We start from the raw sequence: 72,089 nt of genomic DNA, 5'->3' as shown, positions 1-72,089 counted from the left end.
TTTACCTAATCATCATGCATTGTCTACAACAATCTCGACTATCCTCCACCGATAGCCCAAAGCAGTTATTTCTAAAACAGAGAATAAATGCACAAATGGATATTCAATCAACATTTCATTTCCTCATTTCTCACCAATTAATTATCCCAATTAATTAAACAATGTAATTAGGCCATTTTCCATAATTACCATTTCAACCCTTAGGTTCCATTTTCATCAATGATTCAACAATCATTCCATTTTTCTATGCCAAACATGCATCTAGGTTTATTATGAATAAAACCCCAACTTTTGTAAAAATTACACAAAAGCCCCAAACTTTCACAAAATTACTAAACCAAGCCCAACATCTCAAAATACCAAAATTTAAAGACAAAACCCATAGAGAAGAGTAGGTTATCCCTACCTCAAATTCGGAGTCCCAAAGGAGAAGACGACAAAACCCAACGTGCTCCAAAACCCGAGATTTTCAGATTAAAATGAAGCCCTCGACGATCAACAACTTTTTTGTAAAGGCCAAAGGTGAGTAAATCACTCCTACTAGATCAAAACCTAGAGAGAAGGTAGAGTCTAGAGTGAGAGGCTCAACAATGGTGATTTTGGAAAAGTAAGAGAGAGAAGAGAAGGTGAAAAAGTGATTTGAAAAGTCACAATTTCGGGATTTAAACCCAGTCTTACGCTCGAGCGTAAAACACCCCGCTCGAGCGGCCACTCACAGACTTCCGCTCGAGCGGCCAACCTCCCGCTCGAGCGCAGAATGCACTCGCCCAGCACTTTTGCAGAACCAGGCCTCCGCTCGAGCTCCCAACCCTACGCTCGAGCTCACAACACTGCACAACCAGATACTGGATGGATGTATTCCCCGCTCGAGCGCCAACACCTCCGCTCGAGCGTACAGGCCAAAAATCTGGGCAACTAGTTTTGGTTTCTAAACTCAACCAACCTGAAACAAACCTGCCCAACACATCCCATAACTCAAATACTAAGTAAAAAAGATACAAACAAGATGATAAACAACTACCAACATCCACGGACACATGTCCGGATCACTATACAACAAGGGTAAATCCGGGATCGCTATAACCTCCCCCCCTTAAAGAATTTCGTCCCCGAAATTAAACACAAGTTTTCAAAAACAAGTTTTCCTCCATTTTAAACAATGTTACATTTTAACATTCAACAATTCGACCCATTACCGGTCATCCCATCCCTTTAACAAGAGACATATCACAATATGTAAACAACATATGTATTATTAACATGCACCAACATTATGCACTAACTTTCCAATGTCAACAATATATTCAACATATATAGTGTTACATCCAACTACCATATGAGGCAAGTTCCAAAACATGCTTCCAATAATCAAAACATTCTCAATGTTTTACAACTTAAGACATATATAAAAGCTCTTAAGTTCAACATAATGTAAAATTTAAATACAAGATCACACATCAACAAACAAGTCCGGATATTTCTCACGGACTTCCAACTCACGTTCCCAAGTGGCTTCCTCCACTCCGTGATGTTTCCACAAGACTTTCACCAAAGGAATGGTCTTACCACGCAGGACCTGATCCCGCCTATCCAAGACCCGAACCGGTCTCTCCTCATACGAGGCATCCTCATCTACCTCTAAATCGCTCCAATCCAGCACATGTGATGGATCTGGCTCATACTTCCGAAGCATACTCACATGAAACACGTCATGCACTCCGGACAACTGCGGCGGTAAGGCTAACCGATAAGCAGCCTCGCATATCTTCTCAAGGATCTCAAAAGGACCAATAAACCGAGGGGATAACTTCCCACTCTTCCCAAACCTCATCAGGCCTCGCCTAGGTGATATTTTCAGAAAGACATGATCACCTACCTCAAACGCCAAAGGTCTCCTCCTACGGTCGGCATAACTCTTTTGTCGACTCTGGGCTGTAACAAGCCTCCTACGGATAAGCTCAACTTTTTCCGTCGTCTCCCTAACCAACTCTGGACCCAACAAAGGTGCATCACCCACCTCGGCCCAACAAACTGGAGACCTACACGGTCGGCCATACAAGGCCTCAAACGGTGCCATACCGATGCTAGACTGAAAACTGTTGTTGTAGGCAAACTCTACCAATGGCAAGTGCCTCTCCCACGTCCCACTAAAATCCAGGACACAACCCCGAAGCATATCCTCGAGGATCTGAATAGTACGCTCGGACTGCCCGTCAGTCTGAGGATGATAAGCCGTACTAAAGGTCAACTTAGTGCCCAAGGCACTCTGCAAACTCTGCCACAACCTAGCAGTAAAACGAGGATCTCTATCTGAGACGATCGTCACTGGGACCCCGTGCAATCTCACTACGTCCCGAATATACAAATCGGCAAGATGATCTACCGAATCTCTCACGCGCATAGGAATACAGTGCGCCGACTTAGTCAACCGGTCTACAACCACCCAAATAGCATCACTACCCCGCTGAGTCTTCGGAAGACCTACAACGAAGTCCATAGTGACATGCTCCCACTTCCACTCGGCAATAGGCAAGGGTTGCAACAAACCCGCTGGCCTCTGATGCTCGGCCTTCACTTGCTGGCAAGTAAGGCACTTCGATACGAAAACAGCCACATCTCTTTTCATACCCCGCCACCAAAACTGGCGACCCAAATCCTGATACATCTTAGTACCTCCCGGATGCACCGCAAGGCGCGAATGGTGAAACTCTCGGAGTACTTCCTCTCGGCAAGACTCCGGTACAAACAAACGGTCTCGGTATTTCACACTCAGGTCGGGATACACCGTCAAACCCTTCTCAACTTTCCCACTGGAGATCTTCTCTCGGAGGGATTCTACCTCAAGGTCACCTCTCTGTGCCTCTAACACTCTAATCACAAGTGTAGGCTGCACCACGACAGAAAACAAGGCCGCAACCTCAACAGATTCGCCCAGTAGCAAATCAAACTCGCCAAGTGCTCCCAACATCTCCCATTCCCGGATGGCTATACTAGCAACATCACTAATGGATTTCCTACTAAGGGCATCGGCCACAACATTGGCCTTTCCCGGATGATAATGTAACTCAAAATCATAATCCTCGATGAACTCCATCCATCTCCTCTGCCTCAGATTCAAGTCTCTCTGTGTAAACAGATACTTCAAACTCTTGTGATCCGAGAATACCTCGAACCTCTCACCATAAAGGTAGTGCCTCCAGATTTTCAAGGCAAAGATCACAGCTGCTAACTCTAGGTCGTGTGTGGGGTAATTCTTCTCGTGTATTTTCAACTGACGTGAGCCATAAGCTACCACTTTCCCCTCTTGCATCAACACACAACCCAAACCCTCTCGTGAAGCATCACAATAAACCGCATAACCCAACCCTCTCTCCGGAATAATCAACACCGGAGCGGTGGTCAATCTAATTTTCAACTCTTGGAACGACTTTTCACAAGTCTCACTCCACACAAACTTGACTCCCTTCCGAGTCAGTCTAGTCAACGGTGACGCTAACCTGGAGAAATCTTTCACAAACCGACGGTAATACCCAGCTAATCCCAGAAAACTGCGGATCTCAAACACACTCTTAGGCTGTGCCCAATCTTGCACTGCCTCAACCTTGGATGTATCAACAGACACCCCTTCCCCGGATACCACGTGGCCTAAGAATTTGACTTCCCCCAGCCAGAACTCACACTTCCCAAACTTGGCATACAGCCTATGGGCTCTAAGTAACTCAAGCACCACTCTCAAGTGTGCCTCGTGCTCCTCCTCAGAAGACGAATAGATAAGGATATCGTCCACGAAAACAACCACAAATCGGTCTAAGAACTCCCGGAAAATCCGGTTCATCAAGTCCATAAAGACTGCCGGTGCATTGGTAAGTCCGAATGGCATCACCAGAAACTCGTAATGGCCATACCGCGTACGGAATGCCGTCTTAGGAATATCTTCCTCCCTAACCCTCAACTGATGGTAACCCGATCTCAAGTCTATCTTAGAGAAACAACGGGAACCCTTCAACTGGTCAAACAAATCATCTATACGGGGCATAGGGTACTTATTTTTAACCGTAGCCCGATTCAACTTCCGGTAGTCTATACACAATCTCAAGGCACCATCTTTCTTTTTAACAAAGAGTGCCGGTGCTCCCCACGGTGAAACACTAGGGCGAACAAAGCCCTTATCTAGCAATTCCTGGAGCTGAACTTTCAACTCAACCAACTCTGCTGGAGCAAAACGGTAAGGTGCCATAGAAATCGGCGCCGTACCAGGCACTAAATCAATAGAAAACTCTATCTCTCGGTGAGGTGGCAAACTAACAAGATCTTCGGGAAAGACATCCGAATACTCACAAACCACCCTCGGTAACACAACCTGGGTCTCACCACTCTCACCACTCTCAAAACTGGCAAGTAGACTACTAAGCTCACTTCGCCCTCGCGAATCATACCCCGGTGGCAAAACACTACCAACCCGGTCTCCCAAGAAATGGACCCACTCCCCGCTCAAGGTACACAATGTAACCCTCTGGCGGTAGCAATCAATAACAGCCCGGTATGACGATAACCAGTCCATACCCAAAATAACATCAAAACCCTTCATGGGCATGACAACAAACGGAAAAGGAAGCCTATAGTCGGCGACCTCTATATCACATCCTCTAACACCCTGTTTCAGAATCAACTCACCACCCAAAGGCGATACCACACAAATAGGAGATGCTAACTGTGCTAACTCCAATTCCAAAACAGATGCAAATGCAGCAGATACAAAAGAATGAGATGCACCCGTGTCTATCAACACATTAGCAACTGAGTTGCAAAACAGAAAAGTACCTCTCACTACTGATGGAGCCGGTACTAAATCCTGCGCGGTAACAGCATACACGCGCCCCGTAGGCCCCTGGTCTACCTGCTCACCTCTCGGAGCAAAAGACTGCTGCACAGACTGGGATGACGAAGCTCCCGGATTGGCCCTCGAGGCCTGCACCGACTGAGCTGGCTGAAAACCCTGCGTCTGTCTAGAACCAGACGCTCCCGAAGTGGCACTCAACTGTGGGCAAAACCTCTTCATATGCCCAGGTTGTCCACACTGATAACAAGTCAAGAGCTGCCTCTTGCCCAAACTCTGACTCTGCGGTCTAGCTGAAGAAGAAGCAGCTTTCTGACCCCCACCCTTCTGCGGGCACACAGATACCTTGTGACCCAGCTGGCCACACTTGTAACAGGTGAAATCCCCCTGACCACCTCTCCCGGAGCCTGCACTCGGCACTGGGAAGGTCGATCTAGCAACACCACCCTGTGACTGCTGAGGGTTAGAACCCCTCTGCCTCCTGCCATCACCCTGACTATCCTGGCTCCTCTTGGAGCCTCTCTGGCCCTCATCCTCCTCCTGCATCATAAGCTCCATATGAGCTGCAGCGTCCACTAGGTGTCTATACTCTCGAATATAAGACCCACCAATTCTCAACTTGAGGCCCCGCCTCAACTTCCGCTCAAACTCATAGCAACGGCGTTCCTCAGACGCCACCAGTTCAGGTGCAAACCTAGACAGACTGGTAAAAGTAGCCTCAAACTCGGCCACTGACAAGCCCTGCTGATTAAGCCGGCTAAACTGATCCCTCAGCTTTTCCCTAGCTGCTGCTGATAAAAACCTCTCCTGAAAAGCATTCACAAACGCCTCCCAAGTACCACCAACACGAGCTTTCTCGTACTTCCACCATTGACCCGCATCTCCCTTCAGTTGGAAGGATGCCAAGGTCACTTTCAGTGCTCCGTCCTCGATGCCAAGCATCTCAAACGTCTTCGTTGTCTGTTCGAGCCATTCATCTGCCTTAAGCGGCTCTTTAGGATCCCCGATAAACTCGTCCGGATTACACCGGAAGAACTCTCTCTTCAAGAAGGAAGGCCCTGTCTCAGCTGCCTGATTCCCAGCTCTAAGAATACCCAAAGCTCCTGCTATCTCTCTGGCCAAGGCACCCATAGCCTGCTGACCTACTGGCTCGGCCACATTGGCCTGCCCAACTCCCTCCTGCACTGCCGGAATCTCACCCTGTAACGGTACTTCCTGCCTCGCAGGTCTACCACGCCTAGCACCTCTTCCTCGTCCTGACATCCTAATAAAGGCAACACAGAACGTTAGCACATTCATAAATGTGCCGAAACTAAACACTCACGTCCTAGTGCATGGACAACTGTAATTCACTCCACATAAGCACATAAACACATAAACATTTACGAACTTCATTTCCGGATAATGATAGTCCCGAGGCGTTACTAGAGTTCCGGTTAGAAACAGCGTTGATAAAGTGCTTTTCCAACAAGACTCCCAGAAACTCAAGGATCCAATCAACATCCAAGAAATTAAATCCCATACCCACATAGTCACATAAGCATGTTATCAAATAACCACATAGCATATGGTACTACATCTACGTCTCTATCAAGCGAGACAAACCCATTGTGATCCTAATCACTTCCCAAGTACCCAAAGTATTCGAACCCGGTACGCTCTGATACCAAGTTGTAACGCCCTCAAATAATAACATCAAACCCATCAGATAGGACAAGCATTTACTTATAAACTAACCACATTCCTTTATTTCATTGAGTTTCATTACATAAGTATTACATGTTAACATCAAAACAAAATGCCCTACGGGCTTACAGCTTTCCAAGTTAACACTTGGTTTCAACAAAAGAGTACTAACTCGTTTACACATTAAGCCCTTGGCTTGAAGTTACATGTAATACATCAAAAGTAAAACAACTAAACTATGTCCGCCTCTAGCCTTCCAAGCTATGTCCTTGGAGGTGGCATGCTTCCTGTACCTGAAAATGATATTCCCATATAGGGTGAGCCACAGCCCAGTAGAAATACACTAAACCAACCATGGACAATGACTAAAACATTAGCAATTGATAGTTGGTCAACACTGATACAATCACATAAATTACATATTTATGTCAACGACTTACAAGTCCCAATTACTTTTCATTTTCCCTTTTTCAACAGATAGGCATGCTAGCTCTATCATCATTTCCACAGATATGTATAAAAAAACTATATCTCACATTCAGATAAGCATAAAAGCTATATCCACATTCTCAACAGATATGTATATCAACAATATCCACAGATAAGCATACAAGTTGTATCCACACTCTACAACAGATATGTATATCAACAATATCCACAGATAAGCATATAAGCTGTATCCACACTTCACAAAGATAAGCATATGAGCTCTATCTTCACTTCTCTAGACAAGCATATGAGCTCTGTCTACGGAGTTCATCCCCTATCTCCTCCCAATACCTATCCGGTTTAAAGGTACATCCCATATCTTCCCCTAAACCGCGGAGTACATCCCCTATCTCCTCCTCTACACATAACGTATATAAACACATTGGTTCTATATACAATCACACAATACACAAAATTAATGTATTCTATCAACCGTCAAGTTCCATGACACATTCCATTGATTAGTTTCCGTTTACCTAATCATCATGCATTGTCTACAACAATCTCGACTATCCTCCACCGATAGCCCAAAGCAGTTATTTCTAAAACAGAGAATAAATGCACAAATGGATATTCAATCAACATTTCATTTCCTCATTTCTCACCAATTAATTATCCCAATTAATTAAACAATGTAATTAGGCCATTTTCCATAATTACCATTTCAACCCTTAGGTTCCATTTTCATCAATGATTCAACAATCATTCCATTTTTCTATGCCAAACATGCATCTAGGTTTATTATGAATAAAACCCCAACTTTTGTAAAAATTACACAAAAGCCCCAAACTTTCACAAAATTACTAAACCAAGCCCAACATCTCAAAATACCAAAATTTAAAGACAAAACCCATAGAGAGGAGTAGGTTATCCCTACCTCAAATTCGGAGTCCCAAAGGAGAAGACGACAAAACTCAACGTGCTCCAAAACCCGAGATTTTCAGATTAAAATGAAGCCCTCGACGATCAACAACTTTTTTGTAAAGGCCAAAGGTGAGTAAATCACTCCTACTAGATCAAAACCTAGAGAGAAGGTAGAGTCTAGAGTGAGAGGCTCAACAATGGTGATTTTGGAAAAGTAAGAGAGAGAAGAGAAGGTGAAAAAGTGATTTAAAAAGTCACAATTTCGGGATTTAAACCCAGTCTTACGCTCGAGCGTAAAACACCCCGCTCGAGCGGCCACTCACAGACTTCCGCTCGAGCGGCCAACCTCCCGCTCGAGCGCAGAATGCACTCGCCCAGCACTTTTGCAGAACCAGGCCTCCGCTCGAGCTCCCAACCCTACGCTCGAGCTCACAACACTGCACAACCAGATACTGGATGGATGTATTCCCCGCTCGAGCGCCAACACCTCCGCTCGAGCGTACAGGCCAAAAATCTGGGCAACTAGTTTTGGTTTCTAAACTCAACCAACCTGAAACAAACCTGCCCAACACATCCCATAACTCAAATACTAAGTAAAAAAGATACAAACAAGATGATAAACAACTACCAACATCCACGGACACATGTCCGGATCACTATACAACAAGGGTAAATCCGGGATCGCTATATGGTATGAATATGTGATCATCTACCATAAGTATAATGGTCGATGTATACCCATTCTGTAATTTACAAGGTTGATGCCCTCAAGTCAATAATGAGGAGTAACAAAGTAATATATGAAACAAAAGGGATTGAAACAAAATATGAAAGGGATTTATACCCTAGAAAATGCTAAATCAATATCATGGATCACCCTTACCAGTGTTTTCTTCAAAATTTCAATGTGGAAGGAACTATCAAAATTATCAAGTAATATCTCCTCCAACCTATCGACAAAGTAACAATGAAGTTAGCAACACTTGTTTCACATTACAATTATGCAACCAAAGAAAAAAGTTGTTGCATCATATTCTAGACTTGTATATGAAATAAAATAAAAAAAAAACATTTAATCAACAAGTAACGCATATGCAAGTTAAACAAAAGGTCATTTATTTTCTTAAGAGCAACAACAATGAACACGTGACAATTTAAAACACTAATCATATAAAAGACAATGTTAGTTCCCAAGTGGAAAATGAGTGAGTGTGCGTATGCACACAAGCCACACACTTGCTTCTTCCTATTATTCATTCTAATAAGTAGATATATATCCAAACTTTAGTCCATAAGATATATTATGTATATCTTGATGGAGGGTGATCGGGATTAGGGTCCTAGACTGTTTAGGTTTTTGAATGCTTGGGCTTTCCATCCTAATTTTGTACCTTTAGTGGAGCAAACATGGTCAGAATCTCAGGTAAAAGGGTGGGCTGGTTACAGATGTCTCATGAAGTTCAAAGCCTTGAAACAAAAATTGAAAGTGTGGAACACTGCTGTGTTTGGGAAGGTTGAATCTAAGCTTAAGGCTATAGAGGAGGAAGCCCATGCGATTGAATTAATTGTAGAAGAAAAACTATTCTGGGAAATGAACAAGCTAGAAGACATGAACTAATGGGTGAAATCTAGAGGTTAAACAAATTGCTAGAACGGATCTGGTTACAAAAGTCAAGAATTAATTGGGCCACACAAAGGGACATGAATACAAGGTATTTTCATATAATGGCTTGTAATAGAAACAACAGAAATTCTTTATGTTCTGTTCTGGTGAATGGCTCAATCGTGGAGGAGCCTATGGAAGTCAGACATGAGGTGAAGAAGCACTTCATGAACCATTTCTCTGAAACTTGGGCTGCTAGGCCTAAACTGACTAGCCAATTTAAAAATATTGGAGGTAGTCAAGCAGTGGACTTGTTGGAAGCAGAGTTTACAGAGAAGGAAGTTAGGCATGTTATTAAGAGCTGTGCAGGTAACAAAGCACCTGGGCCTGTTGGTTTTAATTTGACTTTCTTTAAGAAATGTTGGGGAATAGTCAGACATAAGGTAATGCACTTCTTTGGTGAGTTCCATCAGAATGCAAATCTGGTTAGCGGTTTAAATAGCTCGTTCATTGTGCTAATTTCCAAAGTGGATAGCTTATCAAGCTTGAATGACTATAGGCCCATTAGTCTTATTGGTTCCCTGTAAAATATCCTAGCTAAAGTCTTGGCAAATAGAATGAAGCAAGTAATGCCACAGATCATTAGTGAGACCTAATCAACATTTGTGGGGGGAAGGAATATTCTGGACGGGATCCTTATTGCTAATAAGTTAGTTGATGGGTGGAGAAAAACAAAAAAGAAAAGTTTGGTGTTGAAACTAGACTTTGAGAAGGCTTATGATTCAATCAACTGGGATTTCTTGTTCACTATGTGCTCAAATTTTGGATTTAGGGAAAGATGGGTGAGATGGATGAAAACTTGTGTAACCTCCACAAAGTGTAAGTTTTAGTGAATGGTTCACCAACCGAGGAGTTTTGCCCACAAAGAGGTTTATGGTAAGGTGACCCATTGTCCCATTTTCTTTTCAATATAGTGGCCGAGGGTTTGAATATATTGTGTGTCAAAGCCAAGGAGTTAGGTCTCATCGAAAGTGTTGTCATTGGTAATAATGGGGTAATAGTAACGCATCTGCAATTTGCTGATGATACAATATTGTTTTGTGAAGCTGAGTGGGTGGAAGTGGTGACTATTAAAAGAATACTGTGGTGTTCTGAATTGATATCAAGGCTGAAAATTAATTATAATAAGAGTGTGATTGCTGGTATTGGCATGGATGAAGAGTTTCTGCTAGGTTTTGTTTCTCGATTAAATTGTGCACATCAAAACTTGCCTTTAAAGTACCTTGGGCTACCTCTCGGAGCCAATCCTGGTAGAAAGAGTACTTGAAAAGCAGTCTTGGATAGATTTAAATAGAAATTACCCACATAGAAGAGAAGGTTGCTTTCGAGGCTGACTTTAATGAAGTCTGTTCTGAGTAATTTGCCTCTTTACTACTTGTCATTGTTCAAAATACTAGTGGGAGTAGCAAAAGAAATAGACAGAATCTAAGAAAATTTCTTATGGGGGGGATCAGATCTTAGAAGAAAAGTGCATGTGGTTAGTTGGGAAGTCATTACCAAGAGTAAGAATTTGGGTGGTTTGGGAATTAGAAGACCCACAGATATGGATAATTGCCTACTGCTGAAATGGTGGTGGAGGTTTGGGGCAGAACACCAGAATTTGTGAAAGGATGTTATCTATTCAAAGTATGGTATAGGGGTGGAAGCTAGCTGCCTTATATAGAAAGAAATATCAGAGTTTCAAAAATTTGGTCTGATATAATTAGTGTAGTTAGAACTTAGCCTGAGTTATACAACTTTTACCTTGAAAACACTATAATTCAGTTGGGGAATGGTAGGAGAGCTCAATTCTGGCTGGATAAATAGATGGGGGATGTGTGTCTTAAGACTGAATTTCCCAGACTATTTTCTCTGTCTACTGATAAGTATGGAACAATTTCTGATCTTTATACCAGAGGAGGAGAGATTCAGGACTGGAATCTGGAATTTCGAAGGCCTCTGCTGGCTTGGGAGGAGGAGGAGGAGGTAGGTAGGTTATATACCTTAATAAGGTCTGCACTAGTCATTAGAGTCACAAGATTAGATGTTTGGAAGTGGAAGGCTGATCCATCTGGGGTGTTCTCTGTCGCATCAGTGTACAAAAACTGTGAAGTATTCTTGGGTCCTGTTAGGAAAATGGCAATGGAAGTTTGGCACAATTGTGCTCCACCTGAAGTAAAATTCTTTGGGTGGTTGGCTTGGCAAGGCAGGGTGAAAATAACAAGCTTCTTGCAGAGAATAAAGATATGAGAAGTGAATGCAAATGTGGGTTGTGTCTTCTGTCAAGTTGATGTGGAAACAGTTAATCATATCTTGCTATTTTGTCCATTTGTTTGGTTGTTGTGGTCTCATATCATGAAATGGTGGGGTGTACAGTAGGCAATACCAAACTCAGTGAAAGGGCTGTTGCAGTGGTGGTCTTTTTGTAAGATGAAAAAGATTGGGAAGCTGTTATGGAAGGTGATACCTCTGGCTGTCTTTTGGTCCACATGGAAGCATAGAAATGACTGCGTTTTTAATGGTTCTCAGCCAAATTTAGAATATTTATGTGAGACTGTCAAAGCAAAAATAGCTTTGTGGGTCAAATCATCCCCAGCCAAAGTGGAGTTCTCTGTTAATGATATAGTCTTTCATTTGTAGCAACTCCAATTCTGTATTAGACATGGAAGTTGAATCTTGCAGCAGTTCTCTGTGCTGATTTGGTTAAAGATGCAATTCTTCATCCATAATCTTGTATTGGTGCTGCGAAATGAAGGTAAACCTGCTGGTGTTGTTAATTACAGTTAGTCCCCTGGTTGCTTTTGCTGGAGTGTTTATTTGTCTGTTAGTTTGGGCTCTGTTTTTGCTAGTCTTGTATAGGAAGAAGATGGCTGCAAGTCTTGGTGGTTGATGTGTTGGGCTGCTACAGTGGTATCCATATTGCTAGCAGGTCCAATATTGGCAGCAGTTTCAATTTTTGCAGCAGCTCTCTGTGCTGATTTGGTTAAAGCTGCAATTCTTTTGTTGAAGTGTTCTCTATGCTGATTTGATCCTGTGTGCTGGTTGCTTCTGCTGGAGTGTTTTTCTGTCTGGTAGGTTGGGCTTTGTTTTGCTAATCCTGTTTAGGCTGCAAGTCCTGGGTGGTTCTTTTCTATTGGACTGCCTTGCAGTGCTAGTTATAGAGGAAGTTTCTCTACTTTTTAGATTGGTGTGATAGAGGGGAGTTTGCATTTGTTTGCTGGGGCTGTGTTTGCATCTGCTTGTTGGGTTGCAGGATTCCTGGGTTGCTGTTGGGGCTGTGTTTTGTGTGTTTGTTGTTAGTTTTGGTTAGTTGATCTGCTGTTGCGTTTTGATGTTGTGTTGCCTGATTATGTGTTTTGATGTTTTGTTGTTAGTCTTGGTGGTTGATGTTTTGGACTGCTATGGTGGTATCCATATTGTTAACAGGTCTAATATTGGCAGCAGGTCCCTGTTTGCAACCGCTCTCTATACTGTTTTGTTGTTCTACTTTTCTCTTTCCTTCTTTGGTTGCTCCTGTTTGGTTTCTCACCAATCTTGGGTTAAGTGCTAGCATATGATTGAGCTTCATTTGCAGTGCCAACCTAATTGGAATTGTTGAGGTCAATTATGATACTTTGTGCGCTTCCCTGCTTTGTTGATGTAAGTCTTGCATGTATATTGCTTTTCTCATTAATAAAGTTTTTTTTTTTGCTGATAAAAAAAAAAAGAAAAAATGTATACATAATTACATGTCTTGATGTCCATCAAGTAAAAATAAAATTAATTACATGTGCACATAAGGGGAAAATAAAAGTTCAATATTTTCAATAAACAAAATGTAACTGCCAAAAAAATAACAAGAAAACTGTATGCTTGAGTTCCAACATTTTTGTTTTTCATATTTTTTTGTTTTTAGTGATTATTTTTAAAATTTTAAACAATTTTTTATTTTTTATTTTTTTAGATGTAAAAAGTAAAATATTTGTTAAAAAAAAATATTTAAAAAATCAATAAATACATAAGAATAAAAAAAAATTTACTAAATTCTCAATTTTTTTTTGTTAATATATTTTTGGTATTTAGTAAATTTTCTAAAGAATTTTTTTTTCACAAATATTATACTTTTTAAGTGTATAATTTTTGGTGTATCTAAAAATTTAAAAAATTGCTTAGAATATTAAAAAAAAAAAAATAGTGGAAACAAATATATATATATATATATATATGGAAAACAAAAAGTTTCAATTTTTTTAAAAGTGAATCTTGAGAATCCAAACCAAACAAGCTTATGTTTTGAATGTGACATTTTTCTTATTGATTAAATTAACCTATTTTATTTTTTTTGTATTTATTTAGTCATTTTAGAACTTCCCGAATAAGGTAATACTATAAATCCAGACTAAACTACCCAAAAATCATCCAAAATTATTATCTTGTGATTCAAATTTATTCTACATATAAAATTTATACTATACAAACTCAATCTCAATCACACATTATCATTCAAAATAAATAAGAGTGAGTTTATAAAATTATTCATTTTAATTATATACAAATACTATACAAACTCAATCTCAATCTCAATCTCAATCTCAACCACAAACTCAATCACACATTGTCATTTTAATTCATACTATACAAACCCAATCTTGTGGTTCAGATTACTCATTTTGAAATTACTTAACCCACCCGACCCCATAATCCTTGCGCAGAGAGAGAGAGAGAGAGAGAGAGAGGGAGCGAGAGTGTGTTCTATCTGATAAGTTCCAACCCCTACTCGCCCTTCTTGCTTTTCAGCCATGGAAGCTTACTGAAGCAGAAATGCACAAAGCAAAATTGAAGCTCTAGACATGCTTATCCCTCATCGCTATCCTCTCCACAAGCTCTTCACTTCCAACATTTTCATGGCTTCCAAACCTTTCCTCAAATTCTCACCTTTCACTGTACTCCCCACAACCCCTTATTCTCAAACCCACTTCTTCCACACCAAAAGATTCATCTTCTCTACTTTTCCTTCTAAACCCATATCAAGGATTCACCCTTTCTCTCTTAAAAATCCCGGGTTTTCCTCTGTTTCAGATGCCAATATCCACACACCAGGTTTTCCCCCTTTAAACCCACATATATGTGTTTCTTTGTGTTTTTATGTATATATTTCTGTTTGAAGGGTTATTGACAGTGTAATGATTTGAATTGCTTTAGTTTCTCAACTTTATGAGGAGAGCCTAGAAGAGAATGGTATTGACTTGGCTGAAATGAAGGTTTTGAGGAGGAAAATGGAGGAGCTTGGGATTGATAGTAATCTCTGTAAACTAGGGCAGTATAACCACTTAATTTGCCCAATGGTATGCTTTGTTTGTTCCAAAATTTGTTCCTGGAAGCTATATTGTGTTTGTTTTATCTGAAACCTATGGAATATGTGCTACACTTATGTAGTTCTGTTTGTTTGATTGTTTGAATGTACAATCTTGTTATGTGTTAGGAATTATTTAAGAAGTGTTTAACCGATTATTTAAAAGTAAATTAAACATGGTGCGTTATAAATTTGTTTATTAAAACTGAAGAGAAGTGGATTGGATCGTTCTTTTTTCTTCCAGTATAAATGTTTACTTATGTTTTGTTTTTCTTTTTACTGTAGTGCAAAGGTGGGGATTAAGGGGAGAAGAGCTTATCCCTTTTCATCACTGCAAATGGGTAAATTGTGCATATTTCTTTTTTTTTTTTTTTTTTCGTTTTCTTGCCTGACAGTTTGCTTTCTGTATCTGTCATGGGCATTTTATTGTGTTAGGAATTGAGCTTTGCGGACATGTTTTCGAGGAAAATGTGGCTAGAGAGGCAATACAAGGGTACGAAAGTGTTTTATATATGGCTTTGATTTTATGTAATTACTCAATCAGGCATTTGATCTAATTTCAGAGTCCCTCTTAATTGTACCCATTTTGTTGCAGGCCTATGTAAATGGCAATTCAACGTCTGGAAGGATTGCTCATATCCCAAAAGTTAAGAAGACTAGAGAAATCACCGAGAAAAGTTTGGATTTGGAACCACCTGAGGTAATACATTTTCAGCTTTGATCTACTTTTTTGCTTATTTGATTAAATCTGATGTTTTTTTAGGTGGCAATGGTTAGAAGTACCTAAGTGAAGTTATATGAATGTATAGAGGCAATATTTGTAGATGAACACCTGTATAGGTGTATCGAAGTCTATACAAGTGTATATATGGGTGTCTTCCAAAATCCGTACTTATATAGGTTCATAGGTATGACTTAAAAGTATGATTCGTGGGTATCACTTTCTAGTTTACTAATTAAAGTTAGTAGCATGTACAAATTATTGTCATGAGTTTTAGCAGAACAAACTAGTATAAAGTTGGCCAAGGGCAGAGTGGCTCAGCATAATGAACTCTCTCTGGTGGCACTCTTTTGTAGTTTGGTGCAATAAGTGGAGGCATCCCAGTAGCCTTAAAAAACCAAACAAGTGTCCTTGTGCAACGCTTAGCATTCAAAAGTTTTATAACAACCACGCCATGCCAATGCCATAAGGGGATGCGAGGATGTTGAATTGCTGATAAGTGGAGTGGTGTTGGCAATCAGGTACCATATATGCCAATGCCAATGCCATGTGGATGTGATGATGCTGAATTACTGATAAGTGGAGTGGCGTAGGCAATCAGAATATACATGGTTCTTAGAAAGGACAAACACTTCTAAGAAGGTGTTGTGTCCGTTTTGGACACATCTTGACATGTGTTGGACACGTCTATATGTGACTTTAATTTTTTTTATACACAGAAACGCTTGGGAGATACATGTGGGACTTAGACACATGACTTGGGATCCAATTATAAAAGAAAAACAATGTATATATACATATTAATCTCTTCTCTTTTGTATTTTAGGAATAATGTTTGGTTACATTTTTTAAAATTATTTTTGAATGAAATATTCGTATATATGATATGTAATAAATATATAAGTAATAAAATTTTATATTTTGTGTGGGCCCCACATATATTGTGTCCAACATTTTTTGAAAATTGTTATGTTATTGTGTTCTTGTTGTGTCACATATTTGCGCTTTTTAGCGAGGTTTCATTAGTTTCAATGACTAAATCAACCAAATTTACAGAACACTCTGGCACTCTAATGGTTTAAAGATATGGGTTATTTTTTAGCTTCATTTCTACTACACCTTGATAATATTTACTCTTTGTGTAGAAACCCCATTTTTTACAGTCCTTACGACTTGGACACTGTTGCATGCACACCCGATGATGAGTTTATATGCTTGCTGAATGCTCGAAGTTCTCAGCAGAACGCCACAACTTTGAACCTTTCAAACCCCACACCCTTGTTGCCTCATTCTTGGACCAAGCCTTAGTTCTTCAAGCCTACAGCTTCTGGTGGCCTATCGGCCACCTTTTGAGGTTGTCGACCATCACTTTTGGGCTGTCGTCTACTGATGTGGCTGGCTGGCCAGTAGTTTCTTTTACAGATATTTTATGCCAGTTGTGCCAGTTGTTTGCACAGATGCATGCATTTTCACCCACGTGTAGGGCTGTATATCGTTGTAGAGAATTCATGTTTTCTATATATAGGAGACCATTCTCTCATGTTTTGATGTTAGAAAATTGTGAGATAAAAAATTTTCCTCTCTAACAAATCTCTACACTTTTGCCTACAAATCCTTAGCCTTTGCGTATACCCCCTTAACCAAATCTTCTCATCTTTGAGCTGATGTACTTTTGAGCTTGGTTTGAGCTCTTGAGGGTGTTGTTTGCTTGGTTTTGTTGCTTGAATTGCTTCTTCTCTTCAAGAGGTATAAAGCTTTGCTCATTTACTTTCTTTCTCTACTATTTTTCTTGTTGTTTTCCAACTGATTATGGACTGAAAAACTTCTGCATTTTTGGGTTGAAACTTGGGTCCAAAGGCCATTAAAGGTTGAGGGGTGTTCCATCCTTCTTTGTACCTTATTTTGGAGGCCTTTGCCCTTGTGTTTCTTACCCTTGCATCATCTTTTTCTGAGCTTTTAAACACTGATTTTCAGAGTTATTTCAGTGGCCAAAATCATGTTTTGAAGTCCAAATTTGGAGGGGTTAACCTCCCGTCCTTGTGTCTTGCTTACTAGCTTAGTTTGTGCCATGTTTTACCATATTTATCTAGCATTTTTTAGCTCAATTTCAGCATATTTTAGGACATATTTTAGATTACTTTAGCACTATTTTGGATTGTTAGTTGCATTTGAGCTTTGTTTTGCATGCTTATAGTGTAATAGTCTTCATGAGTTTGGTGTTCTAGGCCTTAGGCACCATTTCCTTTGAGTTGATAGCATGTATTTATGCTTTTGTCACACATTTTCAGCATTAATAATCTTTGCAACCTCCCTCATTTCTTGGCTTTTATTTTGCTTTGAAAGTGGTTCGAACAACTTGTTTGTTTAAAGCATGAGATTGAGGTGTCATGCTTAATGGTTTAATCCCTTAGGGGGTTTGTTACCAACAGTATGATGTCTCTTTCATGCCTAAGACAACTCTTGGTTTGAGCATTCTTTCCATTAGAGGACTTAAACTCACTCTTTGGACTCAATTAATTAAAGGATGGGTGGTAATTTAAAATGGAGGAACTAAAACTTGGAATTACAAGTAAGTAAGATAATAGTTTGGTTGTGTTCAATCGGACGTTAATTGAACACATGTAAACTTGAACCATTTCATACTCATTAGTGATGAAATGATTCAAGGTTCCAAGGTCACCACTTCCCTTGATCATTCATGAAAGGGAGGAAGTTTATGTCTTGTTTTGCATTTATTGAACTTGCACACTTGGTTTATAAGCCATCATGCAATGAAAATGCATTAATTGATGGTTTGTGAACCAAACTTGCTATTCCTCTAATTTGCTCATGAACATGAGGGGTGAGTTGTGCAAACAAACTCTTGAAATACCTTGTGTATGCTCTGTTTGTCCTTTGTTGTAGCAAGGAGAATTGGGTAGCAGTGGTCGGCAAGCCACTTTCCATGGTATGCAGGTGGTCGGCAGACCACCTTTGATAGCCGGCTGGCCATCGCTGGTGAACGGTAACCCTCATCACTAGCTGACCAACCACTGATGCAAAATTCAACAGTGTGTTCCTTTGGCATAGCAGAGTTATTGTGGAAGTGGGCAATAGTGTGTGTGTTCTATTGCACAATAGAGGCTCTCAGGAAGCAAAACGATGGTCTTTTCGGGTGGAAACCGAGCATGCGCATGAACATCCCTCGTTTCCCGAGGAAGAGTAGTTAGTTGTTTAGTTTAATTACTTATTTTAATTGCACTTGCGTTGTAATTATTTAATTAGTTAGTTAATTAATTTGTTGCAATAATTAGTTAAGTAGCTTAGCTAATTTATTCATTTCGGTTTGTAATAATTAGCTTTAGCTTTAGCTTTAATTAGTTAGCTAGTTAGCTAGTTTATTCATTCAGTGAGAGCGCAATGTAATAATGTGCATGTCTTCCAACCCCACATCTTTTTCCCTTTTATTTATCTACTTATTGTAGACTGCCCGAACTCGCTCCGCGCACCCCCCTTTTCGGAGAGGGCGCGAATTGGGTTCTATCTACTACAGTTCGGACTTCTGTCACGGTTCTGAATCTAATCTTACAAAGTGCAATGTAAGATTGATAAATCACTAAAGAGTCCAAATCCGACAAATCGTTTTGGAAAACTGATTTTTATCAAAAAGTGCTAAACATGGATTGCTTTGCCAAATTTCAAAGTCGCCACATAAATATTTTGTTTTGGGGAAATTTAGGAAACCCTGACTCGTGCCTGAGGCCACGTGTCCGTCATCACCAAAGTTGCCTCGGCTCGGAAACTTGGGTATGAGAGGGGAAGGTCTTGAAATGAGCACCCCTGCTCGCACAAAACATGATATGTTGTTTTGAAAACACGTGTGTTCTTATTCCAGTTATTTAGCTAACTTCCTAGGTGATGCGCACAACATACAAGTATAGACTAAATCGCTCAGTTTGGAACAAAACATCTCATGTTTGTTTTTCAAAAAATGGTTTGAAGTTGCTACTCTCAAGTAGGCTAAAGTGCGGATTTGTCACCCTCAAGTGGGCTTAAAACATGATTTGTCACCCTCAAGTGGGCTTAAAACGCACATTTGTTGAATTCTCCCAATTCAAGCAATAAAGCCTTCATCCATAGGCATTCATGCAGTTATAGCAGTTAAGCAAGCCTCATGGCAAGCATGCTAACATGGCATCATACACATCTCATGCAAGAATGTTAAAACGTAAACACTTACATTGTACTTCGAGTCAAAACAGAAAACTAGTTAGAAATCAATGCATGATCCTAACTATGTTAACCATGTCTAATGCAACGCATGCAAAATGCAATTAAAATATGCTCGGCTATCTAAAATGACATATGAAATGCGACAATTTGATACATGTATTCAAATTGGTATTGAAATACGATGCAGTTTGAATGATGCGCCGAGTTCGGTGCATACAATACAAATAAATGGATGCAAACATGCAAGCATAAAGTATGCTAATCGAAACATGCCCTAATCTAACCACTGAAAGCGGATAAATAAAAGGGAGAAAGACATGGGGTTGGAAGACATTTACATACACACGCACTCTTATTACAACATTTGCCCTCTCGACGGAGGGTCCGAATGATTAAGCTAAGCTAATCTAAGCTAAGCTAGCTAACTAACTAACTAACTAACTAATCTAATTAAGCTAATTAGACTAATTATTACACAACATAAATCGAATAACTAGTTACAACTAATTATTACATCACAAATCGAATAACTAGCTGTAACTAATTATTACATCACTTAACGAATTAAACAAATTAATTAAGTTACAAAACCAAATGTACATCAAATAAATTAGCAAAATACTAACTCCACTGCCTCAGCATTGCTTGAAGGAGTTGAACATGCATGCATTCGGTTTTTCGCCCTGAAAAGCTCTCCGGTTTGCTCTTTAGACGCTTTGTTTGTAGGGTGTTCTCAAGATCTTTCTGTTGAAACTTACCAAAACAATGCTGGGGAGTGCACCAGTGGCTTGCCGGCCATGAGGAGTTGCTGCCTGCCACCTGCCGGCCAAAAGAGGGCACTGCCGGCCATGAATGGAAGGGTGCTAGCCATCAATGTGGCACTGCCGGCCACTGGTGTGCTGTGACACCAAACTGCAACAAAGCACAGGATAGAGGAAAGGGAGGGTCTCCCAAGGGTATGCACGTACTATACCACTCCTTATCATCCCAAAGCATCAAGGGAGAGGCACAATTGGATCCAAAACCATCAATCAAGCATTTGGAATGCATGATGGCCAAAGATCCAATCTTGTACACATTCAATAAATGCGATGCAAACAAGACTCTAAATCCACTACCTCATCACGGATAATCAAAGGCAATGGAGACAAAGGGGATTGGCTCACTTTCATCACTTGGAGTATGAAGTGGACCAATCCGCCTTGTGTTCAACATAACGTCTAGTTGAGCACGATGCAATGCAAACAACATGCTATGCAAACAAAATGCTAATCTTGGCATGTTCTATTCAAGACTCTAACATGTAAACAATGCACGTACAACATGTTAAGAGACTAAGACCATTAAACTAGTGAAGGACACAACACTAGCACCATGCAATACAATGCTCAATGGACTAAACCAGCCCTAAACAGACCTCATGCATGCCAAAACAATGGCCAAAATGCTCTGAAATGATAGTCCAAAAGCTTAGACAAGCATGCATACAAATTGGTCTATAAGCAAGGCATAATACACAACATTCAAAAGTTTTGAAGAAGTGAAGTATGTGAGAGTGTGACAACACTATATGCACTGAAATTACATGCTAAATGATGCTAGATCATGCAAACATCACAAGCAAAGCATGTTAAGGGCCTCAAAACTCAAAGTTAGTCAAAGCCGTTTACACTACAACCATACTAAGCAATGCTCAAATGACCTTGACCATTCAAAACAGACCTAAGGCATGTCAAAACAGTAGCAAAAACATGCAGACTTGCAGCATAGATGGCAAGAAAGATATGATCATGTATTGGCTCATAAACAAAGCATGAAGGCACAACTCTGAAGCACTATGAAAGAGTGATGAACATGAGAGTATGACATGAGTTTATGCTCTGAAATTACATGGAAAATGATTTCATATCACACAAATATCACAAATAAGGCATGCTAGGGGTCTCAAAACACAAGACTAGCAAAGTTAATTATATTATAGCCCTACAAGGCAAGCCATACACGACCAAGACCACTTGGAACAGAGTTTAAGCATACTAAATCAAGGTCAAAAGCATGCTGAAATAGAGCCAAAACAAGCTAGAACAATAGGCCAAAGTAGCAAGCATGCTAGGCTAGTGAACAAAATTTATACTACAAGTATAAGAAGCATGCAAGGAGTAGCGAAACCAACCAAAAACAAAGTTATGAAAGGTCCAAAAAGTCATAAAAAAGTGCTTGAACTAAGCTACAAAATGGTAGGAAAACATGCTCATTTGGTAGGCCATCTACATATGCAAACAAGACAAGAGGAGGGGGAACCACCCCCTCCCATTTTGGACCTCAAAACTACCTTTTCACCATTGAAATTTCTCTAGAATTCAGTGGTTTTAAGTCCAAAAAGAGATGGTTTCAAAAGCTTAGGAAGTTGGCTCAAAAGGCTTTACAAGCCAAAGAGCAAAGGGAGAGACAACCCTTAGCCAAACAAGGCTTAAACCACCATTTTAGAACCTCAAAATCAGAGTTTTTTACAGTTGAAAACCAGCCTTGAAATGGTGGAAAAAGATGGCAAAGCAAGTGTGAAAGACAAGCTTAAAGGCTGAAAGTTTTACCTCTTGAAGCCAAGCACACTTTAGGCCACAAAACCAAGTCAAAACCACCTTAAGAAGCTTCAAGAAGGCTTTGTAGAACCTCAGCTCAAAGATCAACAACCTTCATCAAGGGTTGATAGGCCAGGGGATAGTGTATCTACACTTGCAAGTTCTTATGCACAAAGGCTCTTGAGAGGAAGATGTAGAGAGAGAAGTGTAGAGAGAGAGGCTCCAAAAAACTCTTCCTAAAATGTTCTAACCTTGCAATATGAGACATTTGGCTTCAATATATAGCAAACCATGAGCTTCGGTTGAAAATGTCAAAGAGAGAATAGCTAGAGCAGTGTGCAATAGTTGGAGGAAAATATATGGATTTTACATTGGTGGCCGGCAAGTGTCGGCCATCAATGGTCCACTGCCGGCCATCAATGTGCCTCTGCAGCCTATCAAAAATCTGCTTCCAAGCCCGACTTCAAATGGGAATATCTCTTCTATCTGGACTCCTTTGCAGGTCATTCTTGTGTGCAAATTGAAGCCCTGGAAGTAAGCTTTCCAATGGTGGCAACCTCACATTAACATTCCATTTTTGGTAAGAGATATCCCTCTTTTAGTGAAGGTTGCTCATTTCCAGCTCAATCGAATTGATGCCTAACTTCAACCAGCCATATCTCCCCCATCCGGACTCGGCTTTAGGAGATTCTTGAGTGTAAAATGAAGCTCCCGGAAGTCCCATTTCCAATGGTGATGGACTCATAGCTTAAATCCAAGTGTACAAAAGGATAGGCCTGATTTAGCGAGGCTTGCTCGACTCTTTCTTAACGATTCATGCCCAACTTATTCTCCAACTTGGTTTCTTCTCTCCTCTCCCATTTTCTTCAACTTCAAACCCCTAACCAAGGTGTTTTGAAAGATTTTTCAAAGAGTTCATATCTCTTTCATTTATTTCCACTTTGTCCTTTGCTTGGTTTACCGAAAAGCGCAACATTTAACAAAATGCGAGCGTCGAAGCATTGTTGGAACCTTTTCAAAAATGTTTTGAAAGAGAGGGTTTTAAGGTTTAAAAACCATTCAAAATAGTTTTGATCCAAAATAGGGTGTAAGGTTGGGATTTCACTCTTCTCTTGCCGAAGAAATCGAACCCTTGCACTGCACAATTTTCAACACCAACTAAACCATCAGTAGTGTCTAAGTCTTAAGGGCGGTCAAAAATAGGCTGTCTATACTTATGATGGTTAGTTTAGGGACATTACGTTTTGTTTAGCATACTTCATGTTTGCATCCATTTGTATTACATGCACCAAGGCTCGGTTCATCATTCTAATTTGCATTGTTAGTTTAAATATTTCTTTGCATACGTGCTTAGACCGCATGCTATTTAATTTGTTCATATGCCATATTAGAAACCGACCCTATTTAGATTGTATATTGCACGCGTTGCATTAGTCATATTACATAGTTAGAAATCATGCATTTTTCTAACTAATTGCTCTTTTGGCTTGGAGTACTAGGTGAATCTTTACTCGCTTTAGCATATTGCATAAATGTTGATGTTGCCATGTTTAGCATGCTTGCCACGAGGCTAATTGCTTAAATAATAAACTGCTTGAATGCATGTGGATGAAGGCTTGTTGCTTGAATTGGAATAATTTGAGTGATGTTCATATGTGATCACTTTTTCAAGTGGTACATATTCAAAACAATTTTCAAAACTAACATGAAACCAAATGTCCCAATTCTTGCAAAGTTAGTCTATACTTATGTCTGTGGGCATCACATAGTAAATGCTAGCTTAATAAACCAGAACAAGAACATATAATTTTGATAAAAATCACATCATGATTAGTAGAGGCCGATCTCTGATTGGGTGAGCGGGGGTGCTCAAATTCATTCACGACTTTCCCCTCTTGTACCTAAGTTCCCGAGCTGGACAATTATGGTGATGACGGACGCGTGGCCTTTGGCACGAGTTATAGGTTTCCTAAATTTCTCAAAAATATTTAGGTGGCGACTCTGTATCTGGCAAAATAGTCCATTTTTGGCAATTTGATTCAAAATCGATTTTTCAAAAGATTTGCCAGATTTGGACTCTTTGGTGTTTATCTATTTCACATTGCACTTGTGGAATAAAATTCAGAACCGGGGTAGTCCGATATTGTAGGGCTTATTTCGATTTCCGAAAAGGGGCGCGAAAAAGTCGAGCTATAGTTTCTGGTGACTCTGTTGGGGATTTTAGAGAAGTTGATTTGAAATTCATGATGTGAAATTTTATCTATACTTATATGTTTATTTGCATTGCATTTGCATTAGGTGCGTTTACGTCACTGTGTTTGCCATCTGCTATTCCTGGACGGTTTGTTGGAGGCTTGCCTAAAAAGCTTGCCAAAAGGCAGACCGGTCACGGGCTCTGTCATGATGGGAACACAACCATTGGATCTGTACTACCGCTGTACCGTTTGATCCTCCTTGCACTTTTCGGTGTTAGGTGTGATAGGTATATTAGGTAGTCTTGCCGAGGTACCCTTTTTTGACCATTTGGCCTATTTGCATATCGAAAGCCATAGGGACTGTTCCAAATTAGGACTGGATGCTTACCCGAATACTGGATTGCATGAAACCATTTGTTTGAATAGTGAACCCTAGTTCTTGATGAAACTAGGATAGGGTAACCCTACCCCCTAATAGGGGTGTTTTGGTTCTCATTTAACTGGAATGTGCTTTACAGTGAAACTGTACAGGAATGTACGTATCAGTTGCAAGTTGGGTATCAGTTTTGGGGGTAGAATTCGGTGTTAAGTGCAGTTGTAGACCGCCCGGAACTTCGCTTCGCGCGCGAGAGCGCAAATCGTTAGTTCTTAGCTACTACAGTTTGGACTCCTGTCACGGTTCTAAATCTAATCTTACAAAGTGCAATGTAAGACTGATAAATCACCAAAGAGTCCAAATCCAACAAATCGTTTTGGAAAATCGATTTTAATCAAGAAGTGCCAATCGTGGATTGCTTTGCCAGATTTCAGAGTCGCCACTTAAATATTTTATTTTGAGAAATTTAAGAAACCCTGACTCGTGCCTAAGGCCACGTGTCCGTCATCACCAAAGTTGCCTCGGCTCGAGAACTTGGGTACAAGAGGGGAAGGTCATGCAATGAGCACCCCCGCTCGCCCGATCAAAGATCGGCCTTTACTAACATGGTATGTTGTTTTTGAAAACACATGTGTTCTTATTCTGGTTATTAATCTATCATTACTACGTGATGCGTACAGCATACAAGTATAGACTAAATCGTTCAAGTTGGAACAAAACATCTCATGTTTGTTTGTTTGAAAATGGTTTGGAGTTACTACTCATAAGTAGGCTAAGTCGTGGATTTGTCACCCTCAAGTGGGCTTAGAAAAACATGATTTTGCCACTCTCAAGTGGGCTTAAAATTCGCATTTCGATGAATTGTTCCAATTTAAGCAATAAAGCCTTCATCCACAGGCATTCATGCAATTAATCATTTAAGCAGTTAGCCTCATGGCAAGCATGCTAAACATGGTAGTTACTTACACGTATGCAAGGATGCTAAATCATAAACACTCACAGTGTACTCCGAGCCAAAACAGAAGCTAGTTAGTAATCATGCATGATCCTAGCTATGTTAAGATGTCTAATGCAACGCATGCAAAATGCAACTAAGATAGGCTTGGCTATTCTAAGATGTCATGTGAAATGCAACAATTGATACATGTATTCAAATTGGAATTGAAATACAATACAGTTTGTATGATGTGCCGAGCCCGGTGCATGCAAGACAAATGAACGGATGCACGCATGCAAGCATAAGTATGCTAATTGAAACATGCCCTAAAGCTAACCATTAAAAGCTGGTAAATAAAAGGGAGAAAGACGTGGGGTTGGAAGGCATGCATCGCACACATGCACACTTATTACAACAGTTGTGCCATCTCGAAGGAGGGTTCGAATGAATTTTAGCTAACTAGCTACGCTAATTAAACTAATTATTACAGAACAACTAACTAACTAACTAACTTGGCTAATTAATTATTACAAAACTCTTAACTAATTAAACAAATTAATTAATTTACAAAACCAGCTAAGTAAGAAACTAAATAGGCTGCCACAGCTCTGCCTCAGAATGATGAATGATGCATGCTCGGTCGCGTCCTCCCAGAAATCCACCACCGTGCCTCATGATGCCTCTATTTGCATTGTTTTAGACCTCTAAAACCTGTGCCAACCTCTAAGGTACTTCTGATCCACCTTAAGAACAAACTGAGAGGTGGTCGGCCAAGAGGAATGGCCATCGGCCAAGAGGAATGGCCATCGGCCAAGTGTAATGATCATCGGCCAATTTTTATGTCTATCGGCCAATTTTGATAGCCGATCGGCAGCCTTGATAGCCGATCGGCCACTTCTTCCTACAAACTTCTCCTTTTGCTGCAACAGAGCATTAACAGAGGCATGACAGTGTATTTGCAAGAAAATGTGTGTGCAACCACACTCCTTATCATGTTTAAAGCTCAAAGGAGTGTAGTGCTTGACTCTCGAGCCATCAATCACGCATCTCAATGCATGATGGCCAATGAGGCCGAGTTGCACAAATCAATGGCAAATGAATGCACAAAAACACACAAATGCCTTTACCTCTATCATGCATGATCGAGAGGGTCAGCGACCGAGGATTGAGGTGCGTTTCATCACTTCAAGTGTAAAACGTCCCTCGTTCCTCGTGTTTGGACTAACACCCTACCCAAACACAAGTAACACAAGGCATGCATACACAATGTAATGCAACCAACATGCAAAAATCATGCAATGCAACAAGCATGCAACAACATGCAATACACCAAGCATGCAACAACATGCAAACCACATACTCAATGGACTTAAACCGCATATGGACAGACCTCAGTCATGCCAAAACAGTGGCCAAAATGTTATGAAAGATGGCATGAAATGCAAGACATGCATGCACATGCTATGGCTCTTCAACTAGACATAAGATCACAAGTCTCAAATATGAGCAAGGAGTGACAAATGTGAAAGTGTAACAACACTAAATGCTCGGAAATTAGATATGAAATGATGCCAAATCACTCCAACAATACAAGCATGTCATGCTAGGGTCCTTAAGCATTAAAGCTAGCAAAGAGGGCTACACAAGAGGCATACAATACATGGCACAAATGAATAAACCAAGCATGGACATAGCTCAAATGGGTCAAGACAATGACCAAAACATGCTAAGATGGAGGCTCAAATGTCTAAGCATGCATGCATACATACTAGGCCATAAGTAAGGCAAAAATGCACAACCCTTAGAGGCACTCAAAGGGTGAAAGAAATGGGAACATGGCAATGCTATATGCTTTGAAATAACATGGTAAATGATGCCAAATCATGGACATGTTACAAATGAAGCATGCTAAGAGACTTAAAGCTTGAAACTAGCAAGGCCAATTGCACTACAGCTATGCAATACATGAAGCATATGGCCAATACAACCCACAACAGTCCTAGGATATGTCAAAATGATACTAAAACATGCATGGACTAAAGCCAAAGTAAGCTAGCATGGTGAGCATGAAGCATGAAATATGCAAGGCCAAAAGGGAGGATTACACTACACCTCCTAAGACCAAGCATGAGATGGCTTCGGCAACAAAAATTAGAGTTATATCATGGTAAAATCACCCCAAAAACACATTGAAATGATAGCTCGCAAGCTTAGGCATGAAGGCATACACAATGACTCATGTTTAAGGCATAAAGCATGAACCTTCCAAAGCACGGAAAGAGTGACAAATGTGAGTGTATGACCACACTATACATACTAAAATCATGGTAGAAATGAGACCAAAGCATGCAAACAATTCAAGTAAACCATGCTAGAGACCATGAAACTCAAAGCTAATGAGCAAGAATGCATTATGGCCATACAAAGCATGCCATGCATGACCAAAACAACATAAATCAGAGCTTAAGCATGCTAAAATATGGACAAAAGCTTTTTGGAGTTAAGCCAAAACATGCTAGAATGATGGTCTATACACATGATGCATGTTAGGCTAGTGAATGGATTTGCAATACAAGTGCAAGGAGCATGCATGATATGATTAAACCAAGCCAAAACAGTGTTATGGCATGCTAAAACAACACCAAAAACATGCTAAAATGGAACCAATACATGCTACCTTGATGAGCCATCTATACAAGAATGCAAGACATAAGGAGAGGGGATGACCCTCTCCTATTTAAGACCTCAAAATACATTTTCCACCACTGAAATTCCTCTGGAATTCAGTGGTAGAAAGGTCATGCAAAAACTAAAACAAAAGCCTAAGGAGGTGGCCCAAAACAAGGCAAAACAAGGCACAAATGGGGGTAGACTACCCCCAACACCAATAAAACCTTAAACAATCATTTCAAACACATGAAAATGAAACTTTTTACAGTTGAGAGTTAAGCCAAAATAAGCATGCAAATAAGGCTAAGTAAGCAATGAACACAAAGCTTAAAAGAGAGTTAATGACTCACCCTTATAGAACAACTTCAAAGAGGCAACTCCAGTAACTTTCTGAGCTAAAAACCAAACTTTGAGTTCAAACAAAATCCTCAAGTACCTCAGCAACAAGAGTATGGTGTTTGAGTAGGTGCTTTAGTGCAAAAGTGTGAAGAAATTACACTTTTGAGCACAAACAAGTGCAAATATAGAGAGAGGAAGAAATATATAGAGAGAGTGATATATAACTTGTGTATCAAATTTCAGAACCCCTGGAAAGGGAGAGGGGTCTCCCTTCTTATAGAAAATCAAATCTCAAGCTTGTTGAGTAAGCTTGAGACTTGCTTTAATCCCTCCATACACATGGAGGATGAAATCTGTGCTCACCAGCTATCACAGCTGGCACAAAAATATCTGCAAAAGCAAATAAAAAGGGTTCGGCCAAAAGATATGGCCGATTGTCCAAAAAGGGTGCCAATCGACCAAAAAGAGTGTCGATCGGCCACTACCAATGGCCGATGGCAAGAAGGAAAGGTTGATAAGCACAAGGCTTGGCCGATGGGTTGTAGGGATGGCCAACAAGCCACCATCTTCCCTCAGAAACAAAACCACAAGTCCTTGGTCTACAACCAAGCACAAAACAAACAAGTTGAGAGGTTCTAAGGCAAAGCGCGCAGCCGAGACCTTCGGGAACTCAAAATGAACACGAGCATGAATGATCATCGAGTGTTCAAACGATAACGTCCAAGTCTTGAGGACGGTCAAAAATGGGGTGTCTACAGCAGTCCTTCAGCTTTGATTACATCTGTGTGTTGTTAACATCTGAGCTAAGGTACTATGCGGTTTCTGATTACTGCTTTCTTTTTTCTTTATTTCTTTTTGCTAGGTAGTATAACATCATAGCTTCGGACAGTTTGGATATCCCCCAAGCGCTTTGGACCCGTGTCAAGAGGCTTTACAGATCTTGAGATCTTGTTAGGGGACAACCTGTGTTTGCTTCGCTCCCACCGGTTACTAGACGCAGAAGAGTTAGGCACAATTCACTAGTCGAGCAATCACCCTTCACTTCAACTGTATTTAGTTAGGCTCAGTCTTCTACAAGTCTAGTATGAGATCACTCGCCAACTTCCGATGGCATAATATCCCTTGGTTAGCATGGAGGACTTGATCCACCATTTTCAGCAAACAGTTGAAACCATGCAGCAAGATGCTGCTCGTTAGGCTGAGGTCACAGCACGTTAGGCAAAGGTAATAAACAGGTTGTAATAACAACAGCCACAGTCGGTAGTGGCTTCTGCATCTCATGCACCTTCTACGGGTATTCCAGCACCCGGAGCTACAGTTCATAGTGCTAATGCCCAGGTTGAGAATCAAGGCAATCTAATAGAGCCAATCCCACCACAAGCATCCAAAGCGCCTGTGTATCAAACCGAGGCTCCATTTGAATTTGAGGTTGACCCAACCATGCTTAAGGTCAACAAGCTAGAGAAGCTCCTTAAGAGAGCACATGGTGTGAACTCTATTCTCGACATAGAAGATGGGTATACCGACTTTATGGTGACATTGCCAGACTGGTTCAAAATGCCGTACATCGATCGGTTCGATGGCTCTGGAGACCGCATGGTTCATCTTAGGCTGTTTTCAGACATCCTGCGGCCGATGGGCCTGACCAGATTGTAGAAGCTCTCACTCTTTGGCCAGACTATGTTGAGAATAATGACTATCTTGTATGCAAAGCTAGAGGATCTTGTGAAGCAGAGTTGGGAGGAAATGACTGAGGCCTTTGTTGTATAGTACTTATATAACACACAAATCGAGGTCATAACTCGTGATCTCGAGGCAACGTGCTAGGAGCCAAATGAGGGTTTCTCAGAATTCGTGACGAGGTGGAGGGCTAAGGCTTCAATGATGTCCATACGGCCTTCTGAGAAAGACCAGATAAGGATGGTAGTCCACAATTTGGACGGGATGTTGTTGCAGAAGATGATCGTCCTACCTCTATTCACATTCACCGAGCTCTATGAGATTGGGGTTCAAATTGAAGACGCCATGAAACAGGGCTTGAGTACTGATGAAAAAGAGCAGGACAAGAGGCCTTTTGTGCGCAGTTCCAATGCAACCACCAGTGGTAACACAACTGTGTGGCTGTCGGATGTGAGTGTTGTCACCATCACAACTAAGACCGCCAATCCCTTTGTCAGCACAACTCCACAAACTTCAAACAACCCGGCCCGATCCCAGAGGACCTTTACCTCACTCTACATGCCTTTATCCCAAGCCATGAGGGTGTTGATCAAAAAGGGCACCTCAAGCCATTAGAGCATCGCCCACTACCAGATCCACTTCCATCGAAACATAACCCGGCCAAGTACTGTGCATTTCACCAGCAGCATGGTCACGACACAGACCAATGGTTCAGATTGTATCATGAGATTCAAGACCTCATTGACAACAAGGTGATTGAAACCACCCCAAAAGCCAAATGTAACTACAAACCCTTTCCCGGCCCACAATCAAGTTCCCTCACCTCAAAACTAAACCTAATCCATACATTGTCCCTCCCCTACAACCCCAGCATATATATTACCCCTTGCCACCTACCCAGATCGACGGTGTTCATTCCTGAAAGCATAGATTTGTGCGTGATGGACATATCCATACTTCAACCTAAACCTGTGATGGTGTTAATTGGAGTAAAAAGGAGGCTAGCCTTAGAGGAGAGTACGAGTCCGCTGCATGAGTTCTCTAAGGACTTGTCTGAGGGGGAGTATGATCCAAGCTGCTACATTGTGTCGATTGATCAAGCCAAGCCGGAAGTGGTATTGCCAATAGTAGTGGAGGTCAATGTGGTTAGGGAGGATGGCCTGAGCCAAGGTTTGGATGATCTGGCGGAGCTAGAGGAGGACTTAGACAACCTGCAGTTCTTCGACGAACAAGATCAAGGGGATATGTAGATTGATTGGTTCGATTTGAATGGGTCGATGGATAACTTTGGGTGGTTGACTGATGAACCGGACATGGAGGAAGAAATTGAAACAAAATTGGAAGAAAAGGGAGCAAGAATTGCCGCTGTGGCCGGAATGGCCGATGAAAATGGGAAACTACCAGAGAACATCGGCGTGAATGATTTTGCTCAGGAACCGGGCATTGTGAGTACTGCAGACATAGAACAAGAAGCTGCGTTGAAGCAGTTAGAACAAAAGAGAGTTGAAGACAACTAAAAAGCTGGAATGGCCCGACACCCTGTGGGGGATACTTATGACGTGAGCGTAATCAAAACGGAGCCAAACAATTATTTGTCAGTTGCCGAAGGTGTATGGTGGGAGGATGACGATCTACTTCTGGCTTACACTAACGAGCACTGGGATGAATCCCTACCAGACAACACGTGGTACGCTGAAGAGATTGATCACATGACGAGGAGTGGACGGTATTTCAAACCATTGCACTTGGACCAAGCTGAGGCCTCTGGGAAAGACAAAGAGATTGAAAAATAGAAAGAGAAACAGTTGAAGGAAGAAGGAGTGTTGAAGCAATTGAAGAAAATTCAGGCCAACATTTCAATCTGGGGTCTTCTTATGGCCTCCAGGTGCATCGACAGGCTATATTATCAACAATGGACAAAGCTAAGTTGTCCATTGACACTACCCCTGAACAGCTTGTGGGATTGGTCTTCCCAGGTGGAGCCGAGCCGACCCTAACCTTTTCTAATAAAGAACTGCCACTAGAAGGCTCAGCTCAGAACAAACCCTTGTACATATTTGTTGAATGCAAAGAAAAATGGGTGCCGGTGGTGTTGGTCGGCACCAGGTCAGCTATCAATGTCTGTCCTTCTCACGCAGCTTATGCCATCGGTCTGAAACCAGCAGACTTCGTGTCCACAGCCCAAGTGATTCGGGCATATGATAACACAAGCAGGGAGGTTATGGCCATGACACAAATTAGAGATCAAGTGGGCCAGCTCAACAAGATATCGAGTTTTATGTCCTGGATGTGCCGGCCACCTTCAACTTACTGCTAGGGAGGCCCTGGCTGCATCTAGTGAAAGTAGTTTCCTCTACCCTCCACCAAATGCTGAAATACCCTCACGGAAAGGGAGGTGGCTATTGTTTTCGGGAATTCATCCATTCGCCCGCCGCCAAAGGTAACTACACTAGTGTGTAGACACCTCATTTTTGATGGCCCTTACGACTTGGACGTCCTCGCATGCACACCCCGATGTTGAATGTATTTGCTCGCCAAGTGCTCGAAGTCCTCAGCGGAAAGCCACAGCTATAAGCCTTTCAAACCCTGTACCTTTGTTCCAGTTTTGGACCAAGCCTAGCTTTTCCATCTTGTAGCTTTTGGTGGCCTGCCGACCACTTTTAGAAGCTGCTGGCCATCACTTTTGCGCTGTCGGCCACTGATATGGCTTGCCGGCCACAGTGTATTTTGTAGATATTTTATGCCAGCTGTGCTAGCTGTTTGCATAGATGCATGCATCTATCTCCACGTGTAGGGCTCGATCTCCTTGAGGGAATTTCATATTTTATATATATAGGAGCCCTCTTAGAAAATTTTGAGATAAAAAATTTTCCTCTCTCTACCAAATGTCTACACTTTTGCCTACAATTCCTTGACCTTTGCCTATACATCCTTAACCAAATCTTCTCATCTTTGAGCTGAGGTACTTTTGAGCTTGGTTTTGATGCTTGGAATTGCTCTTCTCATCAAAAGGTATAAGGCTTTGCTCATAGCTTTGTTTTATTTGCTATTATTCCTGGTGTTTTTCCATTGTTTTGGACTATCAAAACTCTGTGTTTTTTGGGTTGAAGCTTGGGTTTGAGGCCATTAAAGGTTGAGGGATGGTTCACCCTTCTTTGTACCTTGTTTTGGAGGCCTTAGCCTTTTTGTTTTTCACCCTTTTACTATCTTTTTCTAAGCTTTTAAACACTGATTTTTAGAGCTTTTTCAGTGGTCAAAATCATGTTTTGAAGTCCAAATTTGGAGGGGTTAGTCTCCCCTTCTTGTGTCTTGCTTATTAGCCTAGTTTGTGCCGTGTTTTAACACATTAATCTATACCTTTTTAGCTCAATTCCAGCACGTTTTAGGACTGTATTGGACCCGTTTTAGCACTGTTTTGAGCTGTTAGTTGCATTTGGGCTTTGTTTTGCATGCTTATAGTGTAATAGTCATCATGAATTTGGTGTTCTAGGCCTTAGACGCCATATTGTTTGAGTTGATTGCATTTATTTATTCTTTTCTCACTCATTTTCAGCACTTAATCATCTCTGCAACCTTCCTCCTTGTCTTTCTTTTTTTTTTTTTCTTTTTTTTTTAATTTCTCTTTGAAAGTAGTTTAAACAATTTTTTATGTAAAGCATGAGATTGAGATGTCAAGCTTAATGGTTTAATCCCTTAGGGGGTTCATTACCAATGGTATGATGTCTCTTTCATGCCTACAACAACTTTTGGTTTGAACCTTCTTTCCATTTAGAGGACTTAAACTCATCTTTTGGACTCAATTGATTAAATGATGGAAAGGTAAATAAAATAGAGTAATTGAAATTGGGACTAAGAAATGGTGCAAGATAATAATTGGTTGTGTTCAATTGGACGTTAATTGAACACATGGAACTTGGGCCATTTCATACTCATTAGTGATGAAATGATTCAAGGCTTCAAGGTCACCACTTCCCTTGATAATCTATGATAGGGAGGTGGTCTTTAGAGTCTCTTCTTGTTACATTTATTGAACTTGAACACTTGGTTTTACAAACCATCATGCAATGAAATTTTATCCATTGATGGTTTGTGAACCGAACTTACTACTCATTTGATTTGCTCATGAAAAGGAGGGGTGAATTATGCAAACAAACCCTTGAAATGCCCTGTATATGCTCTGTTTGTCCTCTGTTGCGGCAAGATGAACCTGGGCAACAGTGGCCAGCAGACCACCCTTGATGGTCGGCTGGCCATCACTGGTTGACCGGCCACCGATGCAAAATTTGGTAGTGTGTTTGTGAGGCAGAATAGAGTTAGCAGCAGTGTTGGTGTTCTACTATGCAACAAAGGCATTTAGAAACAAAACGGTGGTCTTTTTGGATGGAAACCTTGTTTCCCGAGGCGTAGTAGTTGGTTGTTTAATGTATGTACTTATTTTAACTGCACTTGCATTGTAATTATTTAATTAGTTAGTTAACTAGTTAGTTAATTCAAGTGTTGTAATAATTAGTAAAATAACTTAGCTGGTTTATTCATTTTGGTTTGTAATAGTTAATTAATTAGCTTAGCTTAGCTTAGCTTAGCTAGTTAGCTAATTTATTTATTCGGACTCTCCTTCATGAGAGTAAAATATTATAATAATGTGTATGCCTTTCAACCCCACATTTTTCTCTCTTTTATTCAACTACTTATGATGTTTAGCTTACGGACATCACGTTTCAATTAGCACTTTCCATGTTTGCGTCCATTTGTATTGCATACACCGAGGATCAGTTCATCATTCTAACTGCATTGTTAGTTTAATACTTCTTTGAATACGTGCTTAGACCGCATGCTATTAGATTGATTCATATGTCATACTAGTAACCGAGTCTATTAATATTGCATATCGCATGTGTTGCATTAGTCATATCTCATAAGTTAGGAATCATGCATTTTTCTAACTCATATCTTTTTGGCTTGGAGTACTAGGTGAGCCTTTACTTGCTTTAGCATATCGCATGATTGTGAGTGTTGCCATGTCTAACATGCTTACCATGAGGCTAAGTGTTAAGTGTTAAACTGCTTGAATGCCTGTAGATGAAGGCTTATTGCTTGAATTAGAATAATTTGAGTGATGTTTATATGCGATCACTTTTTCAAGTGGTACATATTTCGAAACAATTTTCAATACCAATCATGAACTCAAGATATTCTAATTCTTGCAAGTTAGTCTATACTTGGGTGTGCGCATCACATAGTAATGCTAGCCTAATAATCGGAACAAGAGCATATAATGTAAACAAAAATCATATCATGATTAGTTGAGGCCGATCTTTGATCAGGCAGGCATGGGTGCTCAAATGTATTCATGGCTTTCCCCTCTTGTACCTAAGTTCCCGAGCCGAGACAATCTTGGTGATGACGGATGTGTGACCTTTGGCATGAGTCATGGGTTTTCTAAATTTCTCAAAATATTTAGATGGTGACTCTGTATCTGGCAAAGTAGTCAATTTTTGACAATTTGATTCAAAATCGATTTTTCAAAAGATTTGCCGGATTTGGACTGTTTGGTGTTTATCAATTTCACATTGCACTTGTGAGAATAAATTCAGAACCATGGGAGTCCGGTAGGGCTTATATTCGAACTCCCGAAAGGGGGCTCGAAAAAAGTCGTGCTACAGTTTCTGGTGACTCTGCTGGGGAAATTAGAGAACTTGACTTGAAATTCATGATATGAAATTTTATTTACACTCATATGTTTCTTTGCATTACATTTGCATTGGTGCGTTTAAGTCACTGTGTTTGCCATCTATTATTCCTGGACGGTTTGTCGGAGGCTTGCTTAAAAGCTTGCCAAAAGGCTGACCAGTCATGGGCTCTACCACGATGGGAACACAACCCTTGGATCTGGACTACCACTGTATCATTTGACCCTCTTTTCACTTCTCTGTGTTAGGTGCGAGATGTATGTTAGGTAGTCTTGCTGAGATACTTTTTTGACCATTTGGCCTAGTTGTATATCGAAAGCCATAGAGATTGTTCCAAACTAGAATGAGATGCTTATCCGAATACAGGATTGCGTGAAATCGCTTTGTTTAAATATTGAACCCTAGTTCCTGACGAAACTAGGACAGGGTAACCCTACCCCCTCATAGGGGTGTTTTGGTTCTCACTTAACTGGTATATGCTTTACAGTGAAACTGTACAGGAATGTGCATATCAGTTGCAAGTTGGGTATCAGTTTGGGGGGCAGAATTCAGTGTTGAGTGCAGTGCTATAGCTTTGATTACATTTGTGTGTTGTTAACATCTGAGCTGAGGTGCTGTGCGGTTTCTGATTTCTACTTTTTTTTTTGCTTTATTTCTTTTTTCTAGGTAGTATAACATCATAGCTTCGGATATCCCCCAAGCGCTCTGGACCAGTGTCAAGAAGCTTTACAGATCCGGAGATCTTGTTAGGGGACAGCTTGTGTTTGCTTCGCTCCTACCGGTTACTAGACGGAGGAGAGTTAGGCACAATTCACCAGTCCGGCAATCACCCTCCACTTCACCTGCGTCTAGTTATGCTCAGTTTTCTACATCTAGTCCAATACAAGATCATTCGCTCATTCCGATGGCACAATATCCCCCAGTTAGCATGGAGGACTTGATCCACCACCTTTAGCAAATAGTTGAAACCATACAATAAGACGCAGCTCTCAGGCTGAGGTCATAAATCGGCTGCAACAACAACAGCCACAGCCGGCAGCGGCTTTTGCATCTCATGCACCTCCCACAGGTATCCTAGCACCGACACCCACAGTCAACACTTCTAATGCCTAAGCTGAGACTCAAGGTAATCCAGCAGAGCCGATCCCACTATAGGCCTCCAAAGCACCTGTGTATCAAACCGAGGCTCCATTTGAATTTGAGGTTGCCCGACTGTGCTTAAAGTCAACAAGCTGGAAAAGCTATTCAAAAGAGCACAGGGTGTTAATTCTATTCCCGGCATAGAAGACGTCTATACCAACTCTGCAGTGATATTGCCAGATCGGTTCAAAATGCCACATATTGATAGATTCAAAGGTTCCGGAGGCCCCATGGTTCATTTTCGGTTGTTTTCAGACATCCTGCGGTCGATGGGCCTAACCATATTGCAGAAACTCTCAGTCTTTGGTCGGACCCTGTCAGGTATAGCTGCTATATGGTATGCGAAGCTGGAGGATTCTATGAAGCAGAGTTCGGAGGAAATGGCTGAGGCCTTTATTGCACAATACTCGTATAACACACAAATCGAGGTCACGACTCGTGATCTCGAGGCAACGCGCCAGGAGCCGAAGGAGGGCTCTTCAGAATTCATGATGAGGTGGAGAGCCAAGGCTTCAATGATGACTACACAATCTACAGAGAAAGATCAAATAAGAATGGTTGTCCACAATTTGCACAGAAAATTACTACAGAAAATGATAGTCCTACCTTTGTTCACATTCACTGAGCTCCATGAGATAAGGGTTCAGATTGAAAATGACATGAAACAGGGGTTAATTACTGATGGAAAAGAGCAGGCCAAGAGGCCTTTTGTGCGCAGTTCCAATGCAACTACCAGTGGTAGCATAGTTGCGCGGCCGTCTGATGTGAGTGTTGTCACCACCATAACCAAGACCGTGAAATCCCTTTGCCAGCACAACCCCACAAACTTCAAACAACCCGGCCTGATCCCAGAGGATCTTTACCCCACTCTACATGCTTTATCCTAAGCCATGAGGGTGTTGATCAAAAAGGACACCTCAAGCCATTAGAGCCTTGCCCATTACCTGATCCTCTCCTATCTAAACACAACCCAGCCAAGTACTGTGCGTTTCACCAGTAGCACGGTCACGACACCGACCAATGCTTCAGGCAACTTCATGAGATTCAAGACCTCATTGACAACAAAGTGATCGCACCACCCCAAAAGCCAAATGTAACTACCAACCCTCTCCCGGCCCATAATCATGTTCCCCCACCTCAAAACCTAAACTTAATCCATACATGCCATTCCCTATGACCCCAACGTATACATTACCCCTTCCGACCTACCTAGACTGATGGTGTTCATTCCTGAAAGCACAGACTTGTGCATGATGGACACGTCTGTACTTCAACCTAAGCTTGTGGTGGTGACAATGGCAGAAGAAAGAAGATTGGCCGTAGAAGAGAGTACGAGTCCATTGCCTGAGTGCTTTGAGGACTTGCCTGAGGGGGTGTATAATCCGAGCTGCTACATTGTGCTGATTGATCAAGTCAAACCGGAAGTGGTATTGCCAACTACAATGAGGTCAATGTGGTTAGGGAGGATAGCCTAAGCCAAGATTTGGATGATTTGGCAGAACTAGAGGAGGACTTAGACAACTTGCAGTTCTTCGACGAACAAGATCAAGGGGATATGCAGATTGACTGGTTTGATTTGAATGGATCAGCAGACAACTCTGGGTGGTTGAGTGATGAACCAAACAGAGAGGAAAGAACTGAAACGAAACCAGAAGAAATGGAAGCAAGAATTCCTGCAATGGCCGGAATGGCCGATGAAAATGGGAAGTTGCCGAAGAACACTGACGTCGAGAATTTAGCTCATGAATTGGGTACTGTGAGTACTGTGGACACAGAACAGGAAGCTGTATTGAAGCAGTTTGAACAAGAGAGGGTTGAAGACAAATAGAAAGCTAGAATTGCCCAATACCCTGCGGGGGATGCTCGTGATGTGAGAGTGATTAGAACAGAGCCGGACAATTACTTGTCGGTTGCCGAAGGTGTATGGTGGGAGGACGATGATCTACATCTGGCCCACACCAATGAAGACTGGGATAAGACCCTTCCAGATAACACGTGGTACGCTGAAGAGATAGACCACATGACAAGAAGTGGGCGATATTTCAAGCCACCTCACTTAGACCAAGTTGAGGCCTCTGGTAAAGATAGATAGGCTAAGAAATAGAAAGAGAAGTAGTTGGAGGAAGAGGTAGTGTTGAAGCAACTGAAGAAAATTCAAGCCGATATTTCGATTTGGGGTCTTCTTATGGCCTTCCGGGTGCATCGACAGGCTGTACTATCAGCAATGGACAAAGCCAAACTATCCATTGACACTACCCCTGAACAACTTGTGGGACTAGTTTTCCCAGGTGGTGTCAGCCCAACCCTAACCTTTTCTGATAAAGAACTCCTGCCGAAAAGCTCAGCACACAACAAACCCCTATACATATCAGTTGAGTGCAAGGAGAAATGGGTGGCAGTGGTGTTGGTTGCCACCGGCTCAGCTCTCAATGTCTGTTCTTCTCGCACAGCTTATGCCATCGGCTTGAAACCAGCAGACTTTGTGCCCATAACTCAAGTGATTCGGGCATATGATAATACCACCAGGGAAGTGATGGGCACAGTATAAATCCGAGTTTAGGTGGGCCCGACTCAGTAGGATGTCGAGTTCCATATCCTAGACGTGCCGATCACTTTCAACTTACTGCTAGGGAGGCCCTGGCTGCACCTTGTGAAAGCAGTCTCTTTTATCTTCCACCAAATGCTGAAATACCCTCACAAGAAGGGAGTGGTGATCGTCTTTGGGAATTCGTCCATAACATCCTCCGCCAGAGGTAACTAGACCGGTGCTGGAAATCATTCATGGCGAGGAGGATGTTTTTCTCTTAGGGTTTACTCTAGCTGAGGCTCGAGCAGTACAGACCATCTTGGTAGCAGATGAGGGCATGTATGTCAGTGCCCAATCGATCTATTTCATGAACAAGTTACAACATGTGCTAGGAATGGGCCTTGGAAGAAGTGGTCGGAAAGGTGTCACATCATTGGCCGATATGCCACATAATCCGCATGCCTTTGGTCTTGGCTATATGCCTACCAAAGAGGATTGCGTTAGGAAAAGAGAAGGTATATCAGGTAGAGCTGGAGCCAAGCAGGTTGGGAAATGCTATGAGCTCGTTCACAGGCCAACCAGGGAATGCTAAATGGTCACTTTGTTCAGGGGGGGGAAGATTTTCCCTTTTGCGGCTTTCCCGAGCCCTAGATGAATTTTGCAAAGCAGCGTGTCTCCAGCTTCAAAATTTTCTTCGACTTACAGCTACAAAACAGTGATGCCAAGGAAAAGGCTAAACCAAGTGCTGAAGCTGAATAGAGCATAGAAAGTGACTCAGACAACAGCGAGCTTGGAGAAGGGGCAACACTGGCTTGTCTCCTTACAGATCCTCTGGCCGACTCAGAGAGCTTGGGGGATAACCTTACCATCTCCATGATCGAGAACCAACTAGGTGTGAACCCATCCAGCAACATTTTGGATGCATCTGAAGCACCATCTCTTATTTGGCAGCTAGAGGAGGGCTACCTGTCTAGTTTCGAGTCGGGTGATGAACCAGAATCTGATTCCATAGAGTCTGTGGAGTCAGAATCAGATTCCAGTTCTTTTGAGTCTAAGTCCAGTATTCCTCGGGGTGATAACTCGGATGCCAAGGTCTTGTCCAGGTCCTCTTTTTCTTTTTCTTTTGATTCAATTGTAACTGAAGAACTGGATGAGTTGGATCTTATGAATGAGAATGCTGCTGATTCTGAGTATTTCTCTGTGCTGCTTGTTTATTACGTTGGCAAAGATTTTCAAAATTTTAGTGAAAATGAAGAGGAAGGAATTCCTCTGGTTTTGAAAAATTTGATTAATCGAGAGAAGGAGAGGTTTGCAAAACCCATTGGTAATGAAATCATTGCTATTAACATGGGTACTGAGAAGGATCTGCGTTTGGTCCAGATCGGGTCCACATTGTCTTCAAAGGAGTGCGAGTGCTTAATCGCTTTATTAAAAGGTTCAAAGATGTTTTCGCGTGGTCCCACGAAGACATGCTTGGAATTGATCCTAAGATTGTACAGCATCAGATCCCTCTTGACCCCGAGGCCCGACTGTAGACACCCCATTTTTGACTGACCTCAAGATTTAGACGTCATCGCTTGTGCACTCGATGATTACAATTGCATTTGTTTGCTTTGAGTACCCGAAGTCCTCGGTGGAACGCTCTGTCTTTGAGCCTTTAAAGCTTGTCCATTTTGTGCTTTGTTTTGGACCAAAACCTTATTGTTTCAAGCCTGGAACTTGTGGTGACCTGTCGGCCACCACCATAGGTTGTCGGCCATCAGTGGTGGCCGACGGCCACCAGTGTCATTTTCCAGATATTTGTTGGCAGCTGTGCTAGTTGTTAGCACATTGAGCTGTATCTCCCTACACGTGTATGGTAGGATGTTGCTAAGCTCAACGCTTGTTTTTCTATATATAGGGGGGTTCCTCCCTTATTTTGGAGGGTTAACAATTTTGGAACAAAATTCTCTCTCTGTCTAGCAATTTTGTGCATAGTTGCTTGGATATACTGCACTTTTGTCTATCAATCCTTAACAAAAGTTGCTAGTTTTTGGGCTGAGGTAGCTTGGGACTTGTTTTGAGCTCTAGGAGGAGGTTTTGGCTTGGATAGTTGGCCAAATTGTGTCTTCCCTTCAAGAGGTATAACACCCTCCTTGTATACTAGTTTTGCACACTTGCTTTGCCATCTTTTTCAGCTGTTTTGGGGCTGGTTTTGAACTGTAAAAAACTCTATGTTTGTGGCCAAAAACTGTTGGTTTGAGGCCATTTTCAATTAAGGGGTGGTTCACACTTCTTACTTCTTTGTTTGTAAAGCTTTTGTACCTTTGTTCACCACTTTTGAACCAACGTTTTTGGGCCTTTTAACCACTGAATTTCAGAGATTTTTCAGAGGCAAAAAACTCATTTTGAAGTCCAAAATTGGAGGGGTTAGCCTCCCCTTCTTGTGTCTTGTTTGCATGCCTAGTTAGCCCCATGTATTATCTTAATGTTTTAGCTTTTTGCGGCTCAATTCCAGCATGTTTTGAACTCTATTTTGAGCTTTTTTGCCATTGCTTTGGCTGTTTGGTACTTTTAAGTCTTCTATTGCATAGTTGAGGTGTACGTCCTTTCACTAGCTTGGTGTTTTAAGGCTTTAACCACCATTGCTTTGAGTTGATTGTATGTTTTAGTGCTTTTTCTCACCTAATTTCAGAACTTATAATCTTTGCAATCCCCTCATTTCTTCACTTTTTCATTTGCTTTGAGGGTTGTTTCAACCTTAGGGTTGTTTAAGCTTGAGATTGAGGCTCATGCTTACTGGTTTAATCATCCTTTGAGGGTTTGTTACCAATAGCATGAAGCTTCTCTCATGCCTTAAACTATCCCTTGGTCAACACTTCTTTCATCTTAGAAGACACTCATCGATGGACAAAGTGATTAATGAATGATTTGGTAACTAAAATGTGTAAACAAAATTGTCAAGTAAAAGTGGCAAGATAAGCATCTCTTTGTATTACATTGCATGTGTTCAAATCGGACGTTAATTTGAACACAAGGAAAATGAGACATTTCATACTCAAAAGTGATGAAATGTGCCACTTTCCTTGGTCTCTATTGCCCTTGATCATGCATGATAGGGTGATGGTCATTTTGGGCTCATTTTGCTTTTGTTAAACTTGCACAATTGGTTTCACAAGCCGTCATGCAATGAAATTTCTTGATTGATGGTTTGTGAACCAAATTTTGTCCCTCCTTTGATTTCCGCATGAAAAGGAGAGGCAAAGTGTGCAAACAATCCTTGAGAAATACACTGTTTTGCTCTATTTTCTCTCTGTTGCAGGAAGGAAGTTCAGGTTATCAGTGGCCGACAGCTACCACCAGTAGCCGACCGGCCACCCTTGGTAGCTGACCAGCCCCTTGTTGGCCATCAGTGAAATTTGCATAGTGTGTTGGTAAGGTGGAGCAGAGGTGTTCTGGAAGTGGGCAGCATTTTTAGTGTTCAAATGAGCAAACAGAGGCATTCAGCAGCAAGACAGTGGCTTTTCGGGTGGAAACCAAGCATGCATGGGCCTCCCTCACTTCCTGGGATTAGCTACTTAGTTTAATTAGCAATAGATCAAATATGTGTTGTAATTAATTAGTTGTAGATAATTAAGTGTTGTAAATAATTAGTTAGTTTAACTAGTTATTCAATTTCGTTTTGTAATTAGTTAACTAGAATAATTAATTAATTCGAGTTTTGTAATAATTAGTTAGCTTAATTAGTGTAGCTAGTAGTTAGCTTTTATTCATTCGGACTCTCCTTCGCAAGGGCATAATGCTGTAATAAGTGTCCGTGCGTATGTGTATGTCTTCTAACCCCACTTCTTTCTCCCTTTTAATTAATCACTTTTCATGGTTAGATTAGGGGCATATTTCAACTTAACATATCTCATGCTTGCTTCTATTCATTTGTATTGCATGCATCGAGGCTCGGTATATCATTCAAACTGCATTGCCATTTCAATAATTCTTTGAATATGTGTTTAACCGCATGTCTCAAATTGCTTCATATGCCATATTAGTAGCCGAGCCTATTAATTGCATTATCACATGTGTTGCATTAGGCATCTTGCATAGTTAGGAATAATGCATATTTCACTAACTCATATCTTTCTAGCTTGGAGTACTAGGTGAGCTTTTATGCTTTAGCATACTTGCATAAATGTGAATGTTGCCATGTTTCGTATGCTTTCCGTGAGGCTATGTGCTTAAGTGCGAAACTGCTTGAATGCTTGTGGATGAAGGCTGCTTGTTTGAATTGGAACAATTCAACGAATGTACATTTTAAGTCCACTTTGTTGAGTGTCAAATCATATTTTTACCCACTATGTTTGGTGGCAAATCCGCAATCTTTAAGCCCACTTGAGGTGGCAAATTCAAATCATTTTCGCAAACAAACATGAGTTCAATTGTTCCAATTTGAGCAAACTAGTCTATACTTGTTTGTGCGCATCACTTAGTAAAGCTAGTTTAATAACCGGAATAAGAACACATAATGTTTATAAAAAAACATATCATGATTAGTAGAGGCCGATCTTTGATTGGGCGCGCGGGGGTACTTAATTCATGACCTTCCTTTCTCGTACCTAAGTTCCCCAGCCGAGGCAACTTTGGTGATGATGGACATGTAGCCTTTGGCGCAAGTCATGAGTTTCTTAAATTTTGTCAAAATAAAATATTTAGGTGGCGACTCTATATTTGGTAAAGCAGTCCAATTTTGGCACTTTTTGATTCAAAATCAATTTTCCAAAACAATTTGTTGTATTTGGACCTTTTGGTGTTTATTAGTTTCACATTGCACTTGTGAGATTAGATTCAGAACCACGGGAGTTCGAATTATAAAGGGGGCGCGAAAAGCCGAGCTACAGTTTCTGGTGACTTTGTTGGGGATTTAGAGAACTTGACTCAAACTCATGATATGTTATTTTATTTACACTTATGTGTTTCTTTGCATTTGCATTGGTGCGCCTAAGTCACACTATTTGCCATCTGTTATTCCTGAGCAGTTTACCGGAGGCTCACTTGGAAAAGCTTGCCAAAAGGCTGACCGATTGCGGGCTCTGCCACGATGGGAACACAACCCTTGGATCTGGACTACCATTATATCGTTTGATCCTCCTTTCACTTCTCGATGTTAGGTGTGAAAGGTATATTAGGTAGTCTTGCTGAGGTACCTTTTTTTGACCAATCGGTCTAGTTGCATATTGGAAACCATAGAGACTGTTCCAAACTAGGACAGATTACTTACCCGAATTCAGGATTGTGTGAAACACTTTGCTTGAGTAGTGAATCCTAGTTCCTAACGAAACTAGGGCAAGGTAACCCGACCCCATTATAGGGGTGTTTTGGCTCTTAAATAGTATGTGCTTTTAGAGTAAAACTCTACAGGAATGTATGTATCAGTTGCAAGTTTGGGCATCAGTTTTGGGGCAAAAATCAGTGTTGAGTACAGTTCTCTAGCTTATGATTGGAATTGCGTGTTGTCTATGTCTGAGCTAAGGTGATGTGCAATTTCTGATTTTTGTTTTCTTTTTGCATTATTTCTTTTTGCAAGGTAATTTTTCATCATTGCTTCGGACGATTCTGTTACCCCCCAAGCACTCTGGACCTGTGTGAGAAGGATTTGTAGATTCGGAGATCTTGTCAGGGGACAGCCAATATTTGTTTCACTCCAACCGATTACTAGATGGAAGAGGATCAGGCAGAATTCACTAATTTAGCTGTCACCTTTTACTTCGCTTGCGCCTAGTCAGGCCCAGTCTTCTACTTTTACTTTAGAAAGAGAGTATTCGCCAGTTTTAATAGCTCAACATCCCCCAGTTAGCATGGAAGATATGCTTCGTCAGCTCCAACAGACCATTGAGACTATGCAGCTAGATGCTGCTCGCCAAGCTGAGGTCACAGCCTGCCAAGCTGAGGTCGCAACCCGCCAACCAGGAATGATAGATAGGCTTTAGCAACGGTAACCACAATCGGCAGTAGCTTCTGCATCCCATGTGCCTCAAGCGGGTATGTCGGCACCTGGGGTCACAGTCAATGTCCAAGAGAATATGGGCATTCCGGCAGATCTGATCCCACCTCAGGCCTCCAATGCACCAGTTTACCAAATGGAGGTGCTATTTGAATTCGAGGTTGACCCTACTGCATTGAAGGTTAACAAGCTAGAAAAAATCTTCAAGCGGGCGCAAGGCATGAATTCAATCCCTGACATTGAGAATGGATGCACAGATTGCGCAGTGACTCTGCCAGACAGATTCAAGATGCCGCATATAGACTGGTTTGACAGCTCCGGGGATCCCATGGTCCATATGCGTTTATTCTCTGATATCCTACGACCAATGGGTCTCACCAGACTTCAGAAATTGTCACTTTTTGGCCAAACCCTATCAGGTATAGCGGCCATCTGGTACGCAAAGTTGGAAGACTCCGTGAAACGAAATTGGGAGGAAATGGCTGAGGCCTTCATCATGCAGTACTTCTACAATACCCAGATCGAGGTCACTACTCGTGATTTTGAAGTGACCCATCAGGAGCGAAATGAGGACTTCTCGGACTTTGTAACTCGATGGAGGGCTAAGGCCTCTATGATGACTATTAGGCCATCTGAAAAAGACCAAATCAGAATGGGGGTCCGTAACTTGCAAGGGATGTTATTATAGAAGATGACAGTCGTGCCTTTGTTTACATTTGCTGAGCTCTATGAAATAGGGGTTCAAATTGAGGATGTGATGAAACAGGGGCTGATAGACCATGAGAAAGAACATCCCAAGAGGCCCTTTACATGCAAGCTCGAACGCAACTATGGGTGGTAGCACCTCAGCACGGCCTTCAGATGTGAGTATGGTCACCACCACACCCAAAACTGCCAACCTTTTTGCCAACACATCCAACACAACTCCACAAACCTCAACCAGCGAGGCCCGATCTCAAAGGGTCTTTACCCCGCTCCACATGCCTTTATCCAAAGCCCTAGGGGTCCTAATCAAAAAGGGGCATCTTAAACCACTAGAGCCTCCCCTCTACGCGACCCTTTTCCCCCAAGACACAACCCTGCCAAATACTGCGCTTTTCACTAGCAACACGGTTATGACACTGATCAATGCTATAGACTTCGTCATGAGATTCAAGATCTCATTGACAACAAGGTGATAACGCCTCCCTAAAAGCCAAACGTCACTATAAATCCTCTCCCAGCACATAACCAAGTCCCTCCACCTCGGCATATAAACCTCATCCACACACTGGCCCCCCTTATGACCCTAGTTTTTACATCACCCCTTCCGACCTACCTAAGCCGGCGTTGTTCATCCCTGTGAGCACAGACTTGTGCATGATGAGCACGTTTTCACTCTAACCCAGACCAGTGGTGGTGATAGTGGAAGATAAATGGAGGTCTGCCTTGGTGGAGAATGTTAGTCCGTTGCCCGAGGGTTTTGAGGACTTATCTGAGGGAATGTATAATCCGAGCTGCTATATTGTGCCAATCAATCAAGCTAAGCCAGAGGTGGTGTTGCCGACTGGGATATAGGCTAGTGTAGTTCGAGAAGATGGACCAAGTCAGAGATTAGATGATCTAGCCGACCTGGAGGAGAACATGGACAATTAGCAGTTCTTTGATGAACAAGATCAAGGGGACGTGCGTATTGATTGGTTTGATCTGAATGGGTCAATAGACAATTCTGGGTGGCTAAGTGATGAACCCAATAGAGATAAGGGAACTAGATCAAAGTTGGAAAAACAGAAAGTGGGAACCATTGCAATGGCCAATGGAAAGGGTAAACTACCGGAAAACACTGGTGAAGAACAATTGGCTCAAGAATTGGGCATTGTTAGTACTGTGCATACTAAATAAGAAGCCGCACTGGTGCAGTTTGAGCAAGAAATGGACGAAAACAACCGAAGGGCTGGAAAAGCTCAGCACGTTGTGGGGGAGGTTTGTAATAAGAAAATAATTCGAACGGAGCCGGACAAGTGCTTGTCGGCTGCCGAAGTAGTCTGGTGGGATGACGACGACCTACACTTGGCCTATTCCAATGAGGATTAGGGTGAAGACCTTCCTAATAACACTTGGTGTGTGGAAGAAGTCGACCATATGACAAGAAGTGGCCGATATTTCAAACCACCGTATCTGGACCAACTCGAGGCATTCAAGAAGGATAAAGAAGTTAAGAAACAAAAGGAAAAACAGTTAGAGGAAAAGGTTGTGCTGAAATAGTTGAAGAAGATTCAAGCTGACATATATATCTGGGGTCTGCTTATGGCTTCCCGAGTGCACAGACAGACTGTACTGACGGCGATGGATAAAGCTAAGTTGTCCATCGACACCATCCCAGAACAACTGGTAGGATTAGTCTTCTCGGGAGGCGCTGCGTCGACTTTGACCTTTTCAGACAAGGAATTACCGCCAGAAGGCTCTGCACACAACAAGCCTCTATACATATTCGTAGAGTGCTGAGAAAAGTGGATACTAATGGTATTGGTCGACACCAGGTCAGCAATCAACGTCTGTCCTTGTCGTACGGCTTATGCTATTGGTCTGAAACTGGCCGATTTTGTGCCTACAGCCCAAGTGATCCAAGTGTATGACAATACAAGCAGAGAGGTGATGGGGACAGTGCAAATTAGAGTACAGGTTGGCCCAGCTCAACAGGATATCGAGTTCTATGTCCTAGATGTTCTAGCAACTTTCAACTTACTACTTGGGCGACCCTGCTCGTACCAAGTGATAGCTGTTTCTTCTACCCTCCACCGAATGCTGAAGTACCCCCATGGAAAAGGGTGGCCACAGTTTTCAAGAATTCATCTATACATCCTCCGCCAGAGGTCACTACACCTGTGTTGGAGATTGTGCATGGCGAAGAGGATGTTTTCCTTTCGGGGTTTACCTTGGCTGAGGCCCGGGTAGTGCAGAATATCTTGGCTGTTAATAAGGGCTTGTATGTCAGCGCCCAATCTGTATACTTCATGAACAAACTACAGCATATGCCTGGAATGGGATTAGGGAGGAGCGATCGGAAAGGCATTACTGCATTGGCCGATGTGCCACATAACCAGCATGCCTTTGGCCTTGGCTATACGCCCACCAAAGAGGACTGGGTGAGAAAAGGGAAAGAGATGTCCAGAAGAGCCAGAGCTAAGCAGACCGGGAAGCGCTACGAGCTTGTGCACCGACCAATTCGGGGAACCCTGAATGGTTATTTTGTTCGAGAGGGTGAAGACTTCCCATTCTGTGGTTTCCTCGAACCCTAGTTTAACTCTGAGAAGCAACGGGTTCCTAGCTTTGAAATTTTCTTCGACTTGCAGCTTCAAGACAGTGATACGAAGGAAATAGCTGGACCAATTGTTGAAGTTATGAAGAGCACAAAAAGTGATTCCAATAGCAATGAGCCTGAGATAGGAGCAGCACTGACATGTCTCCTTTTGGATCCTTTGATCAAGTCAGAGAGCTTGGGGGATAACTAGACCGTTTCCATGATTGGGGACCAACTCGGGGTGAACCCGTCTAACAGGATCTTGGATGCATCTAATGCACCATCCCTCATTTGGCAGTTGGAGGAGGGCTACCTATCTAGCGGTTCTGAGTCGGGTAGTGAACCAGAATTTGATTCCACAGAGTCTGTGGAGTCGGAATCAAATTTCGGTTCTTCTGAGTCTGGGTCCAGTATTCCTGGGGTTGATAACCTAGATGTCGAGGTTTCGTCTAGTTCGTCCTTTTCTTTTTATTTTAAGTCGGTTGTAACCGAGGAATTGGATGAACTGGACCTTTTGAATGAGAATGCCACTGCAGATTCTGAGTATTTCTCTGTGCCTCTTGTTTATTACATTGATCATGATTTTCAAAATTTTGATGAAAATGATAAGGAAGGAGTTCCTCTGGCTTTGGAAAATTTGATTAATCGAGAGGAGGAGATGTTTGTAAAACCCCTTGCTGATGAAATCATTGCTTTTAATGTGGGTACTGAGAAGGATCCGCGTTTGGTCCAAATCGAGTCCACGTTGTCTTCGGAGGAGCGTGAGTGCTTAGTCATTGTATTAAAAGATTTCAAAGATGTTTTCACGTGGTCCTACGAAGACATGCCTGGAATCCATCCTGAGATTGTACAACATCGGATCCCTCTTGACCCTGAGGCTCGACCCATCAAACAGAAGTTGCAGAGAATACGCCCTGATTGGGCTTTGAAGATTAAGGAAGAGGTAACCAAGCAGATAAACGCAGGGTTTTTGCTAGTATCTGGCTATCCAACTTGGTTGGCCAACATTGTTCTAGTGCCAAAGAAAGACGACAGAATTCGGGTATGTGTGGACTTTAGAGATCTGAACAAAGCCAGTCCGAAGGACGATTTTCCTCTGCCGCACATTGACGAATTAGTGGACTTTACTGCAGGCCATGCATTGCTCCCCTTCATGGATGGATTCTCTGGGTATAACCAGATTTTGATGGCACCCGTGGATAGGGAGAAAACCGCTTTTACCATGCCATGGGCAACGTACTGCTACAGGGTAATGCCGTTTGGGTTGAAAAATGCCAGGGTACCTATCAACGGGCTGCAACCACAATTCTACATGATATGATCCATAAAGAGGTCGAGATGTACGTGGATGACATGATTGTCAAGTGCAAGGAAAGAGAGGGCCACTACACTGCCTTGAAGAAATTCTTTCAACGGATCAGAGAATATAGACTAAGGTTGAATCCACAGAAGTGTACTTTCGGCGTAACAGCAGGGAAAATGCTGGGTTTCTTGATCACACAAAGGGGCATCGAGGTAGATCCTTCCAAAATCAAGGCCATCCTAGAAATGTCACCACCAAGGACGGAAAAGGAGGTGCGAGGCTTTCTGGGTAAAGTGCAATTCATAAGACAGTTTATCTCTAAATTAACCTTGACTTACGAACTACTATTTGGTCTCCTGAAGAAAGGAAAGAAATTCCAATGGGATGGCCGATGTCAATTTGCTTTTGAGCAGATCAAGTAGTACATTCAGAATCCATTCGTGTTGTTGTCGCTAGAGCCAGGAAAGCCCTTAATTTTGTATCTATCAGTAATGGACACAACAATGTGATGCATTCTTGCTCAGGAATCTGAGGATAGGGTAGAGAAAACCATCTATTTCCTGAGTAAGAAAAAGCTGGATTATGAGACACGCTACACTGTGCTGGAGAAAGCTTGCCTGCCCTTGGTATGGGCTACTAGGAATTTGAGGCACTCCTTGTTAGCTCACTCCGTAATTCTGGTTCTGCGATTAGATCCCATCAAATATCTCTTTGAGAAACCAACGCTTACGGGCAAGCTAGCTCGTTGGTTGCTCCTTCTCTCCGAATTTGATCTGAAGTATGTTACTAGCAAGTTTGTCAAAGGGAGAGCCGTAGCAGAGTTCCTGGCAGATCACCTAGTGGAAGGGGATGAAGCGGTAGAATACCTGTTCCCAGATGAAGCTATTCTGCAAGTCGAGGAAAAGATCTGGACAATGTACTTTGACGGAGCGTCTAATCAATATGGGTATGGGATAGGTGTGTTGGTAATAGCACCCAACAATTTCCATATATCCCTAGCTTTCAAACTCCGGTTCAAGGTATCTAATAACGAAGCAGAATATGAGGCGTGTATTGCTGGTTTGGAAGCCGCCCTGGAACTAGGGGCAAAAAGGTTGGACGTCATTGGGGATTCGAACTTATTTGTGTCTTAAGCAAAAGGAGACTGGAAGGTTAAATAAGAAAAGATAAAGATTTATCACCAGACCCTAGACGTTTTGATTCCTAGGTTTGAGAAGCTGACTTTCACGCATCTACTAGAGAGAACAACAGGTGCACTGATGCCTTATGAACTTTATCTTCCATGATAGACATCCCGTTTGTAGTCCGGATGTGTCCGATCATTATTGAGCAGAGATATACGCCGGCCTACGAGTCTATCGCCGCAATAGACGAAGTACAAGATCAAAACCCTTGGTTCTATGATATCTGGAACTTCTTGGAAAATGAGGTTTATCCACTAGGGGCAAATGCCAAAGATAAGAGGGCAATACGACGGATGGCCGTTCAATTTATCATCTGTGAAGGTAAACTATACAAGAGGGGTCATCTGGGAATGCACAAGTTGTGTGTCGACGCAGAGGAATCAAAGCGCCTAATGGAGGCCATCTATGGGGGAGAATGTGGAGCACACATGAACGGAGTAATGTTAGCCCGAAAGATTCTCAGGCAAGGTTACTATTGGTCTACTATGGAGGAGGATTGTATCGGTTTTGTTCGGCGATGCCACAAGTGCCAAATTCATGCTAATCACATGAATATTCCGTCGGCGAAGCTGTACAACATGATTTCACTATGGCCTTTTTCAGTCTGGGGAATTGACGTCATTGGCACAGTCACACCGAAAGGGTCAAATGGGCATGAATACATTCTGGTGGCAATTGATTACTTCACAAAGTGGGTGGAAGCTCAGTCTTATGCAGTGTTGAAGGCAGTGCATGTGGCTAAGTTCATCCGAAACAACATCTTTTGCCGTTATAGAGTCCCAAACGAGATTATGTCAAATAATGGCTCTTATTTCGAGAAAGAAGTGATCGACTTGTTGGAGAAATACAACATGGCTTTTCATAAGTCATCCACATACCGGCCACAAACCAATGGAGCTGTTGATGCCGCCAACAAGAACATCAAGCATATTCTGCAGAAAATGGTTGATAGGACTTCAATTCAGACGTCTACTAGGGCAACTCCTTACTCTCTTGTTTATGGGATGGAAGTTGGTCTGTTGATCGAAATAGAAGTTTTGTCGCTATGGGTTATGGCTGAATGTCAGATAGCATAGGCAAACTGGCAGCAGAATAGGTTCGAAGAAATGATGATGTTTGATGAGAGAAGGCTAAAAGCATTGTACTATGTTCAAAGTTATCAATGTAGGATTGCGAGGGTTTTTAACAAGAAGGTTAAGTCCAGGAATCTCAAAAAAAGGAATTTGGTACTGAAAGACACCCGAGCTCCCATCTATGACCCTAGGGGCAAGTTCAGACCCAATTGGACTGGTCCTTATATCATCAAAACTGTCTAGTCAGGTGGAGCTGTTAATCTCACGGACTTGGATGGCCTAGAATTTTCCCAACCGATCAACATGGACAAGTAGAAGAAATACTATCCCTGAAAGGCTCGTTAGGCCGAAAACCCGGAAGGGCGATTTAGGCAAAAGTTAGAGCATAAAAAAATAGAAATAAAGAAAACCTGAGCTCGTAAGGTTGAAAATCCTAAAGGGCGGCCTTGGCAAAAGTTAGAGTGCAAAAGGAGAGCATTAATACTCGAGTGAACCTGAACCGAACTACGTAAGGCCTGATTCCCATCTTTGGGATACGTAGGTAACTTCATTCTGAAGTTCGGCTGTAAACTCCTACAACTCAACTATTCTGTCCATGTGTTTGATCAGGTTATCCTTGTCCGTTCTTTATCTGAATGTTCGGTTGTGATCCTCTTTGGGAGCTAGTTATGGTGCTAAGCAGTATTATTCAGTTAAGGGGCAATTTTTGATCTTTCGATTTGGGGTTGTACATCTCGAGGATTAATTCCATGTGTGTCAAGTGGTGATCCTTATTGAAATTGGTTTTAAAAAGTTTTGATAAAAGATGATTTTTGCTCAAATTTTACCTTTTACAACTTACACCATTTTTGGACCAAAAGGAAAATTTTCAGTGCTCACAACTTTAATTTCATTAATTTCAATATGAAGTTCTCTAACTCTCGATACAAATCAAAGCTGCGTTTATTACATGCATAAAACTTGAATAGTAAAGATCAAAGCAATAAACTAGGGGCATAGATGAGTTAGGTGTTCCTACGTCCCTTGCTTGTGCTTGTGGAAGCCTCTGATGTCAAAGTGGGCTTGGATTTTGCCTCATCTTTGAGCCAAGTCAGGCACTCGTCAGAAAGTGTGCAGCTGAAACTAGGGGCAGGAGCCAAAAGCTCTCTCGTCCTCCAAGCAGTGAGGTACCTCGCTAAATGTGAGCCTTGGAAGGGGAATGGAATTGGGTATTCTACCCCCTCCTCTGGGCAAGTCTGATCATGTCCAAATTGACGCCTGAATCGAAACAGAAAATAAAATACATAGTGTGTCAGGCCAATTAACTCAATGCCAGGTTGCCGAGCCATGCTGTATCTCATTTCGGTCAGATTAAGCCAAGAGCAACGCCATGCAATGTCAGCAGCAGACTTGTTGTACATCTAGTGGCACCACTATCCTTTATTCGGAAAATCAACTAGCTATTGGCGGAAAAAGTATGCTCGGGCTGAGTATGCGGGGCAAGAGTCCACTACCTTCAGCTTGTCCATAAGCCATATCTGGGGAGGGACAAAAGAAAAGATAGATTAAAGAAAAGAGAGGTGTATGCTGAGATAAAAGTGAGAAAAGGGTTTAGAGAGAAAAACAGAGCATGAGTGTCGAGAGATGTGAGAAACAAATATTAGAAAGGCTGGGAAACATTACCTGAAGAAGTAGTGGACTTCCCGTAAATTTGCTTATCTCTCGCCGATGAGAGGCGTCTAAGCCCATCAAAGTCTTGGCCAACGCCAAACCCATGCAACTCTTGCCCTCTTTCAAACCTTGGGCTACTTTGACTAATCGAATGCTAGACCCATCGAAATTAGAGGCAAGGAGGAAATGTGCTAGCATGCACAAACAAATGGCGTGTTATTGAAAACCCCACCAAAGAAGGTAGCCTCGGTCACCGGCATCAGAAAATCGATGGATCAAACTGGGAATGTCCAGCTCTCCGTTGTGAGCAAAGGAACGGGCTTCATGTAGAGTAAGCCCGCACATCTGTCCCAAAGCTTGAATATGACCAAAATAGGGCAGAGGCAAGATTTCCTCATCACGGCAGGACTCCATTAGCACTTGAAATTATTCGATTGTTGGGTATAGCTCTTGTCCCTCGAAACTAAAGATGTATGTAATCGGGTTCCAACATCTAGTCACGGCATCTAGGAACGGAAAACAAAGCGGAGAACGGCTCAGTGGGAAAAGTGCGTTTATGCCGAAACCCCAGAAATTTAGTTTTTTCGAGCTATCTAAAGTTGCAATCCAATTCGAGATTTTTTCGGCATAGAATGGCTCCATTTTGTGAAGAATTTGTAGCTGAAATGAAGAAATCACAAAGGTTAACCTTTTGTAGAAGATAAGGCAGTGAGTGGAAGCCAGGTGGCAACAATCTGGAGATTCCTCACATGGATGGCCGACCGGCCACTTTGGTAGCCGACCGACCACCTCTGGTGGCCGACAGCCTCTTTTTTTTTTTTTTTTTTTTTTTTTTTTTTTTTTTTTTTATGCATTTTAAGGTCTTGTTTTGAGTCCTTTTAGTTCTAGCAAGTTTGTTGAGTTTTATTTGAGTTGTTTTGTTTTGTTTATCGAGTTGTTTTGTTGTGTATCAAGTTGTTTTGTTTTGTTTTTTTTATTGAGTTGTTGCTATTTTGATTATCGAGTTGTATTACTTTGATTGCTAAGTGTTGATTGGTTCGTTATCCGATTAAAAACGTCATGCCAATACAAGTGTTCGGTTTTCATTATCAAAATCAATCTCGTTTTCTTGCAATGCGGTGTTCATGATGCAAAATACAACACTTTTTCAAATGAAGACTGGTTTTCATTTCGATCATGGTTGCTTTTACCAAAGTGCAGTACAAAATTTTAGAGCAAATAAAAATTGTCTGAACTATACAATGTGACAACACTACTAATAAAAGAAACTAAGCAAAAATACAGAAAATCAGCACCAGTCATCTCAGGCTCGAGAAGCCCTGTACATCCTCTTCCTGGGCGGGGACTCAGAGCTGTCTCCATCTGTACCGCTGTCTGAACCAGATGCCGAACCGGAACCGGAATCATCACCGCTTTCTGCCTCAGAACCTGGCTCAGTATCACCTTCACTCTCAGATCTAAAGTCGTCGTCATCTTCACTCTCAGAGGACTCAGACTGTGGACTCGCTGCCTCCTCGGAGCCAATCGTCTCGGCGTCATTATCACTCAGAATGGGCTCTGACGGACCACTCTTATCTCGGGTGCCCCTGGCTCTGCCTCGGCTGCGTGCTGGAGCCCGTCTCCCTCTCCCCCTACTGTTGGAGAAGGTACTGTTGGTCTTGGTGCTGCTCCCGCTGATGCATCCAGTATATTTGGGATCTATAAAAGACAATTGTCAATATATTAGTTTCAGTGCATGTATCACAAATAAGCATGGTATGCAGCATGAGTGTAGGCAGAAGTCAAATATAATGTGCGAGTACAGTGTATGAATGCAGTATTTGAGTGCAATGTATTAGATACAATATATCAGATCACTGCAATGTGGAACAGATGACAGTTGAAATGCTAGTGTATCAGCAGAAAGATTGATAGCATGAAGCGTGAACTGAAGAAAGTTACCTGAATACCATAGAGACTGAGTAGGCTCATGCTCCTCTGCACCATCCCCATCAAGGATGCCGCCAGCTCGAGAGCATCCCTGGTGTACTCTATAGAAGCCTGCAAGTGCGTTGAGGTGATAAGTGTGCTATAAACATAACTGAAATGAAATATGGTATACAAAACATAAATTGTGGTACATACTGGAGTCGGGCCTCAAACCCCGGCAAGCTCGTGTCCGGCCGGTGCAGGCTCAATAGGGATCTGGTAAGCCTCCTCGATATGCCGCCAATATGTAAGTGTAGTAGGAAGCTTTGGCCAACTAGTCATCTGCCTCGCCCGAGAAGCCCCTCTCCCACGAGCCCTGGTTGCCCTATTCGCTTTAGGTGCCGCCCTCGCAGCAGGAGCTCTCGCTCTCTCACCCCTACGAATACCGATCAGAGGTGGCATAAGGTGTGTCTGAATGAAGACCGTATAATCGCCCTCAACTCGAAAGTAGTCTGCCTCCAAGCCTACCATGAACTGAATGACCTCTTCAGCAGATAGGTTGTCTGCTGACCTCATGGACTTTGATGATGCCATCGGTATGATCGGAGCTGGCAAGCCCATGGTCTGACGCATGACTCGCTCGCCCAGGAACCAGGCTTGGCAAATTGGGCCCTCGAGTAGAATGCGATAACGAGAAATGCCCCAGGCCACCTTATATTGGCCCTGAATCCTTGTCGGCATTGTGGCCTATGGCTGCCATGTGATCTGCAAGTACAAGGTGAACAGATTATTAGCCGTTGTCAGTTGCTAATATGTGAATCAGAACAGTTGTAAGACGAAAATGACTGTGTTTTGGGTTACCTCATGAGCACCTATCATGTCAAAGTAGTGCCTGAAAAATGAGAAGGGCTCACGGGTCCTACGGTGGAGCTAACTGTCATATCTCCATGAATAGGGGACTGTCAATGGAAGCTCCACTACAGTCTCTAGGCCCAGAGTCGGAAAATAAGCATACACCCATAGCTGCAAGGAAAGTGTAGTGATATGTGTCAACAATGAATTTGAACAGATGCAAAAAATGTAAAGTAAAAAGCATGAATTTGAACAAATATAGAAAGTGCAAAGCAGAAAGCATACAACATAAACATATGCAGAAAGTGCAAAGCTAAAAGCAAATGTGTTGAACAGATACAAAGCAGGACATGCTGTACAAAAAGTGTAAAATGCAAAGAGGGAACCGAGATCTGTACCTCCCAGGCTCGCCAATAGCCTCCGATCAAGTCTCTCCTCTGGTGGGAGGTCGAGCTCATATAGCCATATAGACTGGCGAGGCCAGCTCCACACCAATCATAAGAACTCACCCGGGGAAGGGTCACCAATGCGCTCAGCAGGTATAATCCTGTGGTGTTCCTCCTGTTCGCAAACAAGGTGGTACCAAGGAGGAACATCAGAAAACCCTGAGTGTACTACTTTGTCTTCTCAACTGTCTCTGGCTTGGTCCCTTGGGACTGCTCCGCGATCCAACTGTATCTAACCATGCCTGGCCGGTACAAAGGTGGGTGCGCCCCCAATAGCTCGATCCAAGCTGCCTCCCATTCTCTCATGTCTGCATGAAGAGGGATCGGATTACCGCCTACGCCTAAGCCAGTGATCATGACAAAGTCATAGGAAGTCATCGTCATCTCCCCGGTTATGGAAAAGTGGAGAGAGTTGGTAGTGTCCCACTATCTCTCCACAAGAGCCCCCAAAAGAAGATGGCTAGCTATGACTCTCGTCAGGCCAAAGCAGAAAAGGCCGAAACCAGCCCTGTTGATGATATGGCATACTCCTGCAAGGAGCTCGTCATACCAGTCCCATGCAGTCGTAGCACCGTAGCCCCTGAAGGTGCATGACTCACCCTGTGGCAAAGAACAGATGCATACAGATCAAGTAGAGATGAATTAGATAAAGCAGTTATGAAAGTACAGTCAGATGAAAGACGGTGCAAGAAATGCAACTTGAAAACGGCGGGTAGAGCCCATACCTCAACGACAATGGCTGAAAGACGCAAGGCTGGCTCCCTCAGTAGGAGAACCTCCTGTGCACCGGGAGCAAAATCAATAAAGCGTCTAATACCTCCGGCAGGCAGGATGTGTGTCTAGGGCCAGTATCTCACTGGATCGAAGGGTCGTACCCTCAGTGGCAATGGCTCCAGCTCGTCCTCAGAATAAAACTCTACCTCGAACTCTGCCTCTGGAGGAGCTCCATCATGCGGTATATCGTCTGCTATCTGGAATATGGGTGAAGAGTCGATGACAAGTAAAGAAAATGGAGAAAGTAGGGTAAACTTGAAAAAAGTCAAACCCTAGGAGACAGAAAATAGGAGAAAAAGTCAAAGCCGGGAAAAGTGCACAGAACTTGAGAGAAACTCGAGGGGAACGAGCCTCAAGTGGTGAAAATGAAGAAAAAAGCACCGAAATCAAATTTCAATCAGTTCAAAACGAAGGAAACAAAGAGGATTTAGCGAATCAACTTCGCGTGGGACGTTGGAAAATGCATAGAAAGCGCAGATCTAGAGAGAAGACATGAGGGTGTGTGGAAATGAGGCCCCATGGCCTTTACTTAAAGACCCGTGGCAAAAGGACCAAAAAGGGCCCAATCTGCCATCGGTGGCCTACGGGCCCCATTAGTGGCCAACAGGTGGCCGACACAATCCTCTGGCAGTCGTCCAGTGCCCAGTGCTCCTACATTGAATCTTGATGTTGTTTTTGTCCCTGTTTCCCGGGAGGTGTAAGGAAAGGTCACTGTTGAGTTCAAATTCTCTCTGTGGAAGCTCGAAACTGTGTTTTCGGTGATCGTCGTTCATCACTTGTTGAACGAGGTGTATCATTTTTGCATTTCGTAACTTTTCCAAGAGGTAAATCAGAAAGTTGTTACTGAACTTGTTTCGATAGAATACGCTTTCATTCTTGCATAGACTATGCATCTCTTCCTTATGTATGTAGAACATGTATTTCACATATGCTGTTGCGCAGAATTCGTATTTCAATTGTGCATAGAACATGCATTTTGTACTTTAGCATAGAACATGTTGTCAATCATGCGTAGAACATGCATCTTGTACTTTGCATTGAACATGCTGTTAATCGTAGAACATGCATTTTGTACTTTGCATAGAACATGTTGTCGATCATGCATAGGACATGCATTTGGTACTTGGGGTTAAATATGCCTTCATGTAGCATTTTGCCTCGACTGTTTTCTTTACATAGAACATGCATTCTTACTGTATAGCATTTGTTGAGTTTTATACAGGCACGATATTGTATGTAGGGTTCATTCGAGAAAGCAAACAATATGGTATGTATGGTTCACTCAGAGGAGTTCCAGGTAAGATCATTGCGCCCTTTGAAATGGATGTATTCACTTTCTCCTTTCACGTGAGACGCATTTGGACATTTTCGGTTTCTTCTCTCATGTGAGATACGTTTGGACGTACTCAGATGCGTTTGGATTTATTCACTTTATCCTCTCGCATGAGACGTGCTTGGATTTATTCACTTTCTCCTCTCGCGTGAGACGCGTTTGGACGTTTTCACTTTCTCCTCTCGCGTGAGACGCGTTTGGACGTATTCACTTTCTCCTCTCGCGTGAGACGCGTTTGGACGTTTTCACTTTCTCCTCTCGCGTGAGACGTGTTTGGACGTTTTCATTTTCTCCTCTCGCATGAGACGCATTTGGACGTATTCACTTTATCCTCTCGCGTGAGATGCGTTTGGATTTATTCACTTTCTCCTCTCGCGTGAGACGTGTTTGGACGTATTCACTTTATCCTCTCGCATGAGACGTGTTTGGATTTGTTCACCTTTCTCCTATTGTGTGAGATGTGTTAGGATTGTTTGCTTTGGTTAAAAAATATTCGGGTGCGCTTGGTGTTTATATCATTTTCCCTCCTCTCGCATGCAGCGCGTTAGGATCTCGGTTGAAACCTTGGGTGAGCCCGATGGTTATGTTACTTTTTTCCTTTCCTGCGCGTAGTGTAGTTAAGCTTGCATAGTTTTCTTACATCCTTTCTACATGAAATATGGTTTGGCTCATGATCACGTGGCGTGTTCATTTACTTATTTATTTTTATGTTTGGATTGTTGTATCTTGTTTCAGTTTGTTTGAATGTGGCATTTTCACTGCATTGCATTTGCATTTAAATGTTTCATTGCTCAGTCTCATTGCATGATCATAAGTTATGTTGTTGCATCGTGCATATCACTTGCATCTTGCCCCAGAACTATGCTGGTTTGATTCCTTGCAAAGGGATATGTAGGCAGCCTATGGGCGCAACTGTTTTTGTCTTCCTTTTTGTTTGTCCGAGTCTTCGGCCTTGTCAAAAATGGGTCGTCTCTGGGCTTTGACATTCACTCCCGTCATTTCATGACTTCCAAGTTCTGTCAAAGAGGGCCAACTGTAGACACCCAATTTTTGACCGACCTCAAGACTTAGACGTCATCGCTTGTGCACTCGATGATTACGATTGCATTTGTTCGCTTTGAGTGCCTGAAGTCCTTGGTGGAACACCCTGCCTTTGAGCCTTGAAAGCTTGTCCATTTTGTGCTTTGTTTTGGACCAAAACCTTGTTGTTTCAAGCCTGGAACTTGTGGTGACCTGTCGGCCACCAGCATAGGCTGTCGGCCATGGCTCATGGTTGTCGGCCATTGGTGTGGTCGGTCGGTCGGCCATCAGTGGTGGCTAGTCGGCTACCAGTGATGGTCAACGGCCACCAGTGTCTTTTTCTAGATATTTGTTGACAGTTGTGCTAGCTGTTAGCATATTGAGCTGCATCTCCCTACACGTGTATGGTAGGATGTTTCTAAGTTCAAGGCTTGTTTTTCTATATATAGAGGGGTTCCTCCCCCATTTTGGAGGGTTAGCAATTTTGGAACAAAATTCTTTCTCTCTAGCAATTTTGTGCATAGTTGCTCGGATACACTCCACTTTTGTCTATCAATCCTTAACAAAAGTTGCTAGTCTTTGGACTGACGTAGCTTGAGACTTGTTTTGAGCTCTAAGAGGAGGTTTTGGCTTGGATTGCTGGCCAAATTGTGTCTTCCCTTCAAGATGTATAACGCTCTCCTTTTATACTTGTTTTGCACACATGTTTTGCCATCTTTTTCAACTCTTTTGGGGCTGGTTTTGAACTGTAAAAAACTCTGTTTTTGTGGCCAAAAAGTGTTGGTTTGAGGCCATTTTCAATTAATGGGTGGTTCACCCGTTTTACTTCTTTGTTTGTAAAGCTTTTGTACCTTTGTTCATCACTTTCGAACCAACTTTTTTGAGCCTTTTAACCACTGAATTTCAGAGATTTTTCAGTGGCAAAAATCACTTTTTGAAGTCCAAAATTGGAGGGGTTAGCCTCCCCTCCTTGTGTCTTGTTTGCATGCCTAGTTAGCCCAATGTATTAATTTAATGTTTTAGCTTTTTGTGGCTCAAGTCCAGCATGTTTTGAACTCTGTTTTGAGCTGTTTTGCCACTGCTTTGGCTGTTTGGTACTTTTAAGTCTTGTATTGCATAGTTGAGGTGTAAGTCCTTTCACTAGCCTGGTGTTTTAAGGCTTTAACCACCATTGCTTTGAGTTGATTGCATGTTTTAGTGCTTTTTCTCACCTAATTTCAGCACTTATAATCTCTGTAATCTCTCTCATTTCTTCACTTTTTCATTTGTTTTGAGGGTTGTTTCAAGCTTAGGGTTGTTTAAGCTTGGGATTGAGGCTCATACTTAATGGTTTAATTCTCCTTTGAGGGTTCATTACCAACGGCATGAAGCTTCTCTCATGCCTTAAACTATCCCTTGGTTAACACTTCTTTCATCTGAGAAGACACCCATCAATGGACAAATTGATTAATGAAAGATTTGATAACTAAAATGTGTAAACAAAATTGGCAAGTAAAATAGGCAAGATAAGCAACTCTTTGTGTTGCATTGCGTGTGTTCAAATCAGACGTTAATATGAACACAAGGAAAATGGAACATTTCATACTCAAAAGTGATGAAATGTGCCACTTTCCTAGGTCTCTATTACCCTTGATCATGCATGATAGGGTGATGGTCATTTTGGTCTCATTTTGCATTTATTAAACTTGCACAATTGGTTTCAGAAGCCATCATGCAATGAAATTGCTTGATTGATGGTTTGTGAACCAAATTTTGTCTCTCCTTTGATTTCCCCATGAAAATGAGAGGCAAAGTGTGCAAACAACCCTTGAAAAATACACTGTTTTGCTCTGTTTGCTCTCTATTGCAGCAAGGAAGTTCAGGCTACCAGTGGCCGACAGCCACCACAAGTAGCCGACCGGCCACTAGTGGAAACTGACCGGCCACCATTGGTAGCCGATCTGCCCCTTGTCGGCCATCAGTGAAATTTGCATAGTGTGTTGGTAAGGTGGGGCAGAGGTGTTCTGGAAGTGTTAGCATTGTCAGTGTTCAAATGTGCAAACAAAGGCATTCAGCAACAAGGCAGTGGCTTTTCATGTGGAAAGCAAGCATGCATGGGCCTCTCTCACTTCCCGGGATTAGCTAATTAGTTTAATTAGCAATAGATCAAATATGTGTTGTAATTAATTAGTTATAGCTAATTAAGTGTTGTAAATAATTAGTTAGTTTAACTAGTTATTCAATTTCGTTTTGTAATTAGTTAGCTAGAATAATTAATTAATTTGAGTTTTGTAATAATTAGTTAGCTTAATTAGCGTAGCTAGCTAGTTAACTTTTATTCATTCGAACCCTCCTTCGCGAGGGCGTAATGTTGTAATAAGTGTGTGTGCTTGTGTATGCTTTCCAATCCCATGTCTTTCTTCCTTTTCTTTAATTGTTTTTGATGGTTAGATCAGGGGCATATTTCAACTTAACATATCGCATGCTTGCATCCATTCATTTGTATTGCATGCACCGAGACTCGGCGCATCATTCAAACTGCATTGCTATTTCAATAATTCTTTGAATACGTGTTTAACCACATGTCTCAAATTGCTTCATATGTCATATTAGTAACCGAGCCTATTAATTGCATTATTGCATGTGTTGCATCGGGCATCTTGCATAGTTAGGAATCATGCTTATTTCACTAACTCATATCTTCCTAGCTTGGAGTACTAGGTGAGTTTTTATGCTTTAGCATACTTGCATGAATGTGAATGTTGCCATGTTTCGCATGCTTGCCATGAGCTATGTGCTTAAGTGCGAAACTGCTTGAATGCCTTTGGATGAAGGCTTGTTGTTTGAATTGGAACAATTCAACGAATGTGCATTTTAAGCCCACTTTGTTGAGTGGCAAATCATGTTTTAAGCCCATTGTGTTTGGTGACAAATTCAAACCATTTTCACAAATAAACATGAGTTGTATTGTTCCAATTTGAGCAAACTAGTCTATACTTGCTTACGCACATCACATAGTAAAGCTAGTTTAATAACCGGAATAAGAACACATAATGTTTATAAAAAATCATATCATGATTAGTAGAGGCCGATCTTTGATCGAGGGAGTGGGAGTGCTCAATTCATGACCTTTCCCTCTCGTACCTAAGTTCCTAAGGCAAGACAACTTTGGTGATGACGGATACGTGGCCTTTGGCACAAGTCATGGGTTTCCTAAATTTTTCCAAAATAAAATATTTAGGTGGCAACTCTGTATCTGGAAAAGCAGTCCAATTTTGGTACTTTTGATTCAAAATCAATTTTCCAAAACAATTTATCGAATTTGAACTCTTTGGTGTTTATCAATTTCACATTGCACTTGTGAGATTAGATTCAGAACTACGGGAGTCCGAACTATAAGGTTTTTTTTCAAACCTTCCGAAAGGGGGCGCGAAAAAGCTGAGCTACACCGACCCGTCAAGCAGATGTTACAAAGAATACGTTTGGATTGGGCTTTGAAAATTAAGAAAAAAGTTACCAAACAAATTGAGGCTGGGTTTTTACTTGTGTTTGAGTATCCAACGTGGTTGGCTAACATTGTTTCAGTCCCAAAGAAGGATGATAGAATCAGAGTCTGTGTCGACTTTAGGGATCTGAATAAGGCTAGTTCGAAGGATGATTTTCCCTTGCCACATATTGATGAGTTGGTAGACTTCACCACAGGCCATGCATTGCTCTTATTTATGGATAGATTTTCGACATATAACCAGATTCTAATGGTGCCCAAAGACAGAGAGAAAACTGCATTTACTACGCCGTTGGGTACCTACTGCTATCGGGTTATGCTGTTTAGGCTGAAGAATACCGGGGCTACCTATCAAAGGGCTGCAACCACTATTCTGCACGATATGATCCATAAAGAGGTTGAGGTGTACGTGGATGACATCATTGTCAAGTCTAAAGAAAGAGAGGGCCACTACACCACCTTGAAGAAGTTATTTTAATGGATCAGAGAATACAGACTGAGGTTGAATCTGCAAAAGTGTACTTTCGGTGTAACAGCAAGGAAAATGCTGGACTTTTTGATCACATAGAGGGGCATCGAAGTATATCCTTCTAAAATCAAGGCTATCCTAGAAATGACACCACCAAGGACTGAAAATGAGGTACAAGGCTTTCTGGGTAAAGTGCAATTCACTTTTGAGAAGATCAAACAATACCTTCAGAATCTACTTGTGTTATCGTCGCCAGAGTCGGGGAAGCCTTTGATTCTGTATTTGTAATGACCCCAAAATGCGTATAAGAAATCATCTATATTTAACTATGGGATGAGGTGTTTCAATTTAATTATATCTTTTGGAATTGAAGCATTATCTGTTGAGTTATGGATTTAAAATTGAAATTACCGACCTATATGGGTTCAGAAATCAAAATTGAGTACTTGGATATGTTAACGGGAATTTTTGAAACTATTTGGAAAAATTAATTGGAAATCTAATTTGTCTGATTTGTTGATGCACGTTTGGGTGGTTAACTTTATCCCGCAAATTGAAGGACTTAGAGGCTTCAGAAACCAGAACAGAGGACATACTTATGATCAGCATAATTTTTAAAGTCATCTGAGAAGCTTAATTGAAAATTGATTTTGTGTGATTTGTAAGGGCACGTTTGGTTTCCCCTTTATGGTGAACTTATGTGTGTATTATATATGCATAGACATATGAGTTGTTGAACTCATCACCTTGGGTCAAAAAATATCTAAAGGGAGAGAAAGAGTGAACCGTGAGAGAGAGAAGGAGAGGCAACTCAACACCCATGGGGGGATTTGAAGATTATTGAAGAAAATAGAAGAGAGAGGGAAGAGATCAACCAAGAAGCTTGGGAAAGTTGAAGAGCTTAAAGGGAAGAACAAGGATTTGGGGTAAGGTATGTGGCTCTAACTACTATCCTTGTAGAGAATCCATCTGCTACATGAAATCAAGGTTTAATTTGGAAGTTTGATATGTAAATGATTAAGTGTGTTGAATTAGGAATGGAGTGGGTTGAATAGAAGGAATTAATTTATGCTTTCCTTAAATCTAAGTTATATTTACATGATTTGGCCATATATAATGGAAGGTTGTATATATAGAAAAGATGAGATTCTATTTGATGATGTTAGTTGATTATGTTTTGGAAGGAATTTATACATGTTTTTGAGTAATTAGACTTGAAATCGAGCTAAAAAAAATAGATAGATCAAGTGTTGGAGCATAAAAAAAACCATTTTCGGACTGTTTGTTTTTGCCCACACCGCATGAGCGGCCATGGGCACCGCACGAGCGGACATGAAGGAAAAAAGGGGGTTTTCATTCCGCTTTTGAGCGCCCGCTCGAGCGGAATTGGGCCGCATGAGCGGCCAAGGTGGGCGCACGAGCGGCCACCCCTGCTTTAGCATTTACTAGGTAACTTTGAACAAGCATATCTTTTGCATCCGGACTCCGTTTTGAGTGATTCTTGAGCCTAAAATCAAGCCCCGGAAGTCTAGTTTCCATTGGTGGTGGTCTCACTCCAAAATTCTAAGTACAGAAATAGGTATGCCCAAATTAGTGAGAGTTGCTCACTTTCTGTCTACCGGTTTTGTACCATTTCTTCACTTAAACTATTTTCCTATCGATTCCTCCTATCGTCTGAGGCATGGATTATAACCTATGGAGGACAGATGAGTTTAGAACCACCATGGTTATTGATTAAGGAATAAGAAAGAGATTGGTTTGATCCTCATAATCTGTTAGGTGCATTGTGTTTGTAGGTCAAGATAAGGACATCGTTCCACGGCTATCAGAGACCTACCACTGTGAGTAGTAGTACTGTGTAGTACATTGGGTGTGCTATTAATAATTGATATTAACATTTTGTTATTCGTAAGCAGACTACGTCGTTTCTTAACGAATAAATGAAACTTATGTTCTTCCTTGAGCCAAGGTATCTGTATGAATCTGAGATTATTCTCTTGTGTTACATATGGACCCAAGGCCGTTAAGAACCTATGACATGAATGCAAATGTTTAACATCATTATGTGACCCACGTTAGAATGTGAATTGTTATGTTCTTATTAAGTGTCCTGTAATGATATATGTGCCCTCTGTTAATGGTTAGTATTATTATTATTCTGTTATACGCAAGACACCTGTATCAATTTGTAACCAAACCATGGGAAACTTATGTGCACTATTGCATAATGGTATTCTTAAGAATCTGAGATTATTTCTGTTTCTGTTTCTGTTCATCCGTTCCGGTGATGCTATGCTATGACAATATATGGATGATTAAGACCTAATGATATAATTGTTTCCTGGTATGGAACAAAGTGCTGTACGGAACTAAGTGCTGCAATGCGAGTCACCTCTAGAATCCGTAGGAGCCACCTCTTGAGTCCACACATATGTGAACCAGGCTTAAAACCGATGTGAAAGTTATGAGGCCTATGGTCGTTCTGTGAAAGTTATGAGTCCTATGACCGTTCTGTGAAAGTTATGAGGCTAATAGCCGTTCTGTAACATCTATGAGGCCTATGGCCAATTTGTGACATCTGGGCCTATGGCCATTCTGTATGATCTGTTAGTATGAAACAAAGTGCTGCACGGAACTAAGGGCTGCCATGCGAGTCACCTCTAGAATCCGTGCGAGCCACCTCTTGAGTTCATACATACGTAAAAGGGCTTAATGCCATTCTAATAAGGGCTATATGCCATTCTGATACAGGCTTAATGCCATTCTGATAAGGGCTATATGCCATTCTGATAAGGGCTCAATGCCACTCTGTTTAAGGGCTTAACACCACTCTGTTTAAGGGCTCAACGCCACTCTGTTGAAGGGCTTAAAGCCGTTCTGATTAAAAACTAGGCCTATACCCGTTCTGAAAGCAACCACAGGATAAGATTAACGATAAGTTCTCTGCATTTATATACCTTGTGATTCAAGTTATTTATTGGATTATCACGTACTATTATTCAGCCTTGCTCAGTCGGTTTTATGTATGTTTATGTAGGTGAGCCATCGGGGATTGACACTAGAATTGTATTGGGGTCAACCTGCGTGCCAAGCTGCCTGGGGTACGCCTCCGTATTGAGGCCTTAATTTTGATTACTGAGAGTTATGCAATTTTTGGAGTCTTATATAAGTGTGTGTGAGATCTGCATAATTCTGTGATTGTATATGTAACTATGGGAATGTATTTTAATGCTTATATTCAATTAAACCATCATGTATGCATAAGCTCAATGGATGTTGTCTTTTATTGATATTACTTCCGCTTAAGGCCCCGTATGTGATTAAATATGATTCTCAAATTCTGTTTTGAGGCCTATGTACAGGCCGGTCATGGACCAAATTTTTAGGAGCGGGTTTGGGTCGTGACAGGTGGTATCAGAGCACGAGTTAAGATCTCACACACGTGTCCATTGAGTATTAGAGTGTCTAGAATGCATTTAAGTTGCATGCATCTAGTAACGAAAGGATGTGATATGCATTTTAGAAGATGTATGTGTGCTCGTGCAGTAAGTTAAGTATTGAGATTTAGAGTATGAATTCTTATAGACTTTAAGTAATAGAAGGAAATCCATGTGTTATTTCATAGACTGAGTTTTGTCACTAAAGAGGATTTGATCGTTGTTATGAAATGAAAATGAGTTTGTGTAATGAGTATGACGTTGAGGCTAAAGCGATGAAAGATGTAGACTATTGATGTCCCTAGGACATTAAAATTGGTCAGTATAAGCATGTTTGTGGAAACATGATGTGAATAAAGTCTAAATGTAGTTTCAATATGGATTATATATGAAATTAACCATAAGAACTTTCAGGGAAACTGAGGTGTGGTTGATGAATTAAGTGTATGGAATTGTGACAATTGAGAAATGCGATGATCAATAACGAGTGTGGGATTTGAGAATTAGAGAATGGCTTGATATAAGAAGCAAAGATGAAGGAACTGCCCCATCCACATTTTTTTTGTATACATGTGTGTGTTATGATTAAAAATGTGAAACTATGTGTTATGGAGTAATTAATGAATGATATGTAATATGTTAACAATTTGCATCTTATGACCCTAGGAGTAGGGATGATATGGAATGTTAATAAATACAAGCATTATGATCTGTGATCACATAGTATTTGGTGGAATTTTATAGAAGTTTAGTGATGCAGGGAAATTGGAATTTTGACTAGAATGTTGGTGGTGTTGACTATGTTAATTTGTAGAGATAGAGTGTATGTTGAGGAACTTGAGATATGTATACTGGCGAAGGAAAATATTATCTGAAATCTTGAATCATAGAGGTAAATGACTTGGTATGATATTATGTATTAAGCCAATTTCTATTTAGTGTCTTGAGGGAAAGGTAGTAAGAATGGGGTGTTGCTTATGTTGCCCTACCTCGAGTAAGAATATGAATGGGTATTGTTAACATAGTGAGATGATATGTTGCTGAGTTATTGAAGTGGATCATTGGCGAAAAGAAGGTTATGTTGTGAATCTTTCTATGGGATGGTAAGTGAGGTTTTGTTTCTCCTTTTAGATTGAATATATATATTCTTGTGAATGAATGTGAATAAAAGGAAAATTGTGTTTCTTTTGTGGACTGTCATTTGTCTGAAAAACTTAACGTTGTTCTGATGCATTTTCGTTCTGAACCTAATGTATTGTTATCATAAACTCACCATTATTGAATAAGGATGAAATATTTGTATGAGAATTAATTCAAGGCTTGTCCCTTTATTGTGATATGAAAATAAGTGCTTGTTGGAATAAAACTTATGTGATCTGTGTTATTTAGAGATGTCATACCATTAATTAAATTCGGTATTTCCGACATAGATGAATAAAGTGTGACCTTGTGCGAGTTGACCATGGACCTAAGTGAGTAATGTCTTTGTAAAGATACTTCTGTATGAATGATTTTGAAAATAGTTATGCTATATGATAAGTATTTTCTAAAATGATAAAATATGCTATGAACCTCCGTCACGTTTATGATATGATGAGTTTTCCGAATAATTTCACCCAAAATGGCTAGAGATACTATGAAACTCTGATTGTTCAGAATATGACAAGTTTTTTGAAAAAGGTATTTTGCTACGCATGGACGGTAATTTGTTGTGGCATGCTTAAAGAATTCTCTGTGAATAATATGTTGAACTTGAAGTCATTCTGCCTTATCTAATATAAGATTGTTTTGTCAAAGTTTAAATAAGTTCAATGCTATTGGGAATTATACCATCATTTGATAATCCTTGAAAGGTCTGATAAGTTTCTGAGTCATGTCTCTGAACAACGTATTGTGTGTAATTATGAAAGGTTTGAAGAACTTTATGTATTATATATTTTTGGAAAATGTTTTTGTCCATGATAGGAACATTTTACTAAATATGGAACAAGAATATAATAGCTTTATGGAAATGTATTATGTGCTTGATGTCATGATGTTGACTTTAGATCTTCCAAGCAACCATGATTTTAAATGATTATACCTTACTGTAATTTGGGAATTGTGACCATTAAGGTGTGATCCGTATTTGATTTTACTAATAATTTACTCTAACATGTAGTTCCTTGATATGGGATTTGAGTTGTTAGTTAGAGTCTAGTAAAAATCTGATTTGAACGGATAAGTCTAATTCTGATAGTGAGCAAAGAGCCACGAAGTCGTTGATTTAGAACTTATTTGTTATTCTGGGTTTAATTGTTGTAAGAAGCATGTGCCTTTGAAACATGATTATGTAGGAAATGTTTCCTTAACTTTTGAGAAATTAGGATAGTTAGGATTGTTTGTGAACCTAAAAAGCTTGAACTATGTATGATAGTTTATGAGTCACAGGTAATCGAAGACTTGAGTGAACCCATTTCTCAATGTCCTTAAGTTGTTATAACAATGCTTTGATGTTATTAAGTATTATTATCAATTGGGTTACCAATTAGTTAGTAAAGATGAATTACTTGTGATTTTGGGAGCAAACTCCATTGAAATTAATTGTATAGGAGTGTGAATGCCTAAATTATTGAAATGTTGTATATCCAAGATGAATCTTGACTCGTGTTAAGGTAAATCAAGTTTGGTGGACCAAACTTCTTAAGGTGGGGAGAGGGTAATGATCTCAAAATGCGTATAAGAAATCATCTATATTTAACTATGGGATGAGGTGTTTTAATTTAATTATATCTTTTGGAATTGAAGCATTATCTGTTGAGTTACGGATTTAAAATTGAAATTACCGACCTATATGGGTTCAGATATCAAAATTGAGTACTTGAATATGTTAACGGGAATTTTTGGAACAATTTAGGAAAATTAATTGGAAATCTAATTTGTCTGATTCGTTGATGCACGTTTGGGTAGCTAACTTTATACCGCAAATTGAAGGCCTTAGAGGCTTCAGAAACCAGAATCGAGGACATATTTATGATCAGCATAATTTTTAGAGTCATCTGAGAAGTTTAATTGAAAATTGATTTTGTGCGATTCGTAAGGGCACGTTTGGTTTCCCCTTTATGGTGAACTTATGTGTGTATTATATATGTATAGATATATGAGTTGTTGAACTCATCACCTTGGGTCAAAAAATATCTAAGGGAGAGAAAGAGTGAACCGTGAGAGAGAGAAGGAGAGGCAACTCAACGCCCATGGGGGGATTGAAGATTATTGAAGAAAATAGAAGAGAGAGGGAAGAGATCAACCAAGAAGCTTGGGAAAGTTGAAGAGCTTAAAGGGAAGAACAAGGATTTGGGGTAAGGTATGTGGCTCTAACTACTATCCTTGTAGAGAATCCATCTACTACATGAAATCAAGGTTTAATTTGGAAGTTTGATATGTAATGATTAAGCGTGTTGAATTAGGAATGGAGTGGGTTGAATAGAAGGAATTAATCTATGCTTTCCTTAAATCTAAGTTATATTTACATGATTTGGGCATATATAATGGAAGGTTGTATATATAGAAAAGATGAGATTCTATTTGATGATGTTAGTTGATTATGTTTTGGAAGGAATTATACATGTTTTTGAGTAATTAGACTTGAAATCAAGCTAAAAAAAATGGATAGATCAACTGTTGGAGCAAAAAAAAACCCATTTTCGGACTGTTTGTTTTTTCCCAGACCGCACGAGCGGCCATGGGCACTGCACGAGCAGACATGAAGGAAAAAAGGGGGTTTTCATTCTTCTTTTGAGCGCTCGAGCGGCCGGGTTATTCCACTCGAGCGGGATTGGGCTGCACGAGCGGCCAAGGTGGGCGCACGAGCGGCCACCCCTGTTTCAACATTTACTGGGTAACTTTGAACAAGCATATCTGTTGCATCCGGACTCCGTTTTGAGTGATTCTTGAGCCTAAAATCAAGCCCTGGAAGTCTGGTTTCCATTGGTGGTAGTCTCACTCCC

General features: G+C 41.4%; 1 protein-coding gene across 5 annotated transcripts; it reads left to right on the top strand.

Moving 5' to 3' along the window:
• Nucleotides 1–14,203: 14,203 nt before the first annotated feature.
• Nucleotides 14,204–43,648, top strand: LOC114321276 (primase-helicase Twinkle, chloroplastic/mitochondrial). Of its 5 annotated transcripts, none has more exons than XM_082886217.1 (6): nt 14,204–14,597; nt 14,700–14,842; nt 15,136–15,191; nt 15,286–15,343; nt 15,446–15,550; nt 43,218–43,648. In XM_082886217.1, exons 1-3 carry the CDS (start codon nt 14,348–14,350, stop codon nt 15,151–15,153), a joined length of 411 nt encoding a protein of 136 aa, XP_082742343.1. In that variant the 5' UTR covers nt 14,204–14,347; the 3' UTR covers nt 15,154–15,191; nt 15,286–15,343; nt 15,446–15,550; nt 43,218–43,648. The 5 variants fall into 5 exon arrangements, with proteins under 5 accessions (XP_082742343.1, XP_082742341.1, XP_082742342.1 ...); XM_082886215.1 differs by lacking the exon at nt 43,218–43,648 and adding an exon at nt 18,476–19,023; XM_082886216.1 differs by lacking the exon at nt 43,218–43,648 and adding an exon at nt 16,093–16,496.
• Nucleotides 43,649–72,089: the final 28,441 nt, after the last annotated feature.

The sequence above is a fragment of the Camellia sinensis genome, chromosome 9 (assembly GCF_055761805.1).
Source record: "Camellia sinensis isolate YWXY chromosome 9, ASM5576180v1, whole genome shotgun sequence".
NCBI lineage: Eukaryota > Viridiplantae > Streptophyta > Magnoliopsida > Ericales > Theaceae > Camellia > Camellia sinensis.
Note: the sequence above shows the minus strand (reverse complement) of the source record. Positions and strands in the feature narration are given on the sequence as shown.

What these genes read in the sequence shown, in the direction of transcription:
- LOC114321276 (XM_082886217.1), top strand. Translation starts at nt 14,348, where the DNA reads ATGCTTATCCCTCATCGCTATCCTCTCCACAAGCTCTTCACTTCCAAC. An exon ending in TGCCAATATCCACACACCAG is followed by an intron (nt 14,598 to 14,699) that starts GTTTTCCCCCTT and finishes GAATTGCTTTAG; the next exon opens with TTTCTCAACTTTATGAGGAG.